Below are 70,466 nucleotides of genomic sequence, written 5' to 3' on the forward strand. Positions count from 1 at the left end.
CAGCCTGTCCCAAACAAAAATAAAAGAGGTAAAAAAAAGAAGATAGCTGCAACCTGGGTGCAGAGCTAGAGTGTGTTTTCTGGGATTTCTGGTCAAGGCAGCTGTCCCCACATATTGTGTTCCTGATGCTGTTCAAGGACATGACCCCTCTCTTTTTGTGTGAAGAGACAGTGAGAAACTACCGAAAGAGGTGACATTGAAAAGATTTCCTTATGCTGTGTCCCACCATTTTTGAGCCAAGTGCAAAGTCTTCTGCACTAGTCCTGTTAGGTGGAACCTGGATATCACTACAATTTGTGTAGGTCAGGTGAGTATTGTGTACCTGTACAGCACCTCCAACACACTGGCATTTTAAAGGGCAAGGGTCATGTCAGAAATCAGGCATCCAGCAGGGCACAGCAAATTTACCTCTGTTAGGGTCTTCATCCTACACAGGACAGCAGGTGCCAGTGTGGGCAGAGAGGGCTTGTACAGGCTTACACTGATGAGCGGCTGGTGGCTGCGTATTTTCATGCTATTTGGCTTGTAACATTGTTCTAAATGACCACATTGCCAACCCAAGGCTCTCAGACTTTCAAGCTTAACCCCAAGTATCTCATTTTTCAGCATCTGGCTTTTTCAAAGTGCTTTGGAAATAAATAAATAAAATTAAAAGCAACATTCACATAAATGAATGATTTATTTGCAACTTCAGGGTTTTTTTCACAGCTTTTTGATTGATATTAGTACACTTGACAGGTCCAATTTATATGCAAATCAGCTTACATTCACAATGTAAAGAAGGAAAACTTCATTACTCATGCTTTGCATGAGTAACACCCTCTCAACACTCTGCTTACTCATATGTTCCTCAAAAGTTTTCACCACAAATCACTTCTCCTTGCTATTCATTAGCCTCTCAGAGATCTCAGGGCTTGGGGAACAAGCCATTTATGTGGGGATGCATGAAATTAACAGTGGGCTATGCTGTACTGCAAACATACAAGCATTGTAAACTGTGGGCTCTTGCGGTGTATGTGTGTGCGCCAGATGTTAGAAGATCAAAACTGACGACATCAGATTTTCCAGTTTCCTGCTTCTGGCTGTTTTCTCTGGTACCCTTGCACTCAGCTCTAATTGGTACCAGAAGCATTTTCTTAGAAAGAGCTGCTCTGCTGGACAGCTCTTGTCCCTCTGTATCACAGGCTTTGCTGAGACTTGAAAAGGATCCAGGATCTCTCCTGTAAATATTTACATAGATACAGGATCATCACTACTCTTGAATCTAAAAAAAAAGTGGAAGAGAGGAAATGGCATATGGAACAGAAGGATTCTGTGTTCAGAAAGACCTGGAAAGGAGAGAAAAGTAATGACTCTGATGGCTTCTCCAGTGTTTGCTGCCTGGGACTGCCCCCACAAGTGCTGTGTTCTCAGGAAGGTCCTGATCTGAAGCCTGATGACATCAATGGAAAAAATCCCTCTGGTACCAAAAGGGTTTGGATCAGAACTACTATCTTTGCTGTTCACATTCACCAACCAGACTGCTTGGTGTCTCTCTTCTGCTCCTTCTTTATTGTTATTTAAAAGGGTTTCAGGACCAACCCGGGCAGAAAAGTACATTATTTGCAGGAACAGTGCCTGAAGCAGGGGGAAGCAGCAGCAGTAGCTGCTGAAGAAACATTATGTGTTCTTTAGCTAAACAGACTCTTGATGTCTTCTGCGTCTGTCCAGCATTCTTCTGTGACAAAGCAGTCAGCCTTGAGAGTTATCACACAAATCATGACTTGAAGAAGGCCTGGTGTTAGATGGCCCGTGCATGGGACGCTGGAGTCTTGTGGCTTTGGAGAAGCCACAAAAACCCTCCTAGTTCAACTTCCCCATCGTGGGAGATTTCACTTGTTTGCTTACCTCAGAAGGCTGTGGTGAAGATTGATGCCAGCTTTGGAAAATGCCCTGGTGGTCTTCTGTAACTAAGCATAAAAGCAGTTGCAAAACCAAATCAACAAATAAGATTTCTTCCAACCACAACATTCCCAAGAATGAAGGCATATATTTATACCAAGAACAAGCACCAACACTTTCTGTGTAAAACCAACAAGCATATTGTTGCACGTGTCAGTGCCCGGCGCAGTCGGGCAGCCTGAGGACACCCAGTCTGTCCTCGGTCAAGGCTGGCTGCTACCAGCCCCCACCGCCCTGCGGGTCTCTGCCCCTGTAAAACAACCGGGAGGAAACGATGGAAGCAGTGAAGAGGTTCCGTTGGCGGGCACCGCAGGCCTCTGCCCCCCGCGGCACCGCGGCACCTCCGAGCCGCAGACCCCGGCCCTGAGGGCCGCGCCCCCGCCACCTGCCGGGTGCCCCCGAGCGGCCTCACCCGCAGCTCCCCGAGGCAGGGACGCCCCGGGCTGCCCCCGCCGCTGCCCCAGCAGGGTGAGCCCCGGACCCCGCTGGGGGTGTGACGGGGGGGGGCTCACCCCGCAGAACTGCAATCCCCAGCAGGCCGCGGGAGGCGTGGGGCGAGCGGGGCGGCGCGCCTGCGCACTGCGCCTCTCCAGCATGGCGACGGTGCTGTCCCGGGCGCTGAAGCTGCCGGGTAAGGGGTCGGCACCCGCGGGAAACGAGGAGCGCCGAGCCGGGCCGGGCCGGGCCAGTCACGGGCAGCCGCGCCCGGTGGCGGGGCGGGGCGGTCGCCGCTGCCCGCGGTCGGTGGGGAGCGTTGCCATGGTGATGTGGCGATGTGGGGCGCCGGGGCAGGCCCGGCCGCTCTGGGGGCGCGGGCGGTGCCGGGGGCTGGCGGCCTCTGTCCGGGTTCCGTGACAGAGGGAGGGCTGCAGGGGACGGGGCAGCGCCTCGGGGCTCGGGGGGCGTCGTCCGTGGCGGCGGGGGGCCTGGGCCTGGCCGCGGCCCTGCCGGGACTGCGTGGGCGGAGGCGCCGGGTTCCGCAGGCCGCGCAGAACTGGGCACAGGGCTCAGGACGGCCGCCGCCACGGCCAGAACGCGTTGGGCCTTCGTGATAACTCCTGGCGGGTTTTACCCTGAAAAGCCAGGCCAGGAGTTCGGTCTGTGCCACAGCAATTACCCGAGTAAATGTTTAAAGTCTGCCTGCCATCTCTGCACAACTTCCAGCCAGAGATCTCCAGCAAGATGAAAGGATGTTGAGCATAAGGGACTATTGTGTTGTGGAGCCAGATCTTTCAACGATAAGGCTGTGAGCAGCAGTGCAACAACTCTTCAGCGAGGAGATTATAAGGGAACGAAAATACATTGCGAAACCAGGTCTTGAGTTGCTGTTAGATGGGCTGGAGATGGTGCCAGTGCACCTGGCTGCATTAACCCGATGGGAACATGCCTCGATGCTGCTCCAGCCCGTGTCTTGCATTCGAATCAGCCGTGGGACAGGGATCTGGCCGAGCTGTGCACTGCTGGGAGGGGGCTTCTCCTCGGCACTGCTGTGGTCCTGCAGTGCCCCAGTCTGTGAAGCTGCACTCAGTGGGCAGGTTATACTTTCCTCCTCCATCGGTCCATGAAGATCACAGTAGTGTCTTCAGGGCCCTTCCCACCAGCTTTTAGTAACCCATATCAGGAGTCCTTTTTTTTTGTTTAGTTAGTGCCTGTTAGATCTCATTCAAAGGAAGTTTTTTTGCAAATCAGTTTCTTCCTGGTTATAAATATACAATTGTCTAAATGAGAAGGAATACATTTTATATGAAGATTATTTAGGAAGGGTGCAGACTGGTGGGTATAAGTGTGTGTATTGGAGTGTGACCACTGGGGAGCTGTACAATAACAAGTACAGATCTCTTCTTCCAGGACCTCTGAAACCAGCATGATCTATTTGATAACTGCTGTGGGGAGGCACTGATTTGGGAAAGAGTGTGGGCCTTTCAACTGTGGTTTAGAAAACAGTTCTTGCATCAATCCTTGCATTAAATTGCATATATCAGACCTTGTTAGTGTGGTTTATTTTTGAAAAATACAGCCTTAAACAGCAATGAGAAGCAGCAAGCCTATTGCTACAGCTGGTTTTTTTCCTGCTGCATCTCACTGAATTAATTATGTCAATATATGACAATGTATCTCCCCATGGGCTGAGATGGCTGCAGTACCCAGGGACTGGTACCTGACGACTGCCAGATGGGGGAAAAAAAAGAAGAAGAAACAGAACATGAAGGATGTACAAAGGATACTGGAATCAGTATGTAGTCATTGGAATAACACACTGAAAATTGTACTCATCTAAAATCCAAGATCTGTTCTTTTCACTCCAAAGTGTGTGCAAAGAAAAGACTTCCCGGTAAGTCAGAAACAGAAAAAAAGATTGCAATTAATATCTTTCAAGCCATCAGCACTAGAAATGAGTATCTCATTATGAGCCAACACAGATCACCTCACAGATGCCTCCTTTACAAATTATGATCATATGATTCATCTTTTGTTCTCTGAGAAGTCACATTCTTCTACTGCAATAGTTGCAAGAGCTGCCTGTGCAAAAAGCGCTATTAGGCAAATTCACGGGGGATTTTCAGTCATAAAGTACAGTTTAGAGTCCAATTGCCCTTGAAAGTTGGTAAGTTTGAGGCATTTTCTCTCTCTTCTTCCTTTGAAAACCTTCAGTATTTGCTTTCTCTTTCAGTTGCTGCAAAAATAAATTCAGGGTGACATGACCAGTAACTTAGCCACAGACCACAAGCAACAGTTCCACAGATTGATTTTAACCACAGGCCGCTGGCTGGGAACCTCATTTATCACTGGTTCCATGGGGAAAATGGAATAAATTTAGAGCAGGTCAGAACAGAAGTAATTTATTTGCTATACTTTTAGGAGAGAACACAAAGCAGCAGAGAAACTGACCTTGCTGATATGAACTTGGTCCCTGTGAATTGGGTACAAGGCTTATATACACTTAAGAGAGGCTATGCAAAGACAAATAACAAGATGTGAGTTATACAGATCTGGTACATAGACAAGGCCATAGAACTGCTCAACATAGGTCTGAAGTCTGTTTTCTTTAGCGCAGGGACTGATTTATCATGAAGGTTACACAGTGATTATTATTTCAGGAGATAGGGTGAGAGTTTGACCAAGAGGCCAACTCGCATCTTAGCATTTCTCCTTCCATGACGGAAAGCTGAAAACTGCATGGGAGTATTGAATTTTCTGGCACCTGATCACTTGCAACAGAGGCAGCTTTAGCTTTCTTTTGATGGACAAACTGTCTTCCCGTAGTCTGACCCTTGTTGTTGACAAGAAAGGAAAGAATTTGACTTCTGGAGCACTGCTCAACAAATGATAATTTTCTAAATGGTGTGAGACTGCCCTTGTTTTCACACATTCTTTAGTGCTATTTATGTCTATTTATGCTTTTCTGTTGAAAAATCATTTGGGAGTGATTAGTGGAAGCCAGGTGGTATCCCTTCTTCCCACAGCAAGTGACCTAAAATTCAGATGAAGAGTCATGTTCCTTCTGCTGTCTCCAGCCAGGTGAATCATGAGTTATGTATTCTCTGCAGAACAGCGTCAGGAGGTCAAGCTGAACGCATCCTCACCAGTCCTCCAGGACACATTACTAAAACACCTACTGATCATTGTTAGGGCTCTCTCAGAACAGTGGGAGATGAGCGTTTGAATCCTCAGAGATAGATATGCAGTTGTTTCCCAGGTGCTAGCTGGGTGCCCCAACAGCCGTTGTTAAAGGGCAGTGTCTTCCTCCTTTTGGCTTAAAAAATAATACCAGCAGGGCATTTTACGCCTGACCTTACTGAATAGCTGTGCCTTGTGAGAGTGCCACCTAACCTTCTGAAGAAGGATAGGGAGAAGAGTGCCAGTTTCTGGTTCCTGGTCAGGCTTAGACATGAAACAAGACTGAGTAGCTCTCTCCTTTATAGTTTTTCTATAATTCAGTAAATCCTTTCCTATGTGGATCACCTAAAGCTGTAAGTCATTGCTATGTAGTAGCTGTTTTCTATCCTGTGATCAGTGGTTCTCAGCAGCAAAGATATTCCTGTTACAGATTGTTTGTGGTTGACACCAATGTTGATGTTGCTAACATTATGTTTCAATACCTGCCAGTTCAAGGAGTGGGCGAGCTATAGTTTTGAGGTCCTTTCTGTCTCATAGAGATCCAGAACAAAACTGTTGCAGGTAAAACTCATTCCTATCAATGCTTTTAGTTGCCTCAAGGAAGAACAGCAGGTTTCAGTCCTTTAGGTTGACTATCTGGAATTAAAATAATTAAACAAATCACAGTATATCTGAAGTGTAAGTATGCTGTTGAGTTGTTTTACTCAAAGGACACCAGTTTCCAAAACCAGGAGCAGTCCGGTTAACATAACTGTCTGGCATTGACTTCCCAGGCTAAATATCATTTACTTTTGGGCCAGAAGCATTTGCTTATTATTCCACTCTGACCTGGCTTGAACTGAAACATCTGGATCTGTAGTGAGAAGCTGCAAATACCTTGCCAGTGAGTCCTCTGGAATTTCTTGTTTTCGCTGAGTACTCTTTCAGCAACTTGTCAGGACAACCTACTGTATAGACATCTGGGAAATTCACGCTGCGTTGTAGCTGCGATCTCTGAGCAGAGAGCTGTGTGCCACCAAGGTCAGTGGCCTTCTGCTCACAGGATAGAGCCAAGGTTATCAAGACTTCCTGAAAAGCCCACACTTTGTATGCATGTTTGGGGCAGATCTATGTGAAATATAATATAAGATCAGTGTCTCACAGGGATACACCAGACCATCCCATAGAATGTAGTATCTTTTAGCTGGGTGCTCTACCTCCACAAGGAACAGCTTTTTGGAGTGTTTATGTGCACTAGGTTGTTTTGATGTGAGTCTTTTGGAGAAGCCCCTAGTTCAAAAAGGTTTTGATTTAGGTATTTTTTTTCAAAAAGTCTGATTTATGTATGTGCTCTCATTGGATATCTTTGTTTCCCTTTTCAGTGTGCATGGGTTCTCCTAGCTACTCCACTTAGTGTGGGACATTTGGCCTTTGGTGGGATTGACAGTTTTTCTTAAATCCTAAAACTGACAGAAAGGGGAAGTGAAGGTCCTTTTGTGGGTTGAGAAATGAGAAAGAAATGAGATGCATATGCTGCAAAACAGATTCTAGGTTATGCAAAATAGGTGTGTTGCACTAACTAGATACTACAGTATGTCTGTAACGGTGAGTCTGCCTTTAACAGGAAAACACAAAGTAAGGTATATTATCTTGTGCAGGAAGATAATAGTGAAAGCCCTTAAATTCCCGCTATGTAAAGCCTTCTCATCTTCTTGGTGTCTGAGAGTGGTTACATGCAGCTTGCATGTTTTTGCTTAGTATTTATGCCTTGCATGTATCACTTCAGGCATCTTTGGGCACAAGTTAGTTCCTGTCTCAGGTCAGCTTTAGGCAAAGGGAAATGAGACAGATACCTGGCATAGCAAAGTCCCTCTTGGAGAGAGAGAGAAATAGACTGAGACACTGCAATCATTGGAGCAGTGGCCATGGCTCCATGCCCAGCCTGGTGGCACAGGGCAGCTCCCTGAGACGTGATCCTTCACTCGTAGTTCAGGGCAATGAGTCTGCGTGATCTTGCCTGCCCTGATAAACAGATGGCCCTGGCCTTACGCCAGTATGTATGACTGGGCTCTGCACCTGCCCTTGTCACACTCCCTGCGGCTATCTAGGGCTTGAAGGAGAAATCGTCCATGTGCCAGGCATCTGTGGGGAAGACACCTAAAGCCAAGCTACTTTCTTGTACCACCATCTGAAGGCATCAGTACTAAGTTACCTATCTTGGCAAGGCCAAGCATAAGCTGTCGGCTCTGGTGGGAGCAGGAACAGAGCAGGAGCACTGTGGTTTCCTGCTACAGGAGCTGGAGCCCTCCCCCTCGCAGTACTGAGCAGCGCAGAGAAGGTAGTGTCTTAGAGGGGCAGCCCTGATCCCTTCAGACACCAGCATGTTACTGGCCCAAAAGGGCAAAATCACTTTGCCCTCATCTTCAGGGTGTTGATAGCACTGCAGAGAAACTGCACAGTGCTCTATCCCTTCTATCCTTCGTGAAGCAGGACAGCAGATGTGGCACACTAGCAGGCAGTAATGCTGCTTGGACCAGGCAGGAGAAGGAGGGCAAAAAGAAGTTGCAGAGGGGGGTCCCCTCAGAGAACACAGACAAGTGAAGAGGGACTGTGTCAGGATTAGAGGCTGGCAAATGCTAAAGGAGTTCAGGAGTGCTGAGGTTTAGGTACTCAAAGCATTAAACATGACTTCATGTCAGTGTGTCTTATTACCAAACAGGAAAGTATTAGAATTAAATCAACCATGAATTCCATTTATATATGTATATTGATATTATATATATATACACTTTTACCTTGGGGAAATACACTGTCAACATCTTTTCTCCTGCAGCTGGACAGACCCTGTCTTTTCCCTAACACCTCTTACTTGAATCCATGCAAAATGCAGGCTGCACTGTCATCCCTTCTGTATCACTCTCCACTGCAGCCTTTTCTGCACTGACACCCTGCAAAAAAGCGAGGAACTCATGCTTTATCATTTCTCTGCACCTCTTTCCTCAGGAAAGAAGAGCCCAGACCTTGGGGAATATGATCCCCTCACTCAGGCCGACAGTGATGAAAGTGAAGATGACCTGGTACTCAACATCCAGAAGAACGGGGGGGTCAAGAATGGGAAGAGCCCCCCTGAGGAGGTGCAGGATGCTGACTCTGATGTGGAGGTTGGGATGACAAAGCAGCACACGTCAGAGAGCACGCCTGAGGGTTATGCTGCAGAGACAGCTGGGAGTTTGGAGCAGAAGGCTGCTCCCTCCCTCATGCCATACCTGCGCACAGCGATCTTTTTGCTCACTGTGGTGATCTCGATGATTCTTGTGTTGGTGTGCGCATTTCTAATTCCCTGTCCCCCTAGAGACTTGCATAACATCTGGAACCGCAACCTAGGTCAGGGAGCAGGTGAGAAAGCCCCAGGAACAGCATCTGGCATGGGGGAGGTGGCAGCTCCCAGGCTGGGCATCGGCGGGAGAGACCTATCTGGGAGAGCCAGGTCGGAGCAGAGGCCCTTCCTCAGCACTGCAGATGCTCCGAGGTAATACACAGGGAGCTGTGTCCTGCTCACTCTTCAAGCTGAGGCCTCTGAAATCTGGCATTAGTAGATAACAGTGCCACAAAGTCTTGTTTCTGTCAACACCAAGAAACATTTTGACTGTTCTCCCGTCCTGTCTTTTAGTTCAGGTGGTGCATTCTGTTCCGGATACAAATGGCCCAGCCCACTTTAAAACATAGTGTCTCCCTCTATATTCTGAGATTCACTAGCACCTCCACACCGAAGTGTGTGGGTGTGTTTGGGAGGAGAGGGATAGAAGTCTTTGTGTCTTGTAACTGGCTGAACTAACCTTATTTCTTTTGTCTTCTTGTCCTGCTTGAATCCATAAATCAACGTTCATAATCTTTTGTCATCCTATATGGGCCACTGGTAACATTTCTAAGGTATTTCCTGTACTGACTTCTGCAGTTAAGTAACAGTGGTTTGTGAAATAATTTTTGCCAGGTCTAGATATGTCTCTCCCTCCTTACTTTCTGCCCCTGGCTTCCAAATCAGCCTTTCGTAAGATACATGGCTCCCACGTCACCTCAGAAAGTGAAGTGGGAAGCAGAAATCTCTTTTTCCTTTTCCTTTCTCTGACCCAGATGCTACACTTCTGCCTTTCCATGCAATGAAAGATCTTGCTGTGGTGTGAGCTGCCTGGCATTGGTGGTTCCCTAGCAGACTCTATGAGGCTTGGCTGGCCATGAGTCTCTTCTGGGCCAGCCCTCCTCTCCTAGTGTGGAAAATGGGCTGGGTGGCCTTTTGGCAGCAGTGCAGTGATTCTTTGTGACTGTTGCAGGTGGTGTATTATCCCCACTGGAGCTGTGTGATGTGAATGGTGATGGGCTCCCTGACATCCTCATTGTCTTCACTGCCTTGATGAATGCTAGTGTCATGGGTAAGCACTGCAGCTCCATTCCATTCCTCTTTCTGTACATGTCAATACACACCTTTATATGTTTGTCTCACACACAGGAAGAGTTCCGGCCACTACAAATCCACTGCATTGCTCTTTCAGAGTTCCTTAAAATGACTAGTGTACTGTGCCTGTGCTTTGTCATGCTGCTTGTAATTTTCATTGCAAGCCGGTGCTGCCATACCTGTTGGGTCAATGTCATCTATTTCATCTTTGTCCTGTATTTGTGCACACTTGGTCTGGGGGCAGAGATAAAGCAATCAGAAAGCACCACTCTACAAATAGCAGTTAGAAATAAGGTGTGTTTTTCCCCCCCCTTTGTTATCTCTCACAGCCCTTCACAAAACGGCTCAATCTAACTACCCCCATTTTACAGGCATAGAGGTGGATGCACAGACTAGGGGAAGCAGCTTGACAAAGGTCACAAATGTGATTCAGTTGTAGAGTCTTGACTCTTTCGTGACCTGTGGTCCAGTGTCCTGGTCATTACCAAGGGTGGTTAGTGACAGGAACAGTCATGGTGGAGCTGACTGTTGGAGTACTCTGGTTCTTCTGAACTAGTTGCTTGCCATCAGGGAGCATTATGGATTTTTTTTAGAACAGCTGTAAGTTGAAGTTGATGGTTGCAGGAAACACCCTCACCTTGTGGCCTTTTTCTCCAGGTCACTCCATATACTTGCCAGGCTCCAAATTGTTGTTAACTCACAGATAATAGGCTGGCTGATGGTGGGGAAGCTACTGTGCCTGGCTGTTTAGCAGATATCACCCTGCTTCCTCCTCCTGGCTGCTTTTGTTTTCTCTGTTAACCCTGACACCTCTCAGGTAACATAGCAGCAGCCTCCTGATACTGGCCAGTGTTATACGGGGGCTGCCAAGTCTGGTGGCATCCTGTTGCACTGGGCTTCTGAAGTCCAGGAGGTTCCCAGCTGCCTGCTGTGTTGCATCTGCCCAGCCTGGCATCACCTGAGATTACATGAATCTGTTCAGTCTCAGAGACATATTCAGGGGGCAAGCATACGTTGCACAGCCTGAAGAGAACTCTTGTGGGAGCAAAAGGCCTTGGCTTTTCAAAGAATCAGGTAATAAAAATGTACAGGATAGGGAAGATGCTGCTTCTCCATGGCCCAAGCAAGGCCCTTCGTATTTAACAGCAAGTCCTATAGAAAGAAACCTATCAGCAGAGAGAAAACTGTAGAGTAAATTAAAAAAAAAAAAGTGAGACAGGGAGATACTGTTGACATAAAGGCTGCATTCCGTTTTTAGAGGTTGTTCTTGCATTCTGTATTTTTCCGTTGCATTGTATTTGTCTTTCATCGCAGAGTGCTTGGAATGGAACTAGTCCTACCTAGCTGCATCCTGGCTATAGCTATGCTGGAAGACAAAAAGCAGACACAAAAGCAGGTGTAAGCACTTCACAATCCTAAACCTATATAGCTGGGCATCAGCCCTCCTGTAGCCAGTGCTCAGAGCATTCACACAGTGTCAAGTAGAGGTAAGCTTGGGATAGATAACCTGAAGGAGTAAGCTATGGCATTGTTAGCTGTTTCTCCGGCTTGTACACACAACAGCTGTGAGCTGCACTCAGGACTTAGTTCTTGGTCCACCAACCCAATGAGGAGAACTTGGGCTGGAGCAACCCCTTAGCATAAGCCAGATAATTTTTCATTTGAGAAGAGAGTGAGTTTAATTTAGAGAGTGGGCTCAGACTTGCTTCTACCTAGCGTCCCAGATACGCCCTTTCTGTAGTCAAGTCACATGTTGCTAGTAAGACAGGAGTCATCTGCGACTGTTGCGATTTTGAAGTGTATGGGAGTTCATCTTAAATTGCGATATGAGCATACCAGGTGGAGGTTACAATAACCACAATAATGTCTGAAAGTAAGCTGAGCTAAAAGTTGCTCACTCTTGGATCAGAGCCAAATGTCAATGGAAACAGCATAGAGCAGTTATTTTGTGCTGAAACTGGTGAATGAGGAAAAGACCCCTGAGTTACACCAATTGGTTGCATTCAGTCTTTTTTTCACAATAACAGAACTCATTTGGAAAACAAAGGAAAAAGCTTTCAGATTGCAAATCACCCTCTGCAGCTCTAGAATTGCAAACAACCCAGGGCTTTCACATGAGGTGACATCTTCCTTGAGAGTCACTTAAGGTTTCCCCTTGTTGCTTGAGGGAGAGGGGATCAGAAGGATTGGTCTGGTTTGACAGCGGTACATTTCACACCAGGAAGTGAGCACAGGGATCTTGGTTCCTCTGTGCCCAGCTGACCACATTTCATGGCTGTGAGCTCAGGTCCAACCTCCATGATTGTCTGCATTGTTGGCTGACAGCCCAACTTGTTTGGAGATCACTGCTAGGCTCTGCAGGCAGAGAGACACAGACATGGGGTGGGATTTGACCTTTGCTTTCAGGCAGCATGAATGTGACTGGCTTGAGTCTCTCAGCTGTAGGAGCTAGAGCTGGAACTCAAGTGCAAAGATCAAAGGCAGCACGGAGATGCCAGGGGATTTCACTCTTTCTTTCCTGCTTCTTCCAGGTGTCTCTAGGCCCTCCGTAACTGTGGTGGCCCTTTCTGGTATGAATGGCAGCACCCTGTGGTCCATCCAGCTTCCAGAGGAGACTCGGAGTGTGCAGTGCAAAGGGCTGTCACTGGGGGTGCCTGCAGAGCCCGTCTGCCTTGTTACGGGAACATCAAAATTCCTTAGCCTTCTCAGTGCCTCCACAGGTAGAGTCAAGTACCAGCATATTAAAAATATGCTATTACTTTTTTGTTTTCTTTAAAGGACTAATAAGCCTGAATGATTCTGTGCTGGCACTTCATAGTGGCTGTTATCTAGTGACGCACAGGAAGGACTCAAAACACTAACAAGTTGCTAGTCACACAGGCTAAGAAAATCCAAACCACTGCTGCTCTGTGGCAGCATCTTCACCCTACCATCTCAGAACATTTCAAAGTGATGATCTTACCTTGTACCATCCCCACGGCATAAAGGATATGTAAGTTCTGTTCTCATCAACATTGATCTGTTAGTACAACTCAGTACCTATCTAACAGCACTGAAAAGCTGAAAACTGTTCTTGGAGGAATTATATAAGGATATATGCAACAGCCAGGAAAATTTCCAGAGAAATTAGGCCCATAGAAGAATTGATTAGATGTGAAAGACTATTGCGTTTTTAATCACTTGATCATTTGCACCTCCATCCTCTGACTGCTGTTTGTTCTACAACATTAATTCTCTAGCAGAAATATTCATAGGGACGTTTTAGCAATTAGAACAGAGAATGGAAACGTACAAGAAACCTTGGGTTTAGGTGACAGATCCAAAGAGCACTTACCTTTCAGATGCTTTTATGCTTTTAGGGACCAGATTACTTACAGAGTTTGCATTGTCAGGACCATAGACTGATTCCTTTACCAGCAGTAGTAGTAGTAATAATTAATGTGTGCAAGTGTTTGCAGGTCAGACCTTTGATTTTCTTTGTCATGCAGGGGCAAACCCTACCCTACAGAGCAGCAGCAGCAGCAAAACATTTTTAAACTCTGACTGAAAAAGCAGAAGTATTGGCAAAAGAATCATGGAAAAGCAAAAGCATTGACTTTCATTTTGCCTTTTTGGGGTGATTATTTGCCAATTTGCAAATCAAGTTTTACTGAGTTTCCAGCTGGGTCCATGCTGGATGGCTGAACCATTTGACATCACGTCTGCTAACATGATTCCACCCTGAGGTGGAGTGAGCATGCCATGCTGGAGTGGCTGTTTACTGCTGGGAATTTAACTGAGACACAGATTTACACTTTGAATGTCAGAACTGCCCATCTGTTCCCTTTCCAGGCATCTACCTACAGGCTTTAGTGCTGGCTGAGGAAGACAACTGCTGTCCTGCAGAGCAGCACTGCCATTTACATTCTACTTTCAAGAGTGAACTTCAAATATTCTCTGCTATTTCAGGAATTGTTTTGGGCTCGGGTCTTTCTAAAGAGATGCTAAGAAGGAGGCACAGCAGGACTTGAGGCATGACTCAAAGACAATCTGAAGAAATGCTGGGGGAAGAACTGTGCTGCCCACTGCAGTTTGCCCCAGTTTGTAGTCTTATCTTTCCTCTTCTCAGAGAATGGGGGAAGCAATCTCTTGCTCCCTTCAAGAAAGTTTTGTGGAACCCTTTGGGGATGCCTGTTGGTTCCCCAAGTGCTGCAGGTCTGTTTCATCCTGTTCTTCCTGCAGGCAAGACCATCTGGACGCTGAACTCCATTCACCTTTCAAGTGGGATCCTGGCTGCACCAGCTGCAACTCTTCCAGATGTAGATGGAGATGGCATTAGGGATATTGTTGTTCTGGCTCTCAAAGAGACACAGGTACAGCATGTCCCTGCTCAAAGTTTGAAAGGACCTTGACTTTCTAGAGGAAGAACAGGGAGCCTGATGTGGAAAGGCTGTAACAGGAGCTGCAAAAGCCCCTAGTTTTCACTCCCTTAGATTTCCCTGGAAGGTACCCTTTCTCTTTCAATAGGTCGGAGCAGTGAGATCAAGCAATAATGACAGTATTTTTTGTCAACTGGGAATGAACAGAAGGGTCATTATTTACAAGGGCTGAGACTGGAGAATTATCCATTTCTGTTCAGTGAAGGCTTGGTTTGAAGTGAGTGTTTAGCAGGAGTGTAGACAGCCATGTTGAGATAGATCTCTGGAGGAAGGAGCATTCAGCTTATCCAAAAGAAATACTTGTATGATTAATTCAGACTCAGATTTCCTCTAGGCTCATCCCTCCCCACAATTCTATCATTAATGTTTTTAGAGGAGTTCAGTTTTTTGAAGTCACTTCCATCTTTGATGCATTTCCATGAAAGCACTGCTAAAATCTCTACACCTCTTTTCTTTGCAGCCTGATGTGTTTTTCATCTTGGTGTCAGGAAAGACTGGGACTGCTTTGCGTGGGCCTGTGAAGTACAGCACAAATGGAGAAGGGAAAGTGATTGGCCCCCAAGTCCACATTACCAGCCGTGGAGCCATCTACATCCTGTTTGGTTTTGGTAAGATGCACCTTGCCTCTCTCAGCACTTCACCTTACTGAGAAAACATTCATTTTACCTAAAATGGCCCAGAGCATCTACCATGCCTTCTGCTGTAAAAGCTAGGAGTAGAGGGCATGGGAACAGGTCTTTAGTGCCATGGTATGGAAGAGTGCAGGAGTATCAATACCTAACTAGGAAGTTAGTTTTTGCAGGCAGGGCTCTTCATCTTTACTCCTCCTGGCAGGTAATGTTCAAGCAGTTGCCCTGAGGGATATCTTTACCCAAGCCAGAAACCGTGACAGTTTTCCTGCAATGCTGCAGCAGGAGGAGCCGGAGTGGGAAAAGCGCCGATCTGTCAACCTGTCAGAGCTCATTGACATTTACAGGTAGGAGATGGACTTACCATCTTGCTTCTGCTGGCAGAGGAAGGGGAAGGTAGGCATCTCAGTTTTCCTAGAGGTGGTCCCTTCTGTGTCAATACTGTCCTTTTTATTGTCCAGTTGATAACAGTACTCTAGGGAGCCCATTGTTTCCTCCCTGTCCTGTGGCTGTCCTAGGAAAAAACATGCAGAGTGTGATAAAAGGGAGTCCTTTGCTTCTCCTGCTCCTTTTTCCTTTCATCCACCCACTGAGTATACCTAGAGGGGAAAAAACGTTTGCAGCTAATGGACTCCCTTTTGGAAGCTCAGCATTGTGGACCTGGATTTCTCAGCTCATTGTTTACTGCCAAATTGTGGTCAAGGTCAGCCTGGATAGGAATAAATGGTGGGAACACATGTGAACACACAAACTCCATGCTTTTTATAGTAACTCAAGATGTTCAAAAGATCCCACACCTGAATTTAGCCCACTTAACTGAGGAACCCCCAAAGGAAGCTAAGCTCCATCACCAGGGAAAAGATGGGCTTCATTAAGAATAGTTCAAATCTTAGGTAGGATGAATTGCCATGTGGACAGGCAGCTAAGGCTGAGATGAGCAGATACAAGCCTCGGAATCTCCTCTCTGCTTTTCATTTGTCCCAGTGGGGGTGTTGACTTCCTGCAGACAATGAAGACACCTGACACAAACTGCAGCAGCCTGCTCATCACAACCAAAGAGGGCTTGATCCTACTGCGGGGACAGGACCTGGAGCCCCACTGGACCCTGAAGCTGCAGAACATCAGCAGGTTACATACTAGGAACATTTTTCTGCCCTATTTCTTCCTGTACCATTTCCTGTCTTTCACTTGTAAGCAGATGTGCTCCTTAGAAAGCAATTGAGAAGAATTCAACAAGTCTACAGAGAAATCTAAGAACTCAAGGTATGCAGGTGCATTGCCGAGCAATTGAGGAGGGCAGGGAGAGCAAGGAACAGAAGGGTGGAAATCTGAGCTGTGTGCTTTTGAGTGATGACAGATAAGGGACTTGATTCAGGTACCCATCACTGATGTCATGGGTATGTTGTGGCACTGGAATTCCCAGGATTACTGGTGTGTGATTCAGCCCATCTGCTGTCCAGGACTGCCACTTGCCAGCTTAGTGAAGAGGAGCAGTTGCATTAGTGATGCAAAGTATTTAGAGAAGGTGTCTGAGTATGGCCCACAGATCCTAATGTTCCTTGAGAGCTGAAAATGAGCAGTCTGATGGCAGTTAGCACACCATCTATACTAACTGTAAACCTTAAAATAATACTGCTCATCCTCTAATTTCACACATGGAAATTAAGTAATTTGCCAGATCTCGTGGGTTGATAATAACCAGCAATTTCAGCTTGCCTAGTATGAAATATTTGCAAAGGGCAGTTGGGCACAATTGAGGGAAATTACGTGGGAAACAAATTGCTCTGCTATCTAGAGGAAAGAAAGCAGCTCTCGGCTCAGTGTTACCTGACTGTCAAGAGCATCTATAGGAAGAAGGTATTGGATCTTCATTAAGCAAGAAAACTCAATGTTCAACTAAGTTTGATATTCAGATAATATCCACATCCTTGAGGGCTCAGGGGTGACATAAGCAATGGCTCTAGGAATGGCTTATGGCTAGTGCATCATGCTATGGGGAAAGGAAATAGACTAAAAGTGTTTTGTGCCCAGAGTCTGAAGACTTGTAGACATGTCTAGGGTCTAGTTTAAAGGTTAAGTATGTTCTGACTAAGCAAAGCCAGTTCATAGATGCTGTAAAATCAGTTACACACAAGAAATTTCTAAATGGACCCAGTAATGAATTGGAAAATTTCTATGGGTTCAGATTAGGAAGGGTTGAAAACTGCTTTACCTGTTCCTTTTACAGAATCGCAGCACGGTTGAGGTTGAAAGGCACCTCTGGAAATTACCTAGTTCAACCTACCTGCTCCAGCAGGCTCAGCTAGAGCAAGTTGCTCAGGGCTGTGTGCTGTCGGGTTTTTAGTATATCCAAGGATGGAGACTCCACAACCTCTTTGGGAAACTAGTATTCCAGGTTGCTGCACTCCAGCCCTATTTTTTCTGGTTCCTTGGCCTCCCAAGAGACAGGGTACAGCACATGTACAGGAGGAGCCAGATAGGCACTGAAAAATAACAAAAGCAATTCTTAGTCAAGGCCAGTGTGCTAAAGTCCTGGACTGCCTGTTTTCTCAGAGTTAAGAAAAATTAAATCTGGTAGACTGAGTATATTGTGAACAAACATTTATTTGAGGAAGTAGGGGGCAGGGGGTGTTAGGTCTTAGAGAAGTTCTGCTTAAGCAACATAGGCTGAGGGACAAATTCAGCTCAGGGGTGTCACCACAGAGTCGAACAGACCAAAACCCAGTTCCTCCTCAAGACAAAGCTTACAGAGCCAGCTGAGAGCTCTCCTTTTCCTGGGTAAACCTGCCCCAAGCATACCACTCCAGCCAGGCAAACTGAGTTCAGCCCTTTGGGAACAGTCTCCAGGAAAAACAGCTTGGCTGCTGCAGATGTGCTGCATTTCCAGAGAGCTTTTGACAACATCCCTGGAAAACCATAAAGGAGAATTGGTAGTCATAAAACAAGGGCGAAGTTCAGAGACCATGAAATTGAGTAAGCAGTTGAAAATTGTGTTGTAAATGGATGTTTCAGATGAGAGAAGATTAATAGCAGGTTGCTGTGGGGATTACTGTTGGACAGGAATAATTACTAGCCTTCTGGTTCATTTGGGAAAGTGCCGACAGGATTTTTCAGTTGATTGGTAGCATCTAAAATACATACGCCTGTCTGCATTCAGTTTGTGGGATCTGCCACTGCCTGTAACCCGTAAGAGACATGAGAAGAGGCACCTTAGGAGAGGTTTTAAGTTTGTGCCAGTAGGACAGAGCTATCTAATACTTCCTTTTGCTACTGGAGAGCTTTGAAGCTATAGGAGTATCCCGTGATACTGCTTTGAAAGCATTAGTTCTAGTTGCCAAAGGTGTATGTAAAATGAATGACATGGTTTGATGTAGCAAGTATAAATAGTCCAGCCTCTGCTGTGTGGCATTGCTGTTCAGGAGCTGTTCTGGTATGCACATTTTAAAGGAGAAGCTGGAAAAGGTTGGAGAAAAAGACTGGGAAAAATGCTTTAGCATAGAAGATTTAAGTCAGTGGGTTTATATGATCAAGGAGGAGCCTGAAAGATAAGTTCATAAGCATGTGTAAGTAATAGGAGCTAGCAGGTATTTTAATCTTGCCATAGCAAGAGCAAGTGCCTTGGAGTGAAAGCCATTCATATTCAAGAGAATGAAAATGCAGGCATGTTTCTTTGGATGAGATTAATCATTAGAACTGACTGTCACAAGAAGTGATGAATTCATCTCATCTTTGTATTTTTGTAGCAAGCCTCATGGGTAGTAGGTCTAGTCAAAGTCAGCCTACTGATAATTGGTTAATTGTGTGAAATACTGCAATCTATCATAAACAAGAGGAGGGAGGACATATTCTGATGATCCGGCCTTGCCATAAAATCTCTGATTCTGTGAATTTTGAGGAAGCGTTTGTGCTTATTTAGAACCTTGTGTCTAGCTGTGGTGAACTTAAGGAAGACAGAGGTAAAACTCAGAAAGCCAAAGGCAAGCAAGATGGTTAGAAAACAGTTATAATGAGAAATATTCAAGTAATAGTGTTATGTCACCCAAAAGGGATGTAACACCCAGAAGGGATGAGGGGGAACTTCATTTAAACTGCTGAAGGTATGAAAAGACTTGTAAAACTGCCAGCAGTAAGAAAACAAAGAATCATGGGCTGACATTAATGGTCAATATATTAAGAGCCATTTCACTCTCGGCGGCCTGGGAAATACACCTTCAGCAGGAGGTCAAATCTGCCGATGCATTTTGAAAGAACTAGGTAATTTTTTATGACCATAGCAAAACTGTACAAGTTCTCATGCTAAGGAAAGAGAGTCATGTTACAGGGTAATGAAGAGATGTCTACACTGCCCAGTAAGGTATGCCCCACACACAGACAATTCAGATAAATGGCTAACAAGCACCATGGGCTGCCTGATCATTTTTCATTTTTCTGATCCACCAAAAAATGTTTCCTTACAGTCAGAACAGTTTTGAGTGGATAGAAGATCTTATTTAGGCTTGCAAATCCTGCCTTTTTAAGAGGCGTGGAGGCATTTAAGAATGGAGGATGAAAGCAACTGTGCTGCCTCCATCTGAAATCCCTGTTTTTCTGTCATCGGGCTGAATATTTCTTTTTCCAAATTTGCAGCCAGCCTGTACCAGGTTACTTTGGTGCTGACCAAACTCTGGACTTCATGCTGCAAGCACAGACTGGAAATGGAAACAAAAAGGTAAAACAAGTGAAGGCAAGGAGGGCAATGGCAGCATAGGAGTGAGGGAGGTTGGGTAGAAAGGGACAATCATTCCCTGCTCCTTGCTCTTCCCATTTCTGTGGCTGACATTTATTGCTGTGTGGCCACAGGCATGAAAGGGAACACCACAGGCCATGCCACTGCAAAGAGGCTCTCTGTACACCCACACCTGGACACCCATTAATGCTAGATCTCTCCCCTGCCTTGAGGTGGTGGTGATAGACGGCAAATCTGGCCTCCCTGTTTGGCACCAGGAGCTCCCATGGCAGAAGCAACAACTTGATGATGCACTGTCAGTCATGACTTTGGACAAGAAATCTGTTTTTCTCTTCTGGGCTGATGAAGCACAGGCTGTATTACAAAGTTTGGTGAGCAAGCATCCTTTCTTCTCTTTGAGGTTTATCTGTAAGACAGGTGCAGTCTCTGTCTTTTATTCTTAGTGTAATTGACCTTTAAACCTGCCATATAAGAAGGCTGTCAGCGACATCTTTTCCTTTTGCTTTGACAGTCTGACTTTAAGTTTCTCTAAGTTTGTTCTAAAAACACAGGAGGTTTTGTGTGCAAATTCTTCACTAGAAAACTTCATTGACAGAAAGTTTGTGTCCATAAAACCAAAACTTTCTGTGTGTATTTCATTTTTTTTCTGCAACACTGAGGTATTTTTACTGCAGATTTGTTCCCAGCCCCAGAGCACTTCTCTGCATGCTGGCACACAAGTCAGCATGGAGACTCAAACTTCCAGACTGTAGCTTCACCCATAAAGATGGACGTGACAAAGCCCAGATCTCAACCTTACCAAAAAGAAGTTGTGGAGCAAAATCTGTTTTAGAAAAAAAAAACCTCTACAGGATTTAGTCTCTGTAAAACCACAGAATTTTTGATTCTCTGATCCATGTAAAGACAGTGCAGTGTCAGAAAACTTGTTTATTTCTTGGCAAAGCTAGACTCCTCTTTGCTAGCCAGCTGTAACGTTTTTGTCTGTCCTTTGTTCCAACAGCAACCTGGTCCCAGACCTGAGCACCCAGGGCTGCATCACCTCTATCTTCTTCATCCTGTTTTTCCTACAGTTCTTTTGGACCTCACCAATGCAACAGACAAAATCATTGCTTCAGCAGGTGAGTACAAATGGAGGAAAAACTACAAAGGCTAAAAGAAATATGGAGGGAGAGGTAGCTGTGAGAAACAGTGGGGTGTAGTTGTGCCTTTAAAGGTAGCACTTGAGGTCCACCACAATGGGAAATAAGATTCCTCTTCCTTCTGAAGGATGGTTCTGTCAAACTCCCACTTTGCAAATGAAAGACCCACCAAGTTACTTGCACATGTTTAAGCAAGGAAAGGTCTGAGTTTGATTTCATGCATATTTTACACAAGAGAAGTTCCCTTGCTTTCCATGGAGCTATTTATGTTTTACGATGGTACCTGAAGAAGCACTATGAAACCTTTCTGTGTCATCTCAGATACATCCAACTTTGTTGACCGTCTTCTTGGGCTCTCTGGCATAGCAGCTGTGCTGCTTCTTCCTTTCTTTTTGAAAGGGGAGAATCTAAAATATTTAAACGTGTGTTTTCAGGGAAAAGTAGATCTAGAGTTAACATCTGTACAAGACTGTACAGTCCCTGCTGGATTTCCTTGCTCTTTCTAAAGCAGATCAACCAGCAGCCAGCCTGTTGAGCATGGGAGGATGTGGGATAAAAGATCAGTTCATTCAGCACTGAGTCTAGCAGTTGAGGAAGCTTAGAACAGCTGCTACATAGTGATGCATCTGATTGGAGTTGTATTAAAAACACAGCTCAGTCAAGAGCAAATAGATTATAATTTTAGAGGTGTTTATTAGAAACTGGGATTTCCGAGGTCTGTACAGATTATTCTGCAGCGACTGAACTGACTTGCCCATGCTTTACTGATTTCCCCTTCTCTAAGAGGTAAAACAATAGCTGTTAACAGGTGTGGGAGCAAACCTCTCTGAAACTGAACTGCATTACTGAAATATGTGCATCTCCTATGTCAAGCTCAAAAACATCACCTGGAACCAAACTCTTCCATTTCTGATCTAAATTTCAGGTTATTTCTATGGAAAATTTTTAACTTAAAGTAGTTTTCTGTGATTAACTAAGGTACATGCAATTGTAAATTCAGACTGACTATACCCTTAGTCCAGACCCTACTTTGACTGAGTAAAGACTGTAAGATTTCTTTTGGAAGAAATGTAAGCATTTACTCCTCACTAATGTTTTCTCACCCTTTGCTGGTGGACCAGTTGGCATTAATGATCTCCAGAAGGATGCATTTCACATCACTGTGACAACAACTGCAACCTCTGAAAAACAACCAGGATTTCTCTCGGTCAGCAAGCTGGGCCTGAAGTGGGCCATGATGAGTCAAGGTCGAATGGTGTGGCTAAAGGACACCACCACTCCCAAAATCAGCCGTGGAGAAGTGAGGCGATTTCTTGCCCGACTGAAATTTGTTGACTTTCCTCAGAAGGTGAGATTGTGCAGGAAAAACTAATTAAATCCAGGCCTTTGAAAACATCTGATCTCTTCCCTACAGACACAGTTGTTGAGTGTTCTTTGAGGTGCAGTTCTTTGAGGTGTTGTTCTTTGGATGAGACTGGTGGGATGCAAAGAGACTGTTAAGATGACTGGCTGCCCCTTTGGGCATAAGCTGGACAGATTGTGAGACCCAGCTGTACTTTGACAGTTGGACAAGGAGGGGGATCTTCGAAGCAACCAGGGGTGATGCTCATAAGGGACTGAGAGACTCACAGAGGGAACAGAGAGGTGGGACAGAGATCATTTGTTTTGACATGGGCAGACAAGGGTCTTCCATATAGCGGTGCCCAGGTTCAGTTGCTGACCTGTGAATTACCAATTTTCTCTACCAGACTGGATGATAATGGGTTCTGGCTTTAGTTTTTGTTTGCCTTTCCTTCTCCAGCTCTAGCCTGGTGGTTCCTCAGATTTCGGTTGGACCTGTGGCCTGTATGGGGAATACAGGAAGCTGCTCTGGATCTTCAGAAAAACTGCTGTGTAGACGGAATCGGGGCTAAAAGCACTTTCTTCAGCCTCCTGGAGAATGCTGCTGGAGTCAGGTTTTTCCTAGGCAGACCTGTCCTGTACCAGAGGAATCTTGTTCAGCGTCTCCCCCTCCATATGCCGTTCTTGCATGCTTCCTTCCAGGTAATGCAGAAATGTGAATTAGAATTTATACACATATATATATATAAAACCAGGTTTTATATATATATATTAATTTATACAATATATGTATATATTTTGTATGTTTAATTTATGAATGGGATTAAGGGAGCTCCTTTTTATGTCCAGACAGTATTCCCAGGCAGTCAAACAAGCTCTAGGCCTAGAGTAGGCCATGATGACTCAAGGCAGATGGTGTGGCTAAAGGACACCACCTGCTTTTATCATTGTATTTTTGGAGAAGCCTCTGTCTGGCTCCGTCAGGGCTAGTTTTGTCTACAGCCTTTCCTGTGCTCTCCTCTGTTCTGTCCCCTCAGAATGGAGAAACTAACTCACAGTAACAAACTCACTATCTGGCTGAATTACTTGATTTAGAGAAAGATGGTCCTCACAGCATTTGCCGGCCTTGCACTTGTATATTTTGATCCCCAATCCCAAGTTCAGGACAGGTTCATGTGGCTGATGAAGTGAAGAACCTTCTACTTCATGTAGAAGTGAAAGGTTCACATCTTATTTCTATTCATCCCTAAGCTTTTTATAAACCCAGTGTGTCACTGTAACTTCATATTGCAGTTCCATGAGCTGAGTCCCCCTTTGCAAATGCATCACAGCCCTTTTGAGGTAGATTCCTAGCAGATCCCCATTGGCACTGTAAAGGTCACACTAGATCCAGTCACAGCAAAGCTGATTCTCTTACCGCTGTGTAGGGGATTAGAGGCTCAGACAGAAGCAGAATGGAAAGCTTTTCTGTGCATTTTACCCCTGTTCTGGGCTCAATGTTACCATTCCCTTGCCAGCCCAGGCCTGTGTGCAGTTCCAGGAGGAACAGATTACCCCCATGGCACATTTGCTCACAGTATGTTTAACGCTTTGAACTGTGCCTCTGAGTGCCATCAGCCTCCTGTGTTGCAGCTGCAGAGAATCTACATGAATTTTCTTGTAATAGAAATGACCATGTAAAAAGCAACCGCTTCGGTGCCCCAGCAGGTCCCCACAGTGCAGGGCAATAGGAACTGTTTTCCCAGTACGCCTTTCTAGGTCTGACTTTTGACACTGGGCAGAGCCAGGCTGAGATGAGGATTGCAAAGGACTCTTCTGTCCTCCTGCTGGCACATTCCCTTCCAGCCTTCCTGTACTTCTCTACGAGTGGTGAGGTGATGGTAGGAGTTTGACCCTCCTTTGAGATGAGCACATCTACCTTGGGTTTGCTCTCCTGGGCTCTTGACATCTCTCCTTGCTGTATCACCCTCTTTGTTCTCCATCCCTGCATCTCTGTATAAAGCTTTCAGGATAGCCCTTCGCGATCAGCTGCAAGCTCCAAGGCTGGTCCTTGGGCCCTGCTCTCTTAATGTCAGAGCCTGTGAACAGTTTGTATATGTTTAATGGTATTTTTGTGTAAATAGCTTTGTATATATTAGCACAACTGTAGCAACAGCTCTAGGCCTGGCCTTTTCCTCCAGACAGGAGTTAGTGTTTATAACATATAGTCAGTTAATACAGCTGCATAATAGGGAGTGAAAGCATGAGGACCAGTAACATACAAGGATTAAACAGGAGTGCCCCTCCTAGCCACCACCTTGCTGGGAAAGGTGAAGTGGCCATTACCTGAAGTAGTTATTCTGCTGAGGTTCTTCCTGAGACAATTGATACTTAAGTGATGTTAGCTCCTCCGTAATGTGAATTCACCTTGCCCGCGCACACACACATCCCCACTGTGAATAAAGAGTCTGTCTGTATATTGTTGGGAAAATGTATTTGAACTGTGAACTGCAGTGGAGCAAATAAATACTATGTACAGCATCATGTGTCACGTGAACCAGTGTTCCATCTGTGAGAGATGAGTTTGCTTGATTTGCGGATTGTTTGTGGTATTTTTACATTTACAATGGGGAAGAGGTGATAGATGAAGAGAAACAAAGCAAAAGTCTAACCAAGGATTCTTAAAGGTTGTGGAGAAGCACAGCAGAAAGAGACAGACAGGCAAGTATCTCAGAATGGGAGATTTTGGGTGGGAGAAACAAGAAGAAAGCATGTGGGAGTCATGACAGATAGGAAAGAGGAGGAGGAGAGAGTTGTTTGAAAGCAAACCCCCATTCCTACTGCAGCAGCGCTTTTAATCTGGGGGCAGGGAGAAGAGGAAGTTGGGCCTGGAAATGAAGAATAAACAGGGTGTTCAGAGAGGATTACAGCCAATCAATATGAGCACCAATGCCCTTCGCCATAGCACTGAACCAGGACGGTTGCTGGAAGGTCAATGTGACACCACCCAGAAAGGCCCAGTACTGCAGTTCACCAGCTGGACGGTGCTATCTATTCCCAGGTGCAGTACTGCTGGGATTAGGACATCTGCCTCAACTCTCTAAAAGGGCTTGGAGACAGCTGGCATCAACAACATGTCGCTCCAGTTTCACCCTGCCCAGCTGGGGACACCCATCAAACTATGATCAGGGAGGACCCACCGTGCTGTTGGCACTGCTGTTACTCTGGTCTAGTGTCCATCTCGCTCCCCAAACCATAGAGGAAGGAAGAGCTCCCCAAGAACTTGCTAACAGTGGTGCTGGTGTTTGGCTCAGAGCTCTAGTGCCTCCCAAACCCCATTGCTCTGCCCCTGCACACTCCCCTAACAGCGATCCTCGCCTATTGTCTGTCCCAAGACTTCATCCAGCTCCATCTCTGGTTCCCGCTGTAGCACTTTCTGCTGCAGATCAGTGTAGAAGTCAACTCCCTCAGAGACTGAGTGGAGGGACTTGTCTTGGGGCTCATAGTAGCTTCTTATTTGCTGCTGTATGAAGCACTGGTGGTGCTGAGGCTGATCCTTGAAGGTCCCATCATAGCCCTTGATGTGGTTCCTTTTGAACTCCAGCACTGTCTTGGTGTAGGTGTTGAGAGTGGTGACAGCAGAGGCCATGCAGCAGGTGAAGGAGGCCCAGGCCATGCTACAGGAGAGGCACAAGAACAGCACATGCTGTGAGAAGCCGAGTAAGGAATTGAATTGCGTGCAACTCAAATCAAATAAGGAATTGATTTGCCAGACAGAAGTTGCTGGGCATGGACATGAACTAGAAAGACTAAGGCTCATAACAGTACAGTTCTTAGGGGTTATCCCACCACAAGATCCTTCTCGGATTGGTGGGGTGAATACTGATCATCCCTGCCACAGGGAAGGGAGGGATACAGGGAAAAAGCAGGAAAAAGCAGGACAGCACAGCTTGGAAGCAAGTTCTGTAGTATTACAGGGCTGCTCAGTGTCTTCCTGGGCATGAGGCATGTCTACTTGAGCATCACTAGATGCCTGTGCTGACATTTTGTGTCCACGGCTGGCACATGGCACTGGGGTGTTAAGTCTTAAGAATCAATGTGGTCATTGTCAGTACAGCAGTGCAAATTGAGCCTGCGCTTTCCATGGGCACTTGCAAGGCTCAGCCAGCTGTTTTTCAAGTCAGTTAAGGCATATCAGCTGCAGTTGGCTTTTGTAGCCTTTAGACAAAGGAATCCTGAGTGAGTCACCTGCTTTTTGCAGCTGCTTTTCCTGGCTGCAGCATCCACATGTTTAAGGACATGTCTAGGCTTGGTGCTGCAGGAATACGCCCTTTGGACATTCGTTAGGGAAGATGCCAGCATGCAACTTACTTAAACTGCAGAAAAAGAAGACATATTTGAGAGCATCATGGCAAGTGTGACACTGGCCTCTTCACACAGGGAAGAGCTGAGACCAAACAGGGCAAACCAACATAGGGGCAAACCTGATTAGTCATCAGGGTTGCAGGCACTTGTTTGGGTGTGATCCCATTGTTTTGCCAGTCTCATTTTAGCCAGTAGCTACTCATTTAAGTAACTCGGCAACTATTTGTTAAAGCAGGGGACGAGGCAAAGACAGGAGATGAGCAGTAGGAAAACCATGGTATGCCTGTCTTTGCAAACACAGAAAGTCAAGAAGGAGGAGGTGGGTTTTGGCACGGTGTAGCATGGATGAAGCCCAAAAGGATGGGGAGGTGAAGATGGCTTCAGAGTTCACCTACTAGAATGCCCAGCCGTAGTCCCATGAGTGTGGTCTCCAGTCCTCTGGTCCAAGACTAACTGTTGCCTGGAAGACTTGAGTGTACATCATGTGTGCCACCATCCCAAGGAGACCTGGACCCAAAAGACAAGAAAGCAAGGAAGTTATAGCAGGAGCCAGAGCAGCATACTTCAGCCTTGTGTGGGAGAGGAGGCTCTCCTGCTGCTGTGATTACAAGCCTGCAGTAACACACTTACCCGACAGCACTGAGGAGACAGCAGCAAAGGCGTTGAGCTTCAACCCACAGACAGGATTGCCAGTATGCAGCATTTCCACCATCAGGAGGATGAAGCTGATGAGCAGCAAGCTGATGTACAGCATCTCTGATCCCAGCGACAGCCACAGGATTCCTGCCAGGAACCAGAGACTTCTCACATCAATATAGGATGACTTGTTCAAGGGAGAGTACTCGCCCTTCCCAACCCAGTCCTGAAAGGATGTCCTTTGGAAAGAAGGGAAAGGAGGAAAACAACAAACATCCAAAAGCAATCCCCCTGGCCTGTGAGCAAGGCCTCAAAGGATGCTGAAGGGGACAAAGAGTCTGTCACAGAATATGGCTTGGCTAGTATGGCATGGCAAAAGCTGAGAGGATCTAAAATGCTGTCTGTAAACAAGCCAGCATTATTCATAAACAGCAAGGAGGACACCAAGGGGAAAAAGATGGCAGGGAAAGCAACTGAGTATTATTAGCACATGACCTAGTGGTCATAGGTTGGCCACAAACACGTCTGAGCTGAAAGGTAGAAGGTTCTTATCCATTAGTGTAGTGACCTTCAGAGTAGGTTCCTAATCACAACAATGGAGGCAAAAAACTCTTAACCTGGGACTCAACTGGTTAAGTAAAGAACTGGATGGTGCATCCACAACTGCAGCTGGGATCTGGGCCCTGGAATTCAGGAAGGCCCTTACAAGCCTGTATTTCTCACTGAAACTCCAATTAAAATGAAACTACATTCCTAGGTGTGGATGTCCAGCGAGGGCAATAATATTCACCACTCACTCAGCTGCTTGAACAGAGTGCAGGTACTTTCATGCTGGGATTATGAGTGGGACTTAAGTGATACCACAGTCCACAGCTCACTGTGCAGTAGGGCTTGGAGGAGAACGAGAAAAGGTGCTCTGTAACATTGGGCTGTGGAAAAGCACAGGATGCACTGAGGAAGAAATATTAATCTGACAAATGAAGCAGCACTGTGAACACTACTGTTAGCAACTATTAATGGCTGTAGAGGAGACATTCAACTGGGGAAAAGGAGTGTGAAGAAAGCCTTCATTAATGTGGCACTGACTTGACTCCTCAACATCATTAGTTCCATAGAATCACCCAGCTTTTCAGCAAGAATTGATGAGCTGCATTCCCTGCTTAAAGGAGCTGACTTGCTTGCTGCAGCACCATCAGGGAGACCATTTAGAATTCGGATTGCTGAAAGAGGCCTGGGCTGGGAATGAAGCACAAGAAGGTGAGAAAGAAGAAAAATGTGTTGCTACTCCCTTTGAAGTGAGTATTTTGCGGTAAATGCAAGAGTCATTCAGTAAATGCAGTTAAGTCATTCATTTTATGACAAAGTGGAGATCTGCATGACTTCAAAATAATCTTGTACCACCAGCAGTATTTGAATTGTGTGAATACTGTTTCCCAAAAGAATAAACGGGAGGTTTTTCTACCCTGCTGTTGTGCCAAGAGTGACCCAGGTTAATCTGCCCAGCAATGCCACTGCATGCCACTTGCACGGGGCCACTCACCTGGGAATGCACACTGCTTTATAAAAGCAGGTCAGCAGTATTTGCCAGTGTTTTTAAAATAAGGGAAAAAAGGCAGAAAAAGAAGATGAGCTCCCTGAAAGTATTGATCTCCCTGCTGCCTGCTGGCTGTTGCAATTCCCCAGAGTTTGGTACAGCCCTTGCTCTCATGGCTTGAACACAGACGCAGGCTCTGCACCCCAGGGCCTTTCCTTCAACATATGAACATCCTCTGAAATTACTTGCCTCCAGCCTCCATCTCAGGGAACAGTTAGCAAGCCCACACCAACTGAAAAGCTTTCAGTAAGTAAAATCTCCATTGCATATGTACACATACATCCAGGCGTACTGAAGTTGCCTCCAGGATAATCTGACACATGACAATGACAGGAGAGGTGAGCTCTCCAACCTAAATGAAGTTTTGTATTTGATGAGACAAGGATTTTACCCTGAAAGTGTTACTTTCAGATGTCCTGATCACTGACCACAAAGTAAGAGGTGATTCAGCTTCCAGAGTCATCACGTTAGACCCCAAAAAGGAAGCACTGTGTCAACATGTGGCAATGTGGCATATGTGGGAGGGACTGCCCTCAGGTGGCGTCCATACACAGCCCCCACCCCCCACCCCCCCACCCCCCCCCCCGCTGACTACAGCAAGATGACAAGTTTAGACTGGGCAACTTACTAGGTGAGACAAATCCCACTTCATATGGGAGAGGGTCTGAAGTTTCCAGCACTAACTTCACAGATGGCAGTGCTTTAGGCAAACATCTGGAAGGAAATCTTTGCTCCTTTAGCAACCATGAGGCCAGGATTTCATGCCTGGCTCTTTGGGCACCCAAAGGTGAAATGTTGCAGGTTCCCCATCCCAAGGAGGAGCACTGGGCAGCTACAGTGAGGTATGGGGATTCGCTCTTACCTCTCTCCGCTGGTGGTGAAAGCTCTATAAAGCTACGGCATTTCTCTTCTGAAACACAAAAACAAAGGTATTAGTTTGCAAAACAATGCAGGGTATGTAAGGGAAAAGAAAATCTCTTCCTCTCACATAGCTCAGTCTACCCATCAGATCTTCTCACCTCTGCTCTCTTTCTGACTAACTTTCCAGACCTCCACTGGGGCAAGGTAGGGGAAAGCAACATCTGCCTGGAAAACTAGAAGTGGCCTTTCCAGAAAAAAAAAAATAGCAATTTGTGAATCTTACAAGCCTCTGGTGAATATAAAAATCTGTTGCTACTCATTCACAGCATTACTTTTGGTCAAGCCTATTACGGGTGTGGCTTATAACAAACTGCAGACCCACCATGTCTGCTAAGGATGTGAATTTCATATGAATTCCAACTCACCCCAGTCTCGGCAAAGCAGTTCTAGAACTGCTTCCCATAGAAGAAAGTAAAAAAAAATCTCCCCAAGTGAAATGCTGAATGACAGAGATATGAGTCTCTCTTCTGTGGCAGAAAATCATGCAGAAATATGGTTCTTCTGCCTACACATTTTAGGCATGCTATTTGGACAAAGATTGTTCATATTTTGCTTTGGCTTTTTATGTTGCCCAGATGCAAACTGTCTCAGCTGAAGGTGCATCGTTATTATCTGTAAGTCTCTCTTACTGCATACTTCATTACTGGATTTGAGGCTCTTCTCTGCTTGGCACAGTATTTTCTCCCAGAAGTATCAGCCTGCTGCTTTTCATGTAAGAATCTCATTTTCTTAATTTCTATCCCCAGTTCTAATCTCTCCCAATCTCCTGTATTGCTTCTGTCATCCACAGCTCTCAGGACACTACCCAGTTTAGTGCCATCTGCAATCCTCATTAACTTGCAATTTGCTACTTCACCTAGAACTTCAATGAAGTTATTCAGTAATAGCTCATCTGAACTGATCCTGAGATTAGCCTGAATAATGAAATCCTTTTTCCAGCTCAACTCAAACTTCTTTTCCTCATAGTAGCCCTTTTTTTTTTTTTTTTTTTTTTTTGGTTTATGCACTTGCTTCAAAGACCCACAGTAGTGGGTGGGCTGTACTCGATTTACAGGAAGCAGGGGACTGAGACTGTGTGCTCTACCCTGTGCTCTGCTGCAATCCAGATGTAATGTGTTCTCTGTGTTCCTTCAGGCATTGGGGTTATTCCAGAACTGTCTGGTGGCCAGAGAAGTCTTTCAGAGAAAGCTGTCAAGGGATGTAATCCCATTCCCATAAGCACCATGGAAACACACCCCAACCCAAACCAGTCCCAAATAAACACATCTTCCACAGCATGTCTGGAAATGCTCATAATGAAGCAGACATCTCGTTAGGACATGAGAGTTTGAAGCACATTCTCTCCTGCTCCCACCCCCACTTCTGTCTGCTTTTATGCACCAGTCCTTTATTTTCAAACTGTGACAGCAACAGATAAGAAAATGAGAAACACTATACTAGAATGATGGCTTAGTTAAAGGTGAGATGTTTGTGTCTGGGGACAGCTGAAGGGAGGGCAGTGGGATCAGGGGAATGGGCCTGATGAAAGTAACTTTCATCACTGTATCTTTAGATACAAATCTCCCTGTTGGCCACCTTTCAAGTCAGTTCTGATCCTTGATGTGTGTGCCAGGCCATAAAGAGCATCTGTGCACTGTACTGCATGGCAGTACATGCTAGCATGGCACAGGTTTCAGCAGAAGGACTTCAGCAGGGCTGGACAGGAGCAAGTCAAGGGTGAAGGGAAGCACCAAAGGGGTTTGGTACAGTTTGCATGATCAGCCCCTGGTACTCCAGAGTTTACAGTGCCAGTCCCACATGGTCAAAAATCACAAATGAAACCTGTCACAATATCACAAAAACAAATAAAAAAATTACAGTACTGCAGCTCCAATCCTTAGGTCAATTTGACTCCTAGCTTTAGTTCCTCTAGGTTCCGATCCTCCAGGTTTTCTCTGTATCTATAAGGCAGTACTTCCTTTTTTTAAAAAAAAAAAATTGAAAAAAAGCCCAGTCCCAGTTCAATTCACAAAATCTCTCCATTTGGTGTTTTAAGGAGAACACCAACTATTGCAGTCCTCACAGTGCTAACTATGAATTGACAACACTGCATAAAATCACCCCACTTAGATTTCTGAGGGGACATGCACAAATGTGGCCTGGAAAGCAGGAAGTAAGCTGCATGTAGGAATGGAGATACAGGGAAAGGGAAGGGAGGCTTACTGCAGTTCACATCTGGATGGATGGTGCCATCACAATCACTGCCACCACCACCAATTGCACTTCACAGCCCCTATTCCAGGCTGAAGGACACACCAGAGGCAATCATTCTCCCTTGTTCCCCTCTGTAAACATCCCAATGAAGGACAGAAATATGACCACAGCAATGCACAGTTCTGATGCCATCTAGGAAAATGAAGAAGGCTTTTCTCCCAAGAGTTGTCAGCCTCCTGCCTTTCATTTCCAAACTCCTGTGGAGTGAATACAAGGGAAGAACTTGTGGCTGCCTGGGCAAGACGCTACCTGGCCCTTCCATGCTCTCTTCACAGGAAAGCCACATCCCTGTGTGGAAGTATCTGAAGGCAAAGCGGTCGTCCCCGGTCTCCCAGCTGTAGTGCACCACATCCTGGGACGAAACATTGCTAGCACCTGCATCATGCGGCACGGGGACACCAATGCACTTGGTGGCTTTGCTCTTCCCACACAGAGGCTTGGGCACTTTCTGGGTCCCAGTGCACCAGTAGCTGCCGAGCAAGGCAGTGGTGGAGAGGCTGAGAGCCAGCAGGTTCAGGATGACAGCAAGGAAAGCACGGCGCCATGGCAATCCCTTCAGCAGCTCCATCTACAACACACAGACAGGAGGGACCATCACACCAGCCACTTGTCCCACCTAGCCTTATAAATCCCAGCTCTTCCCAGTGCATGCCTGTGGAGAGGGGTTATGAGCACTCTGCCCTCCTCACAACATCCCAACAGCTCACCCAGTGTGGGAGAACCGTTTCCTGAAAGCCAGGGCAGTGAAGCAGTAGGTCAGCTTCAACCATTTCAAATATGCTGAACATCTGTACTGGGGAAGAGAGGGTGACTCAGAATCCATAGCAGGGCTGAATGCATCAGGATGTGTAAGCACATGAGCAAAACAAAAGGGATATCACATTCACTCCCAGAAATAGTAGGGAAAAGCTGTTCACCAACTTCCCCAAATACCCTGTGTTACCTTCAGATGGGGCATGATGAATGCTCTGTCCAACTAAATGAAAATTCTTGCTGCCAAGTGTCCAAAACACTTTGCCAAGCACTTCATTGCTGCACCTAAGGAGGTAGGGAGTGTATTGATTTCACAGTGGGGAAAGGCAGGAAAATGCTCCTGGATCACTGAAAGTCACACATCAAAGTAGCGATCTGCTCAGGAGGGAAACCTAGCTATCCAGGCCTGGCAGCTTGAGTTCAAGCTCCAGAGCAGCACTTCCCACCTGAGCAAACACTATTCTGCACATCACAAATTTGGTAGAGTGGTGGGATGACAATGTTTCTGCTCTCACACAAAGTGCCAAAGGGGTGCTTTTTTTAAGAGCAAACATTGCCACAAACAGTCTTCCTGGTTTCATCTCATCAGAAAAAGTAATTCAGAAAGTGGTTTGTGTCCCAGGGTCCTGTGGCCTTTCTCACTCAGAGGGAAGCTTAAGATTTTATGGTTCCTGCAAAACCCTGCACTGACTTCTGAGAACCCCAGCATATCACTCCATGGATTGATTAGATGTCATCCACCCACACATCAACTTTCATGTAATCAAGGCATGTCTCTTCCCACATGGCACTCCCTATGTTTGGCATAACTTCATCCAGATACTCCCACCCTTTCCTATTTATGACTCTCAAAATCTATTCGCCCATGAATAGATGCAGTTTGCACAGACATTGCCTGCTGCTGGTCCTCTTCACGTAACTTCAGTTGACTCACTCAGAGCTGGATGTGTGAGAAGGGCCCAGCACACTGTGGACACTGCTATAAATAAACCATATGAGATTGTGCTTTGCATTGTTTGTGATTGCACCACAGCTAAAAGTAGTGCAGTTAGAAGCATTTGTTCTGCTAACCAGCAAGCTCGGAAATACGGTCAGTAAAGATGATGCTGAAGCTCCTCTTGGGAAGCAAGACTTCATTAGCATCTCATCACACTGAGAAAACAGTGTCTGATCCAGAACACCCTCATCAAAGGCAAGAAAACACCCAGCTCCTGAAACATTCCCATACTGGTTTATGCACAGACTTTTTTTGTCTCTTCACCAGAGCATTTCTTTCTTTCAGCAATGGAGATGCTGGACCCTGGAGACAGTAACATCTTAGTGGTACCATAACTAGTGACTTCCATGATCTGAAGGCATGTTGGATATCAGCATTTTCACAGAGCAGATCCCTACTAGGAACAGTTAATTATGTGAGGGTTTCTGGCTAAGGTTGGTGGCAAATTCCTCACTGAATTTTTTTCAGTGGAAAATTTGGCTTATGACTGAAAAGGAAATTATAGATAAAACTGCTCTCCTCAAAAACATGATTTTTCATCTGAAAACAGAAACCAGCACAAAAAGTTTTTCAGTTTTTCATGAATGCTTGATTATAAGATTTTCTGTCATCAGGTTTCAGTTTGCTCATGCTTTTATTTTAAAGAAAAAATCTTTCCACTCATAATATTGACAAAAATAATTTTTCTAATTTAAATCTTCAATAGTAGGAAAAATATTCTCTTCAATTGATTTGTGATAGTAGTTGAAAGGCCATATAATTTCAGAACAAGTGATAAGAAAAAAGAAAAAAAAAAAGAAATTAGAAGAAACTGGATCAAGGATGCAGGGGACATAGGGAACAAGAAGTAAAAGCCAAGCACTTACTGAGAATAACTGACTATAGTATCTAGATAGTCCCAAAAGGAAAAAGAATTGAATTTACCTTGGCAGCAAGTCCTCGAAGTCCTGTTAATTTGGAGGAGCAATACAGAAATGGGACTCACGGTTTGTCTTCTGTTTTGTTCATCTCTAGATCCTTCAAGAAACCCCAGTTGCTTCAAAACCCCTTTCTCCTTTGTCTCCTCCCCTCCCCCCTCACCTCCCCAGTGATTATTAAATGCTATCCTTCCAGACAGCAGCTGTTTTGTGGAAAATGGTCATTTTGTAATCCACAATGCAATCACAGCACAGCTGTTCTGGGAGATTATACGGGAAGCGATTGGTGCTGTGGGCTGGGATTAAGTGCAGAAGGGTGACCTGTATTGACTGAGTAGAAAGTTTCTGTAAAACACAGAAATATCCCAGCCATCCCAGCCATCCCAGCCATGCGGTGCTGTTTGGGAGCTTGTAGGGAGTGAGCTGGCAGCTCTCTGGCCAATGCTTCAGGGGATGAGTGACCTTAGCTCAGATACTACCAGCAACCTTGGTGTCAGGTCACCCCTTGCCCTGTGCACTACCATCTCAGCAGAACGACAAAAGCCACAAGCCCCCCAGCCCTGGGATATCCTCCTGGCCAGTTCTGCCAGTTGCAGAAAGGGGAGAAGAAAAAAATGGGGAGAGGGAAGTTTATGTGATTGCATCTTCTCTGAGGACTGAGGATTTCAGACCCTGAAGAGATGCCAATCCAGTTCTCCCCATGGGCACTGGAGATTTTGAGGACAAAGGAGCCCCTTATCAGAAGTGCTGCTGAGTAGCAGACTGGCACCACCGCACCACCACCATGACAGAGGTATGTGAAACAGTGATGAGTCAAAGAAGTTCAACACCCAAAGGATGGGAGCATCGGGAAGACCGTCAGTGTCCCTCATAGTGGCAACTTTTACCAAGGCAAGAAGCTCACAGCTCAGATTCACATCGGATGAATTTAGGAGGCTAGTAAGGAGAGGCAGAAAGATTCACACTAACCCAAAATCTTCTCTGAGCTCTTGTCCCAAAAGTTTAAAGGCTCCCACAATACCTGAGGGTATTGATACACATTGTTTGGTATCAGAACAGCAAAAAGAATGGCATCACTTCTCAGGAGAACAAACTTTCACTGGAGGGCACGGAGCAGCACTGCACTGAATCAAACTGCAAGGGAGAGGAGCATCCCAAAGGTATGCACCCTGTCTTCCCCACAAAAGCTTTGCCCAATGCCAAGTGGGTGAGGCTCCCACCACCACTGGCAGGGAGCAAGGCAGATTTCCTGCATGCCTGCCCTGCTGCTCTGCAGGGACAGAGGAAACCAGCGGTCCATCTGTTCTCATCCCCTGCTTCCAACACCAGAGCCCAGAGGCTGGGAGGCAGGTGTACAAATAGCTCTGGGTGACAGCACGGCCTGTGACAGCCCCTGCACAGCACAGGCAGCAGACAGAGCTGACAAGTTCACGGTCCCATACGTGGGCTGTGCTATCACAGGCTCCTGACCCTTCCTGCCCCGAGCAGAATGGTCAGTAGCTCTGCAGCTATTTTAATCCTAGTGACTGCATAAACTCCTCTAATATAGATAATCATTTCTAAGACAGGCTAACTGAAAGCGATGCTAAATGTTTCTGTGCTCCATGGACTGCCTGCAGGCTTTTTGATTAATAAAAAGGTTCTGTTTGACACAGATGTACTTAATTTACTGAAGTAGGTAGAATAACAGATGATGCTGTTTAAAAGAAGAGTGGTAATTTTTTTTCATTGTTCAGTCTCTCTGCATCTGGACACCTTAAGTTTGTCTTCTCTATGCTCAGTTAAAAAAAAAAAAACAGCCTGTTTTTCAGAATAGATAAAGTCCATCTCTCTACTGATAATCCTTAATGTTACCATTTTTCTAATTTTAAGCTTAATGAAAGTCTCATTACAATCCAGTTTCTAAAGCTGGGATCACAGCATATATATTGATGGAATGAGACTGAATTAGATTTATATGGGATAAGAGTTCAGACTGAAAAATAAATTTATCATAAACATGCTATGGTTTCAAAAATATGCATGTATCAGATTTGGTATTCTGAATAATGGCAGATATTTATCCTTCCAGAAGATGGCAATCTTTCTCTAGTCGTCTTTTCAGAAGTCTGCTGCTCACATGTGTGCTGGAGGGAAGCAACACTCCAGTTTAGACATCTATTCCTCCCTTTTCTTTTCTTTTTTTCCCCTTCTGTCTTCCTCTTTTGTCCATTTTTATGAACACAACCTCTACCTTGCCTGTAATATGGGAGTGGGTCCTTCCCTTTGGGCCTGGGGAGACTTGTGAAATCATTGGGGAAAAAGAGGAATGAATGCAGGAGCTTAGCAGGGCATTTGCTCTACCTTCTGCCCTGCATGGAACTATTCTTTCTAATATATTTTCCAGTATTTTGTGAAGTACCACATCAACTTTTTGCATGTGTTTCCATCCTTAGATTCTTGCACACAGCTCACAGAACACCAACACCAGAGCATGTTTCCTGATGTTCAGCAAATTTCCCTTAGCAAAATTTTTATTATTTGGTTTTTTAAAAATCCTTATTCCAACCTCATCTTAATCTGACCAATTATGGACAGGAAACCCAAACTGTATCTGTCTTTCAGCCTACTGTGCCTCCCAGTTTTCTCCTCTTTGTTTCTGGTATTTCCCACCATAACTTGGCTTGGGTAGAGGTTTTGGATATCTCCTTCTCTTTGAACTCAGCAGCAGCCAGTCCCTGGTGACTCGTTTAAAGTTTGCCCATTGAAGTGAATGCCCATAGCAGCTGATTTTCTATGCAATAAGCCAAGCACTTGGCTTACAGAAACAAAACAAGGAAATGAAATGCAAAACACAGTCTTAACCCAATACCTCTATGGAGATTGCCAACCCTAAAAAAGCCCAGGCATTTATAAGTGATGCATTTTTATCCTGGCTGTATCACATATGTACTTTGGGTGTATCCTGCCCAAAGTGACCCCTCCAACTCCCAAGGATGTTGGTGGAAAAGAAGGGCGAGGATCCCTTACCAGATAGGGCCCAAAAATTGCAATACTTAGCTGGCAGGTCTCAAGACGCACACGGCTCTTCATAGCCCTCCATGCAGCAATTCTCCCCAGGGGTATTAAGGTTCATATGCTGTCCTGACATGGGCTTTTCAGCTGTCCTGAGGCAGGAAAGAGAGGAGGAAGAGCAGCTATTTACACCCATAATGTCACTTTGTGAAACCTGGACAAAGACGGGCTCATACTCACCCCTCATTCCACACATTCCTCACACATGACACTTCCCACTGCTCCTGTTTTTGCTGTTTTTACAGGAAGACCATCCAGCGCTGCTGTCCCCTCCCTTACTGCCACACAGAAAGCAGGATTTCTCTGGGTGGCAGATACTGAAAGAGCTAGACTTCTCAAACCCACTGACAGACTGCAAATGCCAGATTTCTCCCTGAGCTCTGAATAATTCCACTCAGATTGTAACCTTTATTTAGCTGTTTGCGTGATGCATTAACTCTTGCTCTGCGAATGACCTCACCAGGCATATTTTTTCTAGCCTATGCACATTTAAAGGTGAATTCTGTTTTTAAACAGGAACAGCTTACATTGCTAGACATCAAGCCTGTGGCAGAACAGGTATAAAGATTGAATTAGAGCAAGTAAATACATCTAAAAGATGAAAAAACAAGCTTACCATCAGTTTGGACCTGACTACCTTTTTTCCTCCCCCCCCTTTTTTTTTTTTCACAGAACAAGTCTTGGCTGGATTTTTTTCTAATCTTTATGGTTATCAACCATTCAAAAACCACATAGAAAGTAGACCTGAAAAGAAAAAAAACCCAACAAATGCAGCAACACAGACTCTGAGGACTCAAGAGAGATTCTAGATGCCTCAATTTCTAGATAGCAACATAAGAATATTTAAAAGGGATTGCTTTTCACAGACTAAAACCCTGGCAACTCTAGGATGTGTTGACCTGAACATCGCTCCCCCCCAAAAAAAAAAAGTTATTTATGATATTTAGCCAGCCATAAACTGTAAGCAGACAAGAAAAAAACAACTTTTATATAGATCTATAAGGATATTAAAGAGGAACCAGTCCAGGAAAGGGTTCATACAAAAGTCCAAGTAGTTAAACACTTACCTTATCCACTGCTCACTGTCCTCATCTGCTCTTCTATGGCTTCCAGTGAAATACTAAAAGGTGATCATGAACTCTTCCCACTATATCTTCCTCTCTGACTGAACATGTAGGAGCCAAGAAATTGCATGAGATCTGACCAGATGCTTCGAAATGCGCAAAGTCTGTCATTTTATTGATGGGCTAATTCTTTGAGAGCTTGCTAATTCATCATGGTACATTATATCAGCTGCAGGATCGGCAGGGCATCCGCTTCTGCAGAAGACGTCTTTGTAATTTGGTAGTTCCCTTTATAAAAAATGTTGCCAGTTTTAAATCTACTACTTACGGGATCTCAGTCTGTTACTCCACAGAATCACAAACACCCAGATTCAATGACTGTTACAAGCACATGGGTTCTTTTATTGTCAAGAGGGACCATTACAACAACGTAGTCTCATCTCAGGTGTAACAGAACCCAAAGAACTTCAGACAATCATTTCTAGCAATACACAGAGCTCTTGCAGGATAGTACATATTTTATACACCTAACTAGTATTGACTGTGCAACAGAATATGATGGAAAACCCATCACATCCTTAGAAAAGTTATTTCAATGGTTAATTAACCTCATTCTTAAAATTTTGGTCTTGATTTGTAAGCACAGTGTCTGCTTTAGTTTTCCAACCTCATCAGGCTGCTCCAACAAATAAATAAATAGCCAATGAAATGATTTCTTAAAAATGTTATTGTAAGAGTCACAAATCAATGCATTTCATTAAAGACACACAAGTGTGATCTAACAAGCTGGCTGACAGCCCGAATTCCTGATTCTGTACTTGGCTCTGACATGTAATTTTCCCCTCCCATCAGCCAAGTCATTAGTGGTGCGTTTACACTACAGTCAAAACAGTGGCGGTGATGGGGAGTAAACATTCAGTGCTTGTTTTAATCGGGTGTTGCTAGCAATTTTGCTCCAGCAATATAAAGCACAATGCAGGGTACAAACCTCAGCCCAGAAATGGAATGGAGTAAGCTGTGCTGAACTCCACATTGCCATGGCTGGACTGGTAGTGCAAACATAGTTCTGGTTTCCCTACACTGTGAAGTTGGGTCTTCATAGTCATTCCCACAGACACAAATCTACAGCACAGCTGATACTTGTTGATGTTGGAATCAGCACAAAGCCAGTGGAAAAGAGACATTCTGTTTTGATAATGGCAAAACTTGGGGATCTAAAATTAAACTGTGCAAAGAGTACATCGCATACGTAGGTGATCTTGGACTCAAAGAAACATTTAATACCAGTTTTAAGGCAAAAAAAAAATATTTTGAAACAGTATAGTTGAACCACACTGCACTTTGGTTTCATGTATGGAAATAAATAAGTCAAAGCAATTGTTCTTTGTTTCACTTTATCTTTCCTCCATTTCACTATGGTGAATCAGAATAAACAGGGCTAGGGGAAGCCTCCAAAGATTACCTAGTCAATCCACCTGCATCAATATGACCTGGGCACCCTGAAGGCCTTCAAGCCTACTGTTAAAAATTTCTGCAAGGCAGATACTACTTTGTTGTGTACTGAAGTCCGTATATTCCTTTGTAATATCTTGATTCCAACCAGCTCACAATATCCAATATAAAACTTTTCCATCTCTGCTAAATGCCCATGGTCTCCATCCCACATCTGAATTATTTACTCACACGGATTATCCCCTGAAGGCCATTGGAACTACACGGTTTACTAAAGTTATACTCACGCGCTAGTATTTGAGGAACCAGTGCTTCAAAGGAAGACTCTAAGCTAGCAGGAGGGGTTTGAAAATCAAAGAGTGAGTAAGACAGAGTTAGCTTTTTTGAGGTGAGGCGTGGGAGGTGTTTTCGTTCTTTAGCTATTAAAACCTCCTCGCTTTGGCAAGAAAAAAGAAGCAGGGGGAGAGAAAACAGGGAGGGGAAGGATTCATGAATAAAGAGGCAGCATGGCAAAAGGTACAGCAACCAGGGTGGCCAGAAGGCAGGAGCAACTTTCTCAGGCTGGCTTCTGTGGTGGAGCAGAGACAGTAGCAAGCACAGGTCAGAGGAGCCAAGGTCTAATACGCTGGTCTAAAGGGAATAATAAAACCAGCTTTACTTACATTGCTGAGCAGAGGGGTTATGTTATGGTGGGTGCTTTGAAAACCACAGTGCTAGATACTATAATTGCACCTCTTATCTTTCTGGGTGCCCTGGTAACTATCCAGGACTGAGGGCATCCCCTTTTTTCCCAGATTTAATGAGGATTTTTGAACCCTTTCCATTCCTTAATGGCATTTTGGAGCTGTGGCTTCACAGGCAGACCTGCTGTTGAGCGCCATGCCCAGTGCTCACACCCCCCGTGCCCTTGCACGCTGCGACGGGCAGCACGGCAGAGCTGCCCGTGCACCGGGGAGGGGACGCTTGGGGACAGGGCAGCAGTGACACAGGCTGGACCCCCACCCCATGCTCTGGCGGCGCGGGGGGCGGGTGCCGCAGCGGGTGCCCGGGCCGGGGCGCTGCGGGGTGCCCAGGCTTCCCTACATGTCCTGGGGGATGGGAGGGCCCCGCTCAGTGGGAAGGGAAACGAGAAATATTTTGGAGGCTGCCGGCAGAGAACTTGGGCGTCTCCCTCTCATCAGCTGTGTTGTGGTTTTTTTGTTGTTGTGGGGTTTTTTTCTTCTTCTTTTCTCTCTCCTCCCCCTCTCGCCGAGCCTCCCTGTTTCCTCCTGACTGGGCAGCCCTGGTCCCACCAGCTGTCGTCTCCCCAGGGTGGCCCTGGCGGTGGGCAGGAGGGGTCCAGGAGAGGTACCACCATCCTGGGCCCAGGGAGCCCAGAGCTTGATGGCCCTGCAGCCACAGCCAGCGCCCTGTGTGCAAGTGCGCTGTGACTGGGGTCTTAAATCATGTGATAGTATTTCCATCAGGTGCACAGTTAATAAAACCCCCGAAAAACAACTGGCCTTCCTGGCTCCCATTATTTTTTCCTGAGCAGGCTCAAGCTGCAATTACTCAAAGGCTCATTATTCAGCCAAATTCAGGGAGGATTTTGTCATAGATGGCAAAAGGCATGTTCCTGACAGAAACATTGTGATTTATTTTAAAGCAAGACATTGCCCAGAGGGTGGGTTTTTTTAAAAGAAGTCACAACGATACTTTTTTTTTTTTAATGTGGATAAAACAGAATATTCCCCTGCCAGCCCTGTTCTCAGAAACAACTAAATGGTTTTGACTGAAATCAAAACCAAAAAGAACCCAATAAAACAGCTGAAGCAGACGTGAGCAAGATGTTGGCTCCACGTTTGGCAAAGGCAAAAGCAATCAAAGCCAAACCTTGTGATGGGATGTGTCAAAGACTATTATAATAAAGAGGCAATGCTACTAGCGACGTCTTCTATGTTCTGTGCACCCATTAACATGCTAATCTCAACATTAGTTTTTCCCAGGTAGCCAGGGATTATAACTGATGAGCTTTACAAAAAAGTATTAAGTGTCATGGCTAAACAGTTTGACTGGACAAGAATGATTTGCCATCACCTGAACAGGGTAAGCATGAAGGAAGAACATTTGGCTGGCATGTTTGTTACCACAGGCAGGGCTTAGAGAAATTAGGTCAGGCAGAATGGAAAGAAAACTTCAGAAACTTCTTCCAAACAGTGAAAAGTAGTTGTCTGTGGAACAACAGTATCTCATGGGAAGTAAAGGATGCCCGTTGCTTAAATCATACACAATCAGACTGGATAATGCACTGGAAAATATCCTGTAGGCCAGAATCGCAGGAAGTGGGCTTGAATGTGAGAAGGTGGACTGGACAAGCTAGCAAGATTTTCCCATTTCTGACTTCTATGATTATTTTTTTTAATTGGTTGTAGTTTGTATTGCTTGAAATTACTTCATATGAGTTACAGAATCTCTGAGCAAGGCAGAAGATGGGCTGGAGAAAGAGAGAGGTGGGCGTGTTTCCTGGATGACACCAAAAAAAAAAAAAAAAAGCAGCCAGCTGCCTTGCAAAGGCTGTGAAACTAGAAAGACTGGCTGGAGAGAACAGGAGGGAACACAGCCCACAGGGGCTGCTGCCACGGGGGCTGGTGCGTGTGCAGGTGAGCTGTGCTGGGGATACTGTGGGTGAGGATTAGGGGTTAGGTCAGTGATAAAGAGGGTGACTTTGAGAGAGCTGTGACCCTACTTAAGCATGCTGCGGTCACTCATGGTCAGTCTTCAGCACTGGGCAAGAAATTGGAAGGCTCAGCTCTAGCTTTCTGAATTACTCTCCCCTGCTGGTTTTCACTAAAGGATTTTTGAGTTAGCAGAACATTTGATTAGGGGCTTCTCTCCCACCCTTCCTCTTTTTCAAGCAAGAGTTTTCTGTTTTGCTTTAGTTTGAAATCAGCTTTCAAAGGGTTGGATTAAAACAGAGATTGTAAGGCTGGTTTTTCCTTCATTAATCCAGTGCTGGACACAACAAACATCCTTAATTATTCTCATCAGTCCTGAAGCCTCACATGGAACTTTACCAACGCACCACAATGCTGACTTTCAAAATCCCTAGCATTTCAGCTCATGACTGGATGCAATCACAGGTCATCCATTCTTCCCCTTTCATGAGACTCAAAGCAGGTCACCGGCCTATGCTACAACCCTTTACTGCTCCTGGGAAGTCTGTGTTGCAATCCTAAGGATGCCCTAGGCATCTGCTATTGGGCACCTGAAGTCCAACCTGTATTATTCAATCTTCAATCAGCCCTAGGAAAGTCCATCTGTCCTACTGTACCACATGTTTTACTATTCCAGCCTTGGAACACCTCCTAGTTTGGGCTAACACAACAGTTCAGGAAAACACCTCCCTCTGCTATCATCATGCTCCAAGTTTGGGATGATGGTGATGTTTGAAGTGCAATATTGCCAAGATCCTCAACAAAACCATTCTGGAATTTACTGGTGTTTCTTTCCACCCACAGTCTGTTACAGAACTTAAATGTGTGCTTCACAGCTTTGCTGGAGCAGATATGCTGTTCCTCTCTTTTCATAGATTAAAACATATTTAATAATTATTAAATTAAAATTAAAATCTAGATTTTAATCTAGATTGAACTTTCCCACAATCCTTCATAGCCATTTTTACAGCTGGCTTAACCTCTGCACTGAAGATCAGGAGACTGTTCTTTTAAAAGCTCAAATGAGGTCCTCAGGAGGCTTTGAGATCCTCTAGGACAGAAAAACTACTGAAGTACTTTTTGTTGTTTGCTATAGAAAAAACCCTGTGGATCACAGATCAAATCTGGTTGGGCACAAGGTGTCCCAGACAGCAATAGCTGCTGTCTTGGGGATGCATCCTGATGAGTGGAGGCAGGAATGTCGGAGGACACACACATCCAGTCTGGCCTTCTTTACTGTATTTCCTAATGGGAAAATTCCTGTACTCTTCTCCACCTCCTCACTCCCAGGCTTTTGCTGGGGTCCTGACTCAAACACCTGGCTCATTGGCACATAACCAAACTGTACATCCAGGGAATGTGACTTGATGCCTGCAGGATCTCAGCCAACTAATTCCATCAGTGCTTAGAAAATGGCCATGGTTTGGAATGCCTATGTCCACCCCCAAGAAGCTTCTCTCTTTTTTTTCTGAGCCCCCACAGCCACTCTCAGCTGCTCAGTTACGTGTAGGCACTGAGACTTTCCACAGAAGAGTGCAGGAGGAGGTGCAGGGAGTGCCAGTTCCATCTCCTATCCTGGAGGCAGAGAGTTTTAATCAAAAGCTTTCCACAGAGCTTAGGGCTCCTAGCAGTGATGATGGAGAATGAGTCTCTTTCTGATCATTAGGAGGTTCTCACAGAGACTTTCCCTGTAGTGATCACAACCTTCAGTGATACAGGTGCATCTGCTGGACACTGTAGATACCTGCTCTGACCCTATGACACAGCATTTATCTTTGGGCTGTCTCCTGCCCATGCTAAGGCCATAGTTTCTCTTACACCTCTGTCTTTTTAGGCTGACATCCAAGCTGGACTGAAAGGCTTCAAATGACAAGGAACTTACTGTCTTTCAACTGTCCCACTGGCTAACCACCCTCACAGCTTGGAGTGCACACCCTATTTCTAGATGGTCTTCAACTTCCAGCCACTTGAGGTGAGTTCTGTATTAGTAAGCTAAGCAGTCAGGCCATGCACAAGCGCTGACCTGCAATTTTCTGCATTGTTAAACTGTTAGTGTGCTTCATGGCAAGATTTGGCTTGTGGCAGCTAGTACTCTCCTAACAACAGCAGGGCTGAGTCTGATGCCACAGGTCAGTGCATCATTCCCGAGAGGTTATTTGGGCAAGGCTACCTTCTCTGGGGAAGAAGAAATTTGGTGCAGAGGGATGTTGTGCCACTTGCCCTCAAATTCAGAGAACTGGCCCCGGATTGCTTTATTTACTAGTGTAGGTGTAACCTAGATTTCAGCAAGACCTTTTCTTCCAGCGTTGTTTACTATTAGAAATCTCTCTCCTAAGTGAAGTATTTGTAGACTGTGATTAAGTCAATTCTTAACTTTCTCTTATATAAACTACATTTTGAATCCTTTCCAGTTTTCTGCATCCTTTGAGAAATACAAACAGGAAAACAAGATAGTACTCCAGTATGATCTCACCAGCCATGCTTGTACTCCAGGCCTTCCCAGCTTCCCTTCCCCTTATAAACACAGCACAAGGACAAACTCTCCTGTCCTCATCTATGTACCTTATTTCCAGGGTCAGCAATCCTACAGGTATGGGCCAACTGGACAATACACTCATCTGGTCCCTGATATAGCTCTCAGGAAAACAAGAGTTTAAAGGGTGCCAAGTTACACCTCTGCTGCTCAGCTTGAACACAGAGGTTAGTGAGACTGAAAAAATGAAAATGCCCCACTTGCTATTCCCCTCATATATTTAGGAGTGATGTCTTTCCTAACCTGATGAGGGTTTTAGCCTAAAGATTATTTACCGTGATGCCTGTATCCTCCAATCTCCCTGGCACATCTCACATATGCACTTTGCTACAAGAAGGTAGCCGTGGCATTTTGTTGTTCAAAAACACTCAGGAGATCCATCTCTGCCTGTGCAATCTGAGCTGACTTGCTGTTGTTGCCCTGCTATTATTCGTGTGACATGCAAATATTCCAGCAATTAAATTTTCCTGATAAAGGATAAATAGTGGTAATTCAGTACCATCAGACTAAAATCTTAGCTCTGTAGGAACCCAACTAGAAGCACTTGCTGATAACAGGATCCCCCCCGGCAGGTACTTTCTGAAGTCTAACCATTGATAATCTTTCAAGCCATGCAACAGAGGTGGTGTTGGTTGTCTTTGCCTCTAACCCTGCCATCCACAAGGAGGTTTCTGTATCACAGCCCACAGACTTTTACGTGCCATGGTCTTGATCATTACATCATAATGCAAAAATAACTCTACTACAGATGAAAGGATGGTTTTTGTGTGCAAGGCATTGCTCTTGAACACAGTTCCAAGCTCAGCTGTACAGGTCTAGAGAGCTGCCACTCAGTCACTCTCTCTCTCTTCTCTATGAGCACAGCAAGGCTCAGTCATTTCTGTTTGCAGGGATATTGGTAACACCAAACCAGCAAGCCACTGCAGGGCACTCAGTAATAGAAGTTAGGTGAGCACGTAGACAGTGTCACCCTGTCACTACGCTGGCACTCACAACTTGGGGATACACTGATGCAAGCACTGCACTGTTGCAAAACAAGTATTACAGAGTTTTGGCCTCACCAGCCCCTGGTGTGACACAGCTGTCACCGTGTGCCTCAGCACAGTTGTCACCACCTTGCTAGGCAGCCATCACAACATGGTAATGGCCTGTCAATGTACAGCAGGAAGGTCACGAGGCCAAATCTTCAGCAGCAATCTCCAGGACTTCTTTTGTAGAGCTCCCCTTGGCTGGGTAGCTGAAGAAACAGAGATTTTCTCCAGGAAGCAGTATTTTTATGGGTAATTCAAAAAGAAAAAATAAAAATAAAAGCCTCAACCTGCTTTGCAAGAGTGCAGTTTGCAACTATGAAGCTGAATTTGCCAGCCATCAAAATGAGTTTTTCCTCCATATCTGACCTCTCTTACCCCACAGAAATACTGAACTCTCTTGAGTTGAGGGCAAAGTTTTAGGGGTAAGATCCAGTCCCCTTGGAAATCACCACACCTGCCACACTGGGAGCTTATTGTCAGCACAAAGACTTCCCTCTGAAAAATTACTGGTAAATTCTGCTGGGGCACTGCTGCTTACAGGGACAAGACTGCCTTCAGCAGAGAGCTAGGTGGCATTAAGTGCCGAGAGCTTGATAAAGCTAAGAAAGCAGGAGACATTGTGCTAACCCTTATCTCTAGAGGTACCTTTGACATGCAGAATGTTTGTTCACTGTGATTACCTGGGTGGAGAGTTTATTGTTGCTTAAATTATTTACTTCTAAAACCACAGTTATTTGCCTCCACCCTTTTCACAATGCCCTGTACACCCCAGCATTAATGCACCTTAGCATAACTGCGGAACACCAGGAAGGACTGTAGAGTGCTAGGAAGATGGCTCCTTGGGGATGCACCTGGCAAGAGACAGAGATATTTCCACTGGGACCAGTCATCAGCATGAGAGAGCAAAAAAGTATCACCTGCTTCTGCTGTAAGGGCTACTGGGCAGAGGAGTCCTAGAGGAGCAAAAGGCACTAGTGAAGTAAGACCAAGAGTGGTAGAAAGGCACATAGTCCTTCTCCTTTCCCTGCCTCTGCCAGATCAGAGGCCAGGGCGAGTTTCAATGAAATAACCAGAGTTTCACAGGCCACATGGACAGTATGGGTGTGCTCCCTCCCATCCCTGCTGGTGAGAAGTAGATCTGGCTCTCTCCTCCTAATGTGCTGTGCATCTCAGAGACTCTTGAACCTTTCCTTAACAGCTGCCTGAAGTGGTCAAACAGCAGAACTGAATGAAAAGGCATGGTTTTGGGTATCCTGATGACTCTGCCACCCCACTGCGCTGACAAGAAACACCTTCGAGTGTAGAAGAGAGATGGAAAATCAGCACTGGATTACTGTTTAGGAGGCTGTGTTCCCTGAGGTCACTGGCAACACTCACATAGGGTTTTTGTGGTGCAGGGTCACATCCATAGTCTTTTTCCCAACCAAAGCAAGTTCATTTCCTAGCCTGCAGTGTGTTCTCCTGTGTCCAGTCCAGTTTTGGAGACCAGAACTGATAAGCTAGGCTTCCATTACTGGGTTTCCCTTGGGAAGCTATTCTACACACCAACAAGAGTCAGTTACTAGTAAAGATTTCCTGAGATTCAACAGAAAATTTCCTTTCACTCAAACTCTTTCCATTACTTCAGCTATTTTCTTTTGGATCTTCTCCCTTAAGCAGCATATTCCACTTGCCACCATCCTTCCAGGACAAAGTTTCATTGCTATGTGTGCAAGACCAGCTTTTCAGAACTGCCAGTCCCAGCTCTGCCCTGCCCTGGTTTACCCCCCCTGTCAAAAGGATGCTCACTGCTTGCAATGCTGGGACCAAGAGCTAGATTTTCAAAAGTGATAAGAAATCACAATTCCAGAGCAGTCTAAGGGAGCAGCAGCTGTGACCATCTCCAGCTGCCCACAGCAGGTGAAGAGTCTACAATCTCAGTGTGACAGGACTGGTTGCCTCCAGAGGCAGGTCTCACTGCTCCCAATGACAGCTATGTGGTCACCAGCAACAGAATAACCGAGGTTGGAATGTCAGCATCACATGTCTAGAATTATTGCCCAAAGTATCCAAACTAAAGAGCGCATGAAAAGAAAATGAATTCCTTACAGGCCAGCCCTTACACTCTGAAACAGGGACCCAGATCTCTGTGATGACCACACTAGTGATCATTATTGCTTTTCAGCATCACATTTACCTCTAAGGACAGTGGTGGCTCATATTTCTGACCAGCACCTAGCACGTTGGGGCCCTAGCTTCTCAGCATTGCCATAGAGCAGATAACCATAATAATAAATAGTAATAATATGGTTTGGTTTGTTTCCTCAAACTGTTAGGATAAGGTAATTAAGAATAAGGGAAGAATAAGTAAGACTACTCAGCATTGTGCTTTTGTCTTTCATACCAGTGCAAATTTAATCCTAGTGCTACAAAGGTGTTCCTTTGGGTATATGAAGCCTTAGGGACACTTCAGCTCTCGGCACAAGCAGCCATATTACCCCAAATACATGTCTATTCCAGATGTTCTGGTGATTGTATCACACAAAGAACAATTCTAGCTTGATAAAGAGAAAAAAGTCACTTATTCCCCAGAGCTCTTAACCCCTTGTTCTCTCAGCAGTCTTCTCAGGGAAATAGTATAACAACCTGTGAGTCAAACAGAGGTAGCATGTAGACTGAATATGGCCCAGATACCTGCAGACGATTATATTACATTACATTACATGGGGCAGCCTAGAAAGCTAAATTGAGTCAGACAAGTCCCTATAAAATGTGTCATGGTTTAATTCACTTGTTCAGCGGTTTATTAGTACCCCCTGAGCTAAGACACATGAGCTGAACATTGCATGTAGTAGTATGAAGTGAAACAGGGCAGCATAAATCATATCCTGTGGTAGTTAACTTGTGTAAAGGTGAATGGATGCCTTTAATCTCTCAGAGGCTGAGAACTAGAAAATTGATACAGCTCTTTTATAATATTTTCCCTCACCTGAGTTCATGTAAATACACAGACATCTTTTCTTCTCAGAATAAGGCTCACTTATTTAAGAGTAAAAATTCAACAGCCAACCATGAACGGTTCCCAAATTATACTAATGTAGAAGAATATAGCCTCTCTAGTCTGCTCTGATTTGCAGTGCAAGAAGGAACATCAAGGCAGATGGCATATAATATGAGTGCAACAGCACCTTGGTGTGATGCCAGAAGTTAAGGGAGCAGGACCTGTTTGGGTCCCAGAGACCCAACACAGTGAAACACCCAAGGCTGTTGCACAGCCATACCAGTGAACTTCCCCAGGAAAGGGACGTGTTACGGGGTGTAGGGAGCTGCTGGCTCTTATTTAGAACATAAAAGCAGACAGAATCCCATTCAGAAACAAACTGGACACCCTCTTCACTTTTTTTTAGGTAAAAGACACACCTGTTTCCTCTGTGCCAGGCCTTAAATACCAGAGCAGCAGCTCAAGGATCTTTGTCCTGTTAGTCACAACAGGGGCATTTACAACAAGGATGAGTGTGGTTGCTAGCATTGTAAAGTACTCAGTAATGCAGTCATAGAAGAAAGCATATACAGGCCAATCAAACACAGAGATAACAAATAAGTCTCTGTTCCCAGGTATTTAATATAAATTACAAATCATCTACCTCCCTGGCAAGCTGGGGTCAGGTTACAGCAATTTGCTCTAAGTGGACAAGGAGGATGCAAGAGAGCTAATTTTATTCTTTGGTGGTGGAAAAGTCACTAGGAGCCTGGGTGAACTGCTCTACAGACAAAATGCAGCCCACAGGCCACCAGCTGGACAGTTTGGACAAAATCAGTTGTGGATGTTGGAACTTAGTGCTTCAGACAGCTTCATTTAGCTGTTCCTGGGTATGTTGGACACCTCAGAATTAAGTTCCCTTTCTGAATTGCTTTCAAAGTGGGTTTTTGGAGACCTCAAACCTAGGAAGCCCTAAACCCAAATAACAATTGCCTTGTGAGGAAGAAAGTCTGTACCCTTGAGGTCTGCGACTTGCAAAAGGATGTGGGGGTTGAAGGCTTCTTCACAGACTCCCCTCACAAAGCCTCTTTTTGTCATGCTTGCACAGAGTATTTAGACAGAAAGTTTCGAGGGCTGGATTTCAAAGCAAGGAATGTCAGAAGAGATCTTCCAGCTGTGAATGGCCTCCAGATGTGGACTTTTCTTCTCCAGGCCTGGGGGAGGGGTTGAGAATGCCTTGCATTTGTCTCATAAAATCAAATGGAAAAACATTGTCTACCGAGGGAGGAGGGTGGGCAGGCAGAGAAGGTGGAGTCAGAAACTGGGCAAAACAGAACAGGAAAAAAAAAAAAGCGGAACCACAGCTGAAATGGTTCAGGACGCATATCATCTTAAAAGCTGTAGTCTCTGAGTAGAGGTTGGACATTAAATGACATGGCAGACATCAGCAATCAAGGCATTTGAAATGGAAAGAGCAAACAGACCAAACCATAGTTTTGTTTGCAGAAAGTGGTTTCTCCCCCTCCCAGAGCTGTGACAGGATCTTATATTGTGAAACACCCCCAGAGAGGCAGTGGCCAGGACAGCTTGCTGGTTGAAACTGTGCTAAGCCACAACCAACATGTTTCTCTTACGAGTGCCCCACAGCCCTGGACTTGTAGCTAGTCATCTTTTCCTCTGCAAAGATTGTCTGTGGACAGTTTTTACCTCCTTCCAGCTTATTCAAGAAAAATTATTCTCCTCAATTGAAATTTGGCCCCAAGCAATGAATCTGTGCAAGCTGGAAAGACCAGCATCCCTGTGGACAAATTTTACTCTCAGTTATTTCTGCAAATGTTCTTTCTACTCACGGTTGCATATAATTTCATTGCTGATATGGAACTTGGCATTTCCTGCTTGGACAGGTGGAACTGTTTGGATCAGACAGCCAGAGCGCATTTACTGCTCATCCAGCAAGGGAAGAATATGTCTCTCTTCTGTCTTCTAAATGTCTAAGGACATCTACTGCCCTGGCAAAGCTAATAGTGCTTTTCTCAATTTAAAAACATGACCACAGCCTCTGCTTACTTTCACTGAAAAGTCCCTATTTCTTGTTTATGGCATGGCCTAGCAGGCCAGCGCAAAGAACATTAGGAATGTCTGTAAGAGATGTCGGCTCTTCATCTGGAAGTTTGTGGTCTTCTCCAGCTCATTAGTTCACTTTCCATTTCTCCTGTAATATCTTACCAGCTGTCAGATAATAATTTGGGAAATGACTGTAGTAAAAAAAAAAAATAAAAAAAAAATCAAAACCCAAAACAAAAAAAATATTTTTACTAAAAATGTAAGACAACCTGTACTAGCTTAGACTGAGGAACCGGTATCTCTTCTCTTGCAGTCACCAGGTATTAAGGAAAAAACTATAAGAAACAGAGGAAACAAAATACATCCCAGTACACCTGCTCACCTTCCATCAGCCTGCTGTTTAGGACACTTCTGATGCAAACGGTAGCATCTGTGCTGCTGTGTCCAACAGTCACCAAAGGAAACAGATGTGCCCAACCCATTCATGTCTGTTGTAAAGAGTTCCATTATTCCTTGATGCCTACATGGAAAAGTCCATAGCTTGTTTGTTTTAAACCTGTTGCCTAACCATTTTATCACGTACCATTAGTTTTTGTGATATGTGACTGCATGAATGTTAGTTCTCTGCTAACATTCTCCATACCATTTTTTATTTCCTTTCAGGCATCTCTCTTCCAAGATTAGTACTCTGTGCTTGCTCAGAAACTATCTCCTACTTCTGATCTCTGATCATTCTTGATGTGCTCTATTCTTACTAGTGCTCTTCTACGCTCTTCAAAGGAGTAACTAAAAGCACTCACAACTTTCAAACTTTCAGCAGACCATGAAGTACACAGAGGCATAATCATGTTCTTTGTTTCTTCTGTACTCATTCCTAGCATTTCTGTTTGGCTTTTTGACCTCTTCAGAGCCTTGAGTGACTGTTTTCAGCAGGCTGGCTGCAATGAATCCAAGATCTCTTTCTCCTGGCAGCAGCTGACTTACAGCCGTTCAGTGTATCTCTACAGCCAGGCTGTTCTCTTCCTCGTGGAACTCCCTTGCATTTGCTGCCACTGAATTTCACCTGCCAGGGAGTGCCCAGCTACTCAGTGCCAGGAGATTTTCTGCAACCCTTTGCAATCAGCTTTATATTGCCTCTCTGGAATAACTGTGGGACACAAGTAAACTGTTAACTTGCTGTTCACATGCTTCTCCAGATCATGACAAGTGTGTTCAATAGCACTAGTGTTAGCACAGAGCCCTGTGAAGTCCTTCTGATGAGCTCTTTGTCGAGACTGACCATTTGAAGTGCTCAGGTTGACGCTTGTTTTCTTATGATTCCATCTGGCAGGGTTCTCCACGGCCAGGACTCTCCTTTGAGAGTAGTCCAGCACGCAGGGCTGCCTGGCACCAGCCTTTTACAGATGCCATGTGCTCAGACAGCAGGTATGTGAGGACACTCTCTGTGATAACTAGACCTAATTACTTCAATGGTCTGGACCTTAAATCTGGCAAATCCAGGGACGGAAAAAACTGGACACAGATGCTTGCTGGTTTCTGTGTTACTGAGTTCCAGGGGATATGGGGGCTGCACAGGAAAGGTTGGGGCTCTTCATAACAGTGGAGGATAGGGTGCAGATCTGCACCATGTCACTCCAACTCCTCCCCTCCCTTGACTTGGATCATTCCTGGTATGTCCCTTCCCCTTCTCTATGGGGCTGGTGATGGCAGGCAAGGATGCCTTGGGCAAGTTTTCATCAGCTGTGAACAAGCCTGCACACAGAAGGAAACTCCTTGAGCCATCCATCAAGAGTGGGATGTATCAGGAAACAGATCAGTGGGCCAAATGCGAGCACAGCACACCCTCCACTCTCCTCTGCCAAACCACAGGCTCTCTGAGCCAGGATGTCACCCCAGCTCCTTCACATCCAGCCCATCAGACTCTCCCAGCTGGGATTCTGACCTACAAAATATGTCTTCTATTCCTGACTTTGTAGCTGTAAATAACCTCATGGTCATGTGGCCCATGGTTTCAGGTGCCATACTGTCTCCAAGGTGAGAGGGGCCACCTTAGGGGAAAACAAATAGGAAAGTATCCCAGGCATGAAAATGCTTCTGTGGTTCTTGAGACAGGAATTTCTCTCACACCCATTCCCCCCCCCTCTATTCCTCCCTGCTCCTTGGTGCAGCTGAAACCCAGCAGCAGCAACAGCAGGCAAGTTTAGTCACTCCACCACCTGGGTATCGATTACACCTGCAGGTGGAAACCAAGCTATCAAAACCAAGATGTCAACTTTGCCAGAGGATTCTGCTTGACAACCAGTGTGGGCTCAGTGCCAGTCCTCACCCTGTTGCATTTCAGCATCCCAGCTCTTCCCATGAAAGTCTGGCAGGTGCTTATTCAGGGAGAGGCATTTCACTTCACAAGTCTTCAGCCTTCATGGAAGGCAGAGAAATTCCAGAACTGCTTTCCTGAACAGCATTGAGCAACTCAACACCACTGAAAGCCAGGACAGGCAGAAAACAACGGCTTCTTTGTGTCTGGGTCAAACCCTCCCATTACTTCTTTCTGCCTGCTGACATTTCCCTAGATGGCAAAAGGATTTTTAAATTACAGTGACAAGCTGGCCTTTCTTGTATTACGAACTTCGCTTTACAAATAGCACATGGTACCCAGCAAGGCACCGGCTGAGCAGCAGCCTGCCTTCAGACACTGCTCTCCTGGGAGGAGAAACCCCCACAGATCTCCTGTGACTCAGTACCTCTCAGCATGGTGACCCTCTCCAGGCATTTTGGGAGGGATACAGTGCATACCCAGTGACCCATGCTGGTGAGCAGCATCAGCTGCTGCTGGGACAGACTCAGCTGCCAGCCAGAACAGAAAGTGGGACAAACAGCACTTGCCGCTTGTGTGGGCATTGGGTGGGATCAGTTTCCATCCAAGAGAAAGGCTTGGAATTCATGGCTCCAGTGCACCCAAAAGGGCACAGCAGAGACAGCAGTAAACCCCCTCTGAGGGATGGAGATGCATGTCAGTTACCAAAGACATTGCAGCTTCCATTTGTCATTGCTGTTTCCACCCTGCGTTCACTCTGCAATCACTTTGGTAGCTGTGACATGCAGAGGTCTCTGTTAACTTTCAGAGCTCCATCATGCCTGCTTTTTGGCCTGTGACATGGATATTACCTCTTCATTGAGCCACGAAGGTGACAGCACTGGACTGGAACAAGCAGATGGCAGGCAGCGCAAGGAACCTCTATAAGCAGCAGTGCAGCCCACAAGTGTTCACTGCCTGATCAGAACTGGTCTGCCCAGCTGCACCACTGCTCCTGAGTCACATGGAGCCCATCCTTGCTACAAAACCTGGAGTGTTCAAAGGAGATCAGTACCTCCCTTACCCTCCTCCCTGGCCACTTTTCTTACAGAGAAAAGGACTCCACAGCCAGCCAGATAGAGCTGCTGGTGGTGCCTGGTGGGAACTGCTGCTCTGCAAGTGGTCCACGAGGCAGAAGGGCCTCTTTCCGCATCACCTGTAGAAAAACATCACCAGCTTAAGGATTATAACCAGCTATAAGAGATGTAACTCAGGTACTGCATAGGAGTTCCTAACATGTACCTTGCTGCCTTTTTAGCCGCAATAATACAAATGGGATGTCAGAGTGGCCTATCACCCTGCCTGTATATTGCTCACCCCAACACATACACAGCAGCACTGTGAAGAGGAGCAGACCCTGCACTCGGAAGGCTTTTGACTGTTCTTCTGGAAGTGATGAAGATGACGGTGCCCCTTGCTCCTTTGTGTTTCATCTTTACCCAGTATGCTCATACTGAACCTAGCCACCACAAAGTTATTGTTGCAGGTTATTCAGCCTGTGCCTCATTTTGCTCAGTTTCACAATTTCTAGTGCAATTTGGACCAGTATTATAAAGTAGATCCACACCCTTGCATATCACAGGAGACATAACATTTGTTCTCAGCCAGGCGGTACCTACAGCTCTGGGGTTCCCTTTAAGCTTCAGTCCAAGGTTCAAAAATCCTCTCAAATAATTATATCTTCCTAAGCATTTCTTCAGTTCACCTCCAAAAGTCCTAATTCTTCACCTGTGAGCACTCTTTACCAGTCTGCCATGTCCTTTGCTTGAATTCGTTCATTCTTATTTTTTTGTCCAGTTGATCTTATATGTCACAGGGATGGTGGTACCCAGACACACCTATCGAATTCAAGCAATCATTTCATGCTGTTGCAACATTGTACTGATTTTTGCTCCACAGTCACAAAGCATCACCCTTTATAAGCACATTTGAAGTAAAAAAAGCCCAGGCTTTTAATTCTTTGTACTATCTAATCCTCAGAGCCAGGCAATGTGGTGAATGCTCTCTTTCTCCTCCCCCTTGTCTAGCTCATGTCTTCCCCGACACTCCCAACATGGAGCTGCACAGGGACATAACACCTCTGTCTTTGACTGGTACCTCAGACCAGTCAGGAAGTTCCTCAGTCCCACAGCACTGCTGGGACTACACTAAAGCGATCCCTTGCCATAGGATTTGAGGCGAATCCTCTCAGCAATGAGAACCTTCAGCTTTCGCTGCCATTACCACTTATAGGGCCTCTCCAGGGGTGAAATATGGCTCTGAGATTTGTGGATGCGAGAGGGACATCAGCATCTGAATATCTCTAAATGACACTGGTTGCCTTTTCCCCCACTAAGTGCTATATCATGTTGCAAGCTCTTCTCCAGATCTCTGTCTGCTGTCCCTGTTAAGTTGCTTCCAGCTTTATTTCTTTTGCAAGTTCCAAAGGCTCCCGCCCTATGAATAGCTAACTTTGGGTTTATTTCCCCCCAGATAATAGGTTTGCATTTTTCCAGTTTGAATCTTGTGTTATTATTTCCTGCCCATATCCTGCCTCAAACACAAGGGAGCCATGAAAGTGGTGACTGTACATCACAAAAGGAGAAGGAATGGAGTCATGAAAATTTTTGTGTTAGCGAATGCATAAGGCACAGAAAGGGAATGTGTGTGTATGGGGGGAAGCAAAGCATAATTCATGTTCCCTCTCAAAAGATGAATGGACAGCTGGCCTGAAGCAGGGAAGCAGGTAGCAAGGAAGAGAGCTTAGCTCAATGCTCAGTCTTAGCGCTGAGGGAAGAGGTTTCTCCCCTCACAAATTTGTCTTTATCACCAGTATCTTGACTTGGTGGCACTGCTTCAATCCCTGATTCAAAATCAGAAAGACTGCCATGAAGTCAGTGCGAGTTGTTCCAGTTTTATGCTGCTGCAGATAAACTCAGAAGCTGGCCCATGGTGTGGCACATGTAAATGTTTCCTGTTTCAGAAGGGAACCATGCCTCTGCAGTCACAGGAATCATTTCCCTCTTTGTCAGGGAATAAAAAAACAAACCTAGAGATCATCCCCTCCCTTCTGCCATGCAACAGCAACAGGAGGGAGAGGACTTCCCATCCTTCTGCCAGCCCTCTGCACTTTGCTCAGTGACTTGAAGCTCAGAGATGCTTCCTTTGTTGGCTGCATCACCCATGGTGTTCAGCCATCTCTCCCCTGCTCTGCCCCTGTCAATGACCAGCCTCTTTCCACCTCAGCTACACTTCCCTGTTTTCCTTCTCCTCCCTCCTGACTATGCACTGAGCTTGGCTCTTTTCCCCTCCACCAACCCTTCCCCTCACTAGGAGACCATTACAGGTACTACTGCCCTCGCTAGCAAGCCTTCCCTGGGCTTTTCTTTCAGTTTAGTTGAGTAACTGATTTGACCAATGGCAGGTCCATTGCACTCTGCCATTTATCTTCCTAGGTTATCACTCTCCCTTCCTGCATGCAGAGCCTGTGACACTGCAATGTTACTTAAATAAATGCATCCTGAGATTAAAAAAAAAAAAAGCAAGATACTGCAGAACGTGAGAAGCAAGTACAGTTAGCCTTCACGCACCCTCCACACGTTATCTCTGGTTGCAGAGGGAGATCCTACAACTTTCTCAAGACACCAATATATGCTCTAAGAAGAAAGGCCAGCAAACCCTGAGCAGGACTAATACGTGCAAACAGCCCATGGGAGCAGCAGGTAAACAGAAAGATTTCTCATTGTCAAACCTCAACCACAGTGCAAATGGCACTTGCTGTTGCCTGGGCCTCTTAGCTGACATCTGTTTCTACAGCCAATGACACAGTTGCAGTCCAGGATGCAGGATGGTCATGCAGCTAATTCCCTTTGTCAGCACTGAATGAAAGGAGAACAATAAGGCACTGCTAACTCATGCCATTTCTTGGTGCTTGCACAATATTTTTTTTCTCCACTAACATGGTAAAATCTGTTGGTGAAGCAACCAGTAGCATATACTGCAAAATACAGCTGCCACAGAAGGCAGAAGTAGAAAGGAGCCAGAAGCGGGAGAAAGCAATAAAGAAAACCTCCTTGGTTGCCATCATGGATGAGAGAGGCCTTCAGGTGCAGGTGGAGAATACCACCAGCCACTATCTCTTTGATGTGGAATGGGAGAGGTTCTTGGGAAAAGTGACAGCTCAGATGGGTCTGCCAGGGCAGAGCTACCAGTTGCACATTACAGGCAAATGTCTTCAGCTGAGCTGTTTTAATGGAAAAAAAGGAAGAGGTTGAGGTAGAGGTTAAAGGGAAAATGAGATGTGGAGTGCAGTTCCCCCGGTCTCATAAAAGCAGGGGAAGACTGCCTCATTTCAGCTGGCTCTCATCAAAATACACCTTCTTTTGCTCCAGAGCATGGAAGAAAGTTGTTTTCTTGGGTTCACATTTCTGTTCCCAACACCAGCCAGCTCATGCTGCCTCCTCTAAGTGTTCAGAACCTCAGCCTGAGGATCACATTCAAGCCCACCCAACAGAGCCTGGGAAGGCAAGGCCTTTTGGACTAACTGACCCCCTGAAAAATAGTCCAAGCCCCTCAGCCCGATATGAGTGGATTGCCATTTACCCAGCCTGCCAGAATCTCCAGATTTGCTGCAGAGACCACAATGTGAATGTCAGTACTCTAAGACAGTGTGAGATGTCAGTCTGCCCACTGCACAGAGGAATCACAATCCATGCTCATCTCCCCTTCCAACATAAGAACAAAGTGTATGGTCCTTTTCACATGGTAGGACAAAATGAAATTCTAATCACTGTGGAAATTATGGTAGGAATGGTCTCCTCATCTCATGCCCATGTTCATCTTTTATTCCTGTTCTGAAACAAGGTAAGTTTTGGGGCTTCCCAGATGTGGTAGGTGGGATGCAGAGAATGCATTCTGGCATAGACTGCACTCATAACACTCAAGTACTAGAGGGAACTATTGCAGTTCTTGGATGTTACAGCTCTGTGACAAACCATTCCTACACAAATGCTATAAAGCCAGGGGATTTTCAACACTGTACCTATCACCCACTTTCAAAAGATCAGTCAGTCTGGAAGTCCAGACTGTGATTTCAGAAAAAATCAGATGTAGATGTTTCTGTAGGTTTTGTTCTTCATACAGTTTACCAAAGTACTTGGGTGAGAGATCATACCTGCCACCCCCCCAAAAAAAAACCCCAACAAAAATCCCCCACAACCCGACCCCCCCAAAAAACTGTGCACAGGAAGAGTTACATTTGTTCAGTGTTGACTGCAATCCACTCCTTTCTTGTACCACTGAACTTGTAAAGTCAGCTCCCCTAAGTACTGGAAGCCTAGCAGTCCTTGTGGGGACAGGAACATGACAAGACACATTAGAGAAATGACCAAAACCATCAAGGTGTGACTTCCAGTATCTGCTTCCTCAGAACTAAGTGAAGCTATAAATAAGGGAACCATCACCCTTTCCTCTCCAGTGGATGAATGCTCCCATTTGAAGCCCTGCAGGGTCATGTGTGACAAATGCAGTTTATCATATGGCTCTGAGATGTATCAGATGTCTCTGCAAATTACTGTATCACATGGATAACCCCAGGATACACACACAAACACATCAGTTACACCACTACAGAGCAGTATGAAACTTGTTGGTTTCTATTTTTTTAAACCCACACATTATCTCAGGCTCAACCCTGCCTTCTTCATATCATGACAAGTGGAGAAGTAGCAAACACCATGGAGCATATCCCTTCCACTAGTCCTGCAACCAGCCAGCAGGACATTGTACAAAGTTAAGAGCATGTGTAAGAGAGGAAAGGGTTTAAGTTTCTTTATGAGAAAAGACATTTTGTTTAGACTGGGGGTGGGGGTGGGGTGGGGGGAGGGACATGGGGCTTAATATGCAGTGTGTGTTTGCAGATAGTTATTCAGAAAAGCATGTCTAAATAGCATATATTGAATTCCTGTTGAATTTGTATTTGAAAGCATCCCATAGCATGGGAACTCAGCTACACACCTCTCCCAAGCATAGATTCTGGCATCTGAAGAAAGTGCAGAGACACCATGGACTACTTCCCCTGGCACGTTCTAGAAACAGTCTGTTCTGGATGCTTCCAGCTGAGCCTGACCATACCTCCCCCACCCCTAACTTCACACCCTGTCTCCCACTCCCTATCATCCATTCCTCCTTTGATCTGGGCTTGCGAAAGCAAAATGTTTGTCTTATCTAATGTCACTGTGGATGCTCATCTTGTTACAGCACGGGCTACTGTTTACATACAGTAGTGATGTCTACATAGGTGTGGGGCATGGCAAAACAAGCAGACATACAGCAGCTGCAAGCTGCTTATTTGGGAAGAGCTTCAGCAAAAGCATGGCACGCACGGGAAAGCTTCACCCTTTCATCGCCTGTGGAAATGCCAGCCCAGATTCCCACAGCTCAAATTCTCGTGGCTTTGACCTGACCACCTCCTATTAGTTGGCTGGAGGCATTCAGAAAAGCCTGTGAAATGAGTGGTGCTTGGGTCAAGGGACACCATAGATTATGGTGTGGGCATCTTAGGCAATTCAACTTTAGTGTGTCAAACTGGCAGCATGCTTTAGACCTTTGATGCCACGATGAGACTTTTCACGTCACGGGTTTTCTATTGCAACCTGCCTTATGAAAAGCACACACCCTAAAGGGAGAAGTTGCCGCAGGCACACAGAATTAGCCTCTTCTTAAGATGGGTGGATAGATCTGGTTCTCCGTCACACACGCATAAAGGCTTATTGAGCTAATGCTTCCTCCACAGACAAACAGCTACAGAAAATATGACAAATCTTATCAACTTGAAATGTTCTCCTACCTTTACCTATTGGTAGGAAGTTCTCTCATTTCTACCCTGTCTCCCTGTCCAGATGAGAGGTGGAAATATCCCAATGAGCTACCAATCTGCTCAGTGGAAGCTGAGCTCTCCCCTGACCTCATCATGCCCTGTCATTAGGGGGGTACCCTCACTTGCTTAAACTATCATCTTGCCATTGCAGCATTGCTCCCCAACATGAGCAGCTGTCTGCACCTTTGGTCACTTGACACTCGCTGTTACCCCCTCACACCTGGCTTGACGGGTATAACAACAAGGATGAAGCTAGTTGCTGGCAGGGTACCAGTGCTCCTCCAGGGCCACAGTCACAATTGGCCTGTCTGGTTACTTTTCTTTACTCTGCTGGCTGGGCACCAACACGTCCAGATGGAGAGCCAGGAAGCAATGCTCCTGTGGGCAAGCTGCTGCTGATGCTGCAGAACCCTGCTGCCTCCCTGTGAAGTGTCTGATGTTGGCCATTGCCTGACATGGCCTCCCAGGCTAGAGAGCAATTTGTACAAAACAAGTTTGCTCTTTCTGAAAAAAAAATGCTTTGCCAGTCACAGGTCACTTCATACCCAACTTCATAGGGGGCTCCACTGTTGTTGCCCCCCATGAGTGTGTTTGAGATGCAGGTGTTTTGGCTGCTGTGTCTCAGATAAGCAATTCTGTGAGTGTGCAAGCAGCTGCAGGTGGGCAGTCACTTGTGAACAGGTCTGGGGCAGCAGATGCTTCACCACAACTGAACTGTGGCCCAAAGAGTCTGCTTTGGGACCCTGTGTTCAGTATTTTGCATGGAGCTGAGCATCCCTCACTCCAGTAAACTCTGCTGGGAGAACAGGGAATGGCAAATGGACAGTGCAGCTCAATGCAAACGTCAGCTCCTTCTGCAGGGTAAGCAAATACATTTTCCTTTTCCTAGATATCGTCTTCATGTACACCACCAAGATGCACGTTCTAACCCATAGCTATTAAACATAGTTAGGCTTATTCTATCCTCAAGGAACACATATTGGTCTTTATTTTCCATCAGTGGTAAAATTCCCATGGGATTGTCAGGGCACAATGTCTTTGCCCACTGTATGTGTCATTTTTGCTGCCGTTTTATCCATAACTGTTTTAAGCAGGCTGCTAATAGTCTAAAATTAGACTAGACACATATCAACTGCACAGAGAAGGAATAATCTGAAAAATAGCAAGGTCTTTTAATTTGTGTAGACTTCAAAGAGCACCAGCTTCATCTTTCAAATAAAGGCAATCCAGTGTCCTCCTCATTAAAGTGGGAAAGGCCTTTGCCAGGTAGTTTATCAGTATCTGCTTATTTATTTCTGGGCCCCTGGAAAAGCAAGCTTGATTCCTTGCAGTAGCAGATCACCAACTCTATCACAATATGGATCACATTTTAACCCAGATGCTTTCTGATAAACTTCCTCCCCCTTCACCCACATCTCAAGCACATCCCCACTCAATCTTGCCTGTAACATCCATGAGACAGCTACACCAGTCAATTCTCTGCAAATGTAAAGGATCTATTTGTAGAAGTCTTTAAGATGACAAGAAATGCTGACCTTAGAAAACTGCGAATCACAAACTCCTTATTTCATCTTCTTTGCCTTTCTTTTCTCACTCCATGGATGCAAACCACCACCGCCCGGCCAACTTGTTCCAGAGTAACCACCAGGCCAGAGCTGCATTTTGAGCATCTCTGCTCCTTGGTATATTCCCAAAAGTCTTGCCCATGTCAATGTCAAGGGTCCGATTTGCACTTCCCGCGCTGCCCACCTCCATGACTTCTCTGCGCAGCACAGCAGCACAGGGAGGGGGTGCAGTGACTCACCCAGCCTCACCATGTCCCCTGCCAACCGGCTCTTTGTTTGTTTGAGTGATTGTATTGTTGAAGTCCCGTTGCCACATTTGTAACCATACTTTTTTTTTTTTTTTTTTTTTTTTAATATGACAACCAGAAGTTCAGTTTTATAAACAGATGCTGTTGTGGGCCTCTATTACTCAGCTGGATCAGCGTCAGTCGTTTTTCCAGGCTGCGGTCTCTGTGCGGCACACTGAGTCAGAGGCAGCCCTGCACACATCTCTTTGACTCCCTGGTTTCCTCCCAGCGACTCTTGACTCCCCGCCAGCAAAGCAGGGCGTAGCTCATTAATTCCTCCCCCCCCCCCCCCCCCCTCTCCCCCCCCCTCTCCCTCTCTTTAAAGGCAGACTGATTCATAGTAACTCCTTTAAAACAGAGTGGAAAGACACCACCCTCCCGCACCAGCGGAGGAAACTTAAACCACCAGCAGGTCACTCCCCTGCACTGCAGCTCTGCGCTCCGGGACACAGCACCGCAGCTCCACACGATCCTGCTCCCGCAAGTGCTAGGACCAGCCCCAGCCCGCACGGTAAGAGCTGCTCTCGAAAATCCTCAGCAACTTTTCTCCCTCACTGGCGGCTGCTCCTCTCATCCAGCAGCTCCAGCCTGCTTTTCTTTTCCACTCCGCCACTTCTCTTCAACTTGGCACATGAGCTGGCTATGGGACACACCTTAACCTTTCAGCTTTAGCTTTGAAATCCAGCTGTGTTACGGGTCAATGCGACATTGCAAAGCGTCCCAGCTGCAACTGTAGAGTGCTGGCATCAGCGATATTATTTTTGCCTCCGGGGCATGTGCAGCGAGGGCGCAGGCACAGGGTGCCCAGCTTGGGCCAGCCCCGCCGCAGGAGCTGCTGTGTGTTTTTCAAGTAGTATTGCTTACAAACGTGGGAAAGTGCCTGCTTGAAATTAAGGCTGCTGTTTCAGCATTTCTGGCTCTCACTTGCATTTTTCTGCAAGTCTGTCTCCCCTCCATCAGTGGTTTGCCAAGCTTTAAATTAAAACCACGACAGTCATTCCAAGTGAAGTCCGAGAGGCCTCAAAGGTGCAGACTTTGGGGTACAGTGGAAAGGACCTCTCTTTTTCTGTTGGAGTCCCAGCTCCTGAGGCTGAAGCCAAGCCCTAGTTCTTACACAAAGCCACACGATGGGTAGAAATGCATGCTATGCCTTCCTTGGCAGCACAGACCCTAGAGTGGGGAGCACTGAGAGGTGAGGTGAGGGAGCGGGTGGAATTTCTAAGAGCACTGGGGCTGCATGGTGGGGTGTGTGTGTGGGAGGTGCTGATGGGAAGTGTAGGATTGCAGAGATTGGCAATTTTCCCTATTCACCTGCCTTTTTCCACACAACCACCCCCTCCCTCTCTCCTCTCCTTCACCAGTTCTCTCACTTCATCTGTCTGCTATGGTCTGTATCCTGCGGTCAAATCTGAACTATTTTTGAGGTCTGAGAAAGAGAGTGCAGCAAAGCCAGTTTGTTGGCACCAGGCTTTGGTTCCTGTTGCAGGAACCCAGCCCACCTCTGCACAGTTTCATGGATCTGAAAGAGACTGAAACAGTATTTAGCCCAGTCCAGCTGGGAATGGCTGCAGCTCTGGCTGCTGCTGTGGACAGTTGCTATATGAGTGGCCAAGAAGCTGAGCTGACCTTAACCTTGTGGCAGAAGGATGGATTTAGTGAATTTCGAGGTCCCCTCTGGCACTATTGCTTGAGGTTTGGTCATGCAGGGAGTCCCTCCTATCTAAGAAAAAGATGTTTGAGCGGTAGGGAAGCTGACCGAGGCAGCAAGTATTTCCAGGTCAGTGAGCAATGCATCTGGGTAGAAAGTGTTTTTGGAAGTTGTCATTTACCATGATTAACAATGAAATTGGTTGGGGGTGGGGGGTGGGATGCTGTGGTCACAGAGCAACTCTCACTCAAAAGCTTTGCATTCCTCAAGGCACCTCTGAAAGCAGTCTTGCTGAGGAACTACGCACTTCACATTTCTGGACAGAGTGGGATTCTTTTCTGAGCAAACACACAAGAAGGAGCTGGGTATGAAGAGTGTGAAAACTTGGAGTCTGTTAGCTGTTGTTCCTATGATAACAAGGGTTCAAGTGAGCCGAACATCTCCACCCAGCCCACCTCACACAGCCACCAAACATGGGGACTGTGGACTGAAAGAGTGCAGGCTTAAAGGCAGCTTATTTCTATTTGCTGCCTTGGGGATCAGCATATGAAAAGGATCAAAATTGAGGTATCTTACTATCACTAATGCTGTGGTGCCTGGAAGCACAGACTGAAATACAGCTCCTTCATGTGAGGCGCTCTATACCCACCCAAGGAGTTCCTCCCAGTAGGCTCCCATGGAAGCTCCCCCCAGCTATGAGTAATCATTTAAACGTGGCATGCAGTCTGAGCCATTCACCCAGGCTACCCTCGTGTTAGAGCTGGGCATCGCCAGCCAGGAACAGATGCCATCCTGAGGCAGACATTTGAGAAAGGGAGTCCAGCCACACCCAAGGACACATCGATGGAGGAGGGACTTGGGATCTTGTGGAGAAACACCCAGTTTTGGAGTGGGTGCCTCAGAGCTGCAGGGTTGTTAGTGCTCCCCCGTACCCTGCTGAGGACAGAGAACCCAGGGCTTGGAAAACCGGCCCTGCTGGCCTAGCCGGTGGTCTTTGAATTTTGCAGTGTGCGAGTAATGCAAGTGCATGCAGGTATTACTGTTTGGTGGCCTGGGGTAGAGCAGAGGTTGTATTTTGAAACAGTTCTGCGAGATCTGCTGATAATAGCCAGCCTGTTTTTGGTAAAAGGCCCACCTCAGGGCCTTGTTTGTAATGAGACAGGAGATTTGCTGCAAGCACAAATCCTTCTCTCTGTTCATCACCCTCCGAGCAGCAAGGCTGGCACATGGCACTCAGCCTGCGCCTGCTTGAGTTTCCTCAGAGCAAAAGCAGGAGGTTTGGCAGGGTACAGCCTGCTTCCCTAGTCCTGCCTGTTCACAGGGGGCTTCACAGGGCCCATCAACCCCAGGCAGTCGCTGTGATGCCCCTTCCATGGCACATTTCCACCTGCTCACTTCCCCGCAGTTCCCTTTGCCTGCTGGACCAGTCCTCACTTTACCGAGTGCTACACCCGATGGCAAAGGGGGAGGCACCTGATGACGGGCTAGGATTTGCCTTTGGATACTCAAGTGCCCCACAAGGCAAGAAATAGCATTACTAGACCCATTTGATCTCAGTAGGCTCCTGTGCCTGTAATCTTCAATAGGGAGGTGACAGTACTGTCATCCAACAAAACACAGGGCAGGCTTCAGGGCGTGGCACTCCTCATTATTTTTTTCTTCTTCCTGTTCTCCTGCAAAAAAAATAATGAAAAGGGAATAAAAGACAATATTCCTTTACCCTTTCTTCAAGGCAGGGAGAAATAAGAGACACAGAGGTGCTCTTTTACACCTCCAAAAGGGAGGGCAAGGAAGGGAATTTCCTATCTCCCCATCTGAAGATGGATACTTAATACTTCATGGGTCTTTCCTGCTGAGGCAAAGCAGCATGCACAGAAAAAGAGACTCTTCTCCATGGGCCTGCTCTTTTGACAGCCTCTGCCAGGACTGGTAATTAACTGGTAGCCACAGTCCTGTAATACGGGCCCTGAATAAATGTGCTGAAGCATCAGCTCAAATGTGACTACACAGATTCTCTGTCAGAGCCAGTCCACACCCAGTCATCCCATAGCACGATACGGGTCCTGCAGCAGTTCCTTATATAAACTGCCCAGAAGGAAATCTAGAGTGCCTCTGTTCTTAAACTGCTTTCTGCTGTTACACTGTAGGGAGGGCAGCAAAGCAGCACGTCTAGGGGCTGCCATCTGGAGCATCATTTCCTCACACCCCATTGGGAGAGTTTTGGAAAGTACCTTCCTAGTTAGAACAGCTGAACAATGAACAAAGGAGACCCTGGCCAGATTTGAAGCTCCACACACCCTCCTCCTCCTTAACTGTTTGTAGCAGGGTAGAGAGTACAGGGAAGTGACTCTCTCCATGGAGTACATGGAAGACCAAACGTAGCCCATGCCTTGTCATGGTAGGGAGGGACGGTTAGGACAACTCAGCTCTAGAACCCACGTTGCCCAAGAAAGTGACCAGTTTGCCAAGCTCATAATTAAGATCTATCCCTTTTCCCCTATGACAACCAGTCTGTACTGCAGGCATGGAGAGACACCCACAATGAGAGCCCAGGGACAGATCCTGGGCTAGGTCATCCCCAACCATGCAAAGAAATGCAGTGAACTATGAGCATTGGAGCGGCTGATGGCAGGTGAGCAGTGACTCATGCGGAAGGTTTGGCTCCTAATCCTGGCATTGCTGGATTAGAGGAAATCTGGGCTGAGGACCTTTGCTGTCCTTTTGCCCTTGCAGGGCAGAGACTGCTCAAGGAGGAGAGTTGCGAAAGCAGCTGCCACGACTGGGTCCAGTGTCCACATTCTTCTCATTCCAGAGAGACATCTCCCCCACAGGCTCCAGCAGGCCTCTGGAAAGGACACTGAGAGCCATGGGAGCAAGAGGGGAGAGCTGCAAAATGCAAGCAGGCTAGTCAGGGGGTTGCTGAAGACCAGCTCCAGGAACATGGACCACTGCTGAAGGAAAGCTGGACTCTGAGACTGGCACAGCCACTGGTTGTGCCAGCTCAGGCAGCTGAGGCAACCTGCCTGCTAGCTGGCCTATAGCAGCTGCAACAAGGCCAGAGTGCTGTGTCCTGACAGATGCCTTGTGGAAAGCCATTTCTGCATGTAATATGAGCTAGAATGACCCTTAGACCATTCTGTCAGCCCATGCTAATCACAGGTGCATGAAGCCCTCTTGAAGCCAGGAGGGGCGTTTTACCTCACAACCACCTTTACCCCACCCTGCACAGCACACTGACCAACTTCAGGCTGCACAACATCGTCTTGCTTCTGCTTTATACTCATGCCCCTGCTCCTCGTAGTCCATCACTTGTGCACTGTAGGTCAAAAGAAGGAGCTATCACACAATTTTGCAATTCAATCCTGCACAGTCTTTTCCAAGCTCACTTGCAGGAACAAGGACACCCTGCAGGCAGACTGACCCAAAAACTCAGACTGTTTAGATGCCTAAGTTGCATTGATCTCAGTATTTTGTAGGTTGTACTGGCGTGTTCATAGATTTTGCAGTCTTGAGAAAGAGTCACTAACTGATAAGGAGCCACTTCTTTTTCAGTTACCCTCCCTTGAAAAAAAAACACAAACAAAACCAAAACAGAAGATCCTTGCAAAACTATGTAAATCAGAGAACTGCAGTTTTAATTTAAAAATGCAGCTAAAAGCACAGCTGATGTGAGCTTCACAGACCTTCCACCTCTATCTAAAGCCTGTTGTAAGGAGGAAAAAGCAGGAAGCCCCACCAGAAATGATCTGTGCACTTTTGCTCACACCACACTGTAACTTGAATTTTCTTGTCAGAGCTGTCAGATGGTTTCTCCCACGTGGGCACTGTCAGTGTCAAAGTCACACAGATAAATATGCGCACTCATAAGGAAGCCACGCATGGGTACACATGCAGACAAACACACACTCAACACACATGGTTCAGCTCTGCTCACAGGGAAACCACAGATGCACACTCCCATTCATAGAGGGAGCCACGCAGAGCTGCAGATGCACACCCCTACACACACCACGTCATCGCCCAGACTGTCAGTCCTCCCACAAAAGTTTCTTGCATATGTTGGCATCTTGTCTAAACCCCTGCAAGTCCCAGCAACTCCTGTGTCTAATTAACCCACCCAGGGACCATCTGACACTCTAAGGGTTGAGCGTGCTCCCCATTGCACCCCCAAAAGTGCAGAGGAACACTTCTGTGCTTCCACTAGCTCTGAGGTCCCCTTCCCCACCCCTCCCTCTTACTTGCCGCCCATCAGCCCCAGCCCTTCCTTGGCGTGTCTAGTGTGAGTGACAGATTTCCTCCAGCAGTGGCTGCTGGCTGCCTGCCAGGCCCCAGGCTGCTGTCTCTTCCCCTTCCTACTACCAAGAGAGCTTTGGAGTTTCAGTTGATGTTGTCACATGGCTGAGCACTCGAGGGTGGTTTCTTCTGCAGAAAATGCCAATTTCTCACTGTCTGCCCTAGGAGCTCCGATATTTCCCCACTCTCATATGAATCACAAGCATGAGAGCTGGAAAAGCCTTGTGTGTCATCTTTTGTGACTCCGCCTTGCATCTCTCAGTAAATGGAGGTTCGTTTCCAAGGGTGGATTCTTGAGGACTTTTGGTCCCACAAGAAATGATTCATATTCTGGGGCTTAACAACTCTGCTGGGAAGGCAATTCCCCTGATCCCTTGGAGACCATACCACCAGAAAATACTTCGCAAGCACCAGACAAAATCTTCAATTTTCTTAAGCTTATTTTCAGTTGTAGTATACCTCAGGCAGCTCTACACTTCCCTTTTGATTGAAATTCATCTGCTACTTTTACAGCCTTGCTGTATCCCATGTGATCACCACAGCCACCACCCATGCGTGCACAAAATCTTCTCACTGCCATAAACCAGAGGCTCCACAGGCCTCCATGTGCCTACACACACCTCCTGCCCAACCCTTTTCCCACACATGCGAAATCTCTTTCCACAGGCACCAGCCTACTCATCCACATGTCTATAAAAAGCATCTGACTTGTAAGTTGAGTCAGGCCAGTCTGTCAAAACCAGGTTGTCAACAGCAGTGCTGGCATACAGTGGTTTATAAAAGCCTGGAGTCAGCAAAGACTCTGGATTCAGCTGGATCTGAAGCAAGAAACAGAGCAAAGGGTGAAAGCAAAAGGATACTTCCCTGTGGTTGTTTAAAGTTGTCATGTTTCTAGTAACAATGTGATGGGTCCGAAGTCACTGGGCCACCAGGATATTACAGAGATCTTCACATCTTTTCATCCTGCCAGGTGACCCAGGGCACGATGAGGACTCATATCACACACAGTGACAAGGTATGCACTTGTAGCAGGGCTAAGATGCAGGCAGGGCCTCAGCTCAGTCAAAAGGCAGATCTACAAATTCTGCGGAAGGTTTTATCCCACTCTGAGGTTTCCCTTGCTGGTAGCACCATGGCAGCATTGCTATTTGTAGGTTGGCTTTGCAATAAGGAATGTACCAGTGACAGAGGTGGCAGTTTGTGGCTGTCTCAAACAATGTCAAACAGCTTTTATTTTCTGTCCCATCCTCTCCAATTCCCCCCTTCCTTTCCAAGTGGCCTTGGCCCTGATTCAAACACCAGTATTCCTGGTGTGACCCAGTGCCACCACAGACAGTGGCCAGGTTCATGTGCTTTCTCTAAATATTGGACCTCCTTCTGTCACCATCAGAGACAGCGCACTGGCTGAGACAGACCACTGGTTTGACTTACTACTGCATTCCTTATATTCTGTGGTGGCAGCTGGGGAAGGCAGAATTGTTTTCATCTCAGTTGCTTTAAATCTATGGAGATTTTTATTGACATTCTGGTCAAAAACATTTGCTTTTACCCCAAAATGCCATCTTTCCCTTGTTGAAAAATTGAATGTATGAAACCCAAGGGACTTCAGCTGAAAAACTGACTTTTAGAGGAGTCAGAGGCCACCACGGTGCTCACAGGTGGTTGATTTAGCTGTCCTTTGCTCACTGGATACTATGGGCTACTTTAGGCTATTGGCTGAGTTCTCCCCTCAGCCAGCATCTCTGAGAGTATGCCTCATCAACTTACCCTGGGAGAGGTCGTTCCAAGCAGGAACCTCAGTTCAGAGGGGAGAATGAGAATGGGAGTCAGATGAGCTAGATCCCTTGGGAACACTTCAGATCTGAAATATTTCAGATTCAGTTGAGAGTGCTCTGGTTTTTCACCCCAAACAACCCGATCGTTCCTGCAGAAACATCCTGCACTTTTCCCCTCTACTC

At 46.0% G+C, this 70,466-nt stretch overlaps 3 protein-coding genes across 12 annotated transcripts in view; 2 read left to right on the forward strand and 1 right to left on the reverse strand.

The window, feature by feature from the left end:
• Positions 1-2,500: 2,500 nt before the first annotated feature.
• On the forward strand, positions 2,501-24,761 carry FAM234B (family with sequence similarity 234 member B). 2 transcript variants are annotated; one of them, XM_056339996.1, is made up of 13 exons: positions 2,501-2,572; positions 8,542-8,934; positions 9,867-9,965; positions 12,520-12,708; positions 14,210-14,340; positions 14,867-15,014; positions 15,241-15,382; positions 16,020-16,163; positions 19,662-19,743; positions 19,974-20,132; positions 20,762-20,879; positions 22,022-22,248; positions 22,702-24,761. In XM_056339996.1, the coding sequence occupies exons 1-13, from the start codon at positions 2,536-2,538 to the stop codon at positions 22,705-22,707; spliced, it is 1,875 nt and encodes a 624-aa protein (XP_056195971.1). In that variant the 5' UTR covers positions 2,501-2,535; the 3' UTR covers positions 22,708-24,761. The 2 variants fall into 2 exon arrangements, with proteins under 2 accessions (XP_056195971.1, XP_056195970.1); XM_056339995.1 differs by lacking the exon at positions 22,702-24,761 and having other exon boundaries at positions 22,022-22,694.
• Positions 24,700-40,072, reverse strand: GSG1 (germ cell associated 1). Of its 9 annotated transcripts, XM_056339999.1 has the most exons (10): positions 38,778-40,072; positions 38,327-38,454; positions 37,589-37,802; positions 32,933-33,027; positions 32,697-32,782; positions 32,239-32,557; positions 29,678-29,725; positions 27,216-27,368; positions 26,981-27,092; positions 24,700-25,897 (listed from the first exon to the last, which is right to left on the reverse strand). In XM_056339999.1, the coding sequence occupies exons 3-10, from the start codon at positions 37,726-37,728 to the stop codon at positions 25,582-25,584; spliced, it is 1,269 nt and encodes a 422-aa protein (XP_056195974.1). In that variant the 5' UTR covers positions 37,729-37,802; positions 38,327-38,454; positions 38,778-40,072; the 3' UTR covers positions 24,700-25,581. The 9 variants fall into 9 exon arrangements, with proteins under 9 accessions (XP_056195974.1, XP_056195973.1, XP_056195972.1 ...); XM_056339998.1 differs by lacking the exon at positions 38,327-38,454; XM_056339997.1 differs by lacking the exons at positions 38,327-38,454; positions 38,778-40,072 and adding an exon at positions 37,891-38,226.
• Positions 40,073-62,899: 22,827 nt separating this feature from the next.
• The window catches only part of EMP1 (epithelial membrane protein 1), a 15,123-nt gene continuing 7,556 nt past the window's right edge, over positions 62,900-70,466 (forward strand). The window contains exon 1 of the mRNA XM_056341591.1: positions 62,900-63,078. The gene's annotated coding sequence lies outside the window, so the exon portion shown is untranslated. The remainder of the gene's footprint in view (positions 63,079-70,466) is intronic.

Source organism: Falco biarmicus, chromosome 5, assembly GCF_023638135.1.
Source record: "Falco biarmicus isolate bFalBia1 chromosome 5, bFalBia1.pri, whole genome shotgun sequence".
NCBI classification, from domain to species: Eukaryota; Metazoa; Chordata; class Aves; order Falconiformes; family Falconidae; genus Falco; species Falco biarmicus.

Excerpts from the sequence above, each read along its gene's own strand:
- GSG1 (XM_056339998.1), bottom strand. The coding sequence starts at position 37,728 with ATGAAGAGCCGTGTGCGTCTTGAGACCTGCCAGCTAAGTATTGCAATT. Across the intron at positions 29,726-32,238 it reads AGAGAGCATGGAAGGGCCAG|AAGAGAAATGCCGTAGCTTT; the intron begins GTAGCGTCTTGC and ends TTTGTGTTTCAG. Across the intron at positions 25,898-26,980 it reads GACTACGGCTGGGCATTCTA|CATGGCCTGGGCCTCCTTCA; the intron begins GTAGGTGAACTC and ends CCTCTCCTGTAG.
- FAM234B (XM_056339995.1), top strand. The coding sequence starts at position 2,536 with ATGGCGACGGTGCTGTCCCGGGCGCTGAAGCTGCCGG. Across the intron at positions 2,573-8,541 it reads CCGGGCGCTGAAGCTGCCGG|GAAAGAAGAGCCCAGACCTT; the intron begins GTAAGGGGTCGG and ends CTCTTTCCTCAG. Across the intron at positions 20,880-22,021 it reads CAAAATCATTGCTTCAGCAG|TTGGCATTAATGATCTCCAG; the intron begins GTGAGTACAAAT and ends CTGGTGGACCAG.